The sequence below is a fragment of the Pygocentrus nattereri genome, chromosome 4 (genome assembly GCF_015220715.1).
Source record: "Pygocentrus nattereri isolate fPygNat1 chromosome 4, fPygNat1.pri, whole genome shotgun sequence".
Classification (NCBI taxonomy): Eukaryota; Metazoa; Chordata; class Actinopteri; order Characiformes; family Serrasalmidae; genus Pygocentrus; species Pygocentrus nattereri.
Window position 1 is genome coordinate 23,046,920 of NC_051214.1, and position 72,089 is coordinate 23,119,008.

A 72,089-nucleotide genomic window follows, 5' to 3' on the forward strand; every position below is an offset into this window, starting at 1 on the left:
TTATGTATAGAAAATACTGGACAAAACAATCTGAATGAAGATTTCTCAAAAAAATGAATAAAATCTCTTGTCTATTTTATTCAGTTTTCACTTGTTGATGCTATTTAACAAAAGCATGTAACTGAGGGAAACTGACTGTGTTTTTTCAGTGAAATAGTGTGAGTTGTCAGATTTAATTGACAAGTGTTTGATAAATGCAGTAAAACCTGTTTCTCATTGCCACAGGTACCAACTACACTGTTAGAAATAAAGGTTCTGTTCAGGTACATTTTCAGGTCGTCAAGGTTCAAACTGTAAATGTTCCCTCAAAGGTACAGCAGTGGTTTTAAGGTCTGACCTTAAATAAAATTTAAACTAAATAAGTTTTTCCAGATGAAAAGCTTGTATTAGGACATTTTCATAACCGAATGTTTTTAAACAGAACAGTAAAATAAAAGCCTGGAGGCGAGGCGGGGTGTGTGGACTAAGTACAGCTTAGAACATATAATTTCAGTGGATTATGATTCAGTTATGATCCCTGACTAAAGGTACTGAGATGTACCTTTGAGGGTCCCAGCCCAGTGACAGTTTACTGCCACTTATTTATTTATTTATGAGAGTGTATTTGCATATTGTTTTGCTTGTTTTACTCACCCTCTTCGTGTTGTCTTTCCCTCGTACCTTGCATGTTCTTATTCATATGCCTTGGTTTACTGGTTTTACTCTTGCCTGTAAAGGCCAGAATTTGTTTCACTGGTAGCATTGAAACAAATTTTCTGCCTTCATTAGTTGAAGAAAACCTCATTGGGTTGAATTTAGGAGTGATATACAGTCAGAAAAATACAATATAAATTGACTCTCCAAGGTAAAATAATGGATTTATGGTCCAACTGTGTACTTAAAATACCCTAAATACCCAAGTACAAATTTGTACCTTTTCTTAACCTGTTTTGAGAACAATAAACTAAAAAGTGGGTTGTGAAGCTGGGGTGTGTGGAGTCAATATAACTTGTGACTTGTACATGTAATTTCAATGTAATTTGATGCAGTCATGTTCCAAAAAACACAGGACAGAAGTAATATAACATGTATAAAAGGAGCATCCAGGAATGGCCTAGACCTTTATGAGCAAGGATGGGTCAAGACTCACCACTTCACCAAAAATCTGTCAGTATATAACATCAAAACCAGCCGTGTAAATGAGTAAATTTAAACCATAGAACATTGACATCAGCTTGATCTTTGTTCTAGGTATAAGTAAACCAACAAAAAAAAACTGTAGTAATATTCTTTTTGAATTTTTGTATTAGTGATTTTTTTAATGTTATGTATATAAAAATAGGACTTTCATTGTGCCTCCATATGTATAATTAGTAGGTTCCTGCACAGGTGCATGATTACTTTAATCTCCCTAACTAAAAGTACTGCAGCTGTAACCTAGAGGGAACCACCCCAGGGACAGTTTAGTACCTTTTTCCCTTGACAGTGTACAAACCAACAGTCCAAGTAATTAGGATTTACAGTAATACTTTATTTGGATAGTTCACTTTAGATGCTTGGTTGATGCTTAATTTACTATAGTTGTATTTAACTCTAAACCTATCTCTAATCCTAACATTAACCTTACCCCAAAACCTAAACCCAGCCCTCACAGTGGTTATAGCCCTAACCTTGGTCCAATTCCTAATCCTAACCCCACCATTGGCTGTGTTTACATGCAAAGATTTTTTTGCTAATCTGTTTGAATACAGTAGGATTACAGATACAGACTGAGGAGTTTATTCTCACTCTATTCAATAATCTGATGGAAAATCGTTGTTTACCTGCTCACTACAAGTAATCCGATGCAAAATGACACGCATGCATGGAGTACTGCTTGGAGTAAACGTTACCATGACAGCGAACATCACTTGAGGTCCAGTCAGAATGAGATGAGCAGCAGTGAGCAGTGCTCGTGTTTTTAATCACTTTAAACTGATAGTTTTAAAGATCAGAGCATAAACTTTGTCTCCTCTGCAGGCCAGTTTCTGCTCCGCCATGTTGAACGTTATAAACCTTTCACTATGACGCGACGTGCACATGCAGAACGTACTTACACGTTCAGATTGGAATGTAATCTGATTCAGGCATTTACATTGCTATTATTATTCTATTTAGCAGATTATTCAGAGGTTTACGTACTTCGTTCAATCGGGCAGAAATTGTATTCCGAATGGCCTCAATCGGACTAGCCTATTCCGAGTGAGGTGTTTACATGAACGTATTCTATACATGAGCTATTAGTTGGATTACTAATGGATTATTAGGCTGCATGTAAACGTGGCTACTTCAGAATCAATTTAGTTTCAACAACATTTAGTTTCAACAACAACATCTGTAGAGAAGGTATAAGGGACTATAATGGACTATCCGAATTTGCTCAAATCACCTTAGTGTACATGTAGCTATTGAGCAAATCGCTGATGTCGGAAGAAAAACTTGTATCTCCAAAATGGTATCTTTACAGTAGAAGGAAAAAACATAAAAAAGGTTGTCTTCCGACAGCAGTGACATGATACTCAATCAAGGTCCTTAGCACAGTTGTGTGGAACAGTGGTGTAGTCCTAAGAAAAATAAGGGGGTATACTATAAATCTGCACCAGCCCAGTGCACATGGCCAACACATAAACTTATATATAAAGAGAGGAGTGAATAGAGCTATACAGAGAGAGAGATGTTTAATGATATTGCCTTTTAATGTTAATGAAAAACTGAAACACATAATTTTGTTATGCATACAGTTCACTGTACTACACTGGTGTAGTTTGGGTTCAGACAGCTGTGGCAGTGACTCAGAGATCCATAAGCTCACATAAATGTCTCTGTTCAATGTTCTTCCCCGCTACTGTGTGCATTTTTGAATGGACACAACATAGAAAATCACAAATATCAAAAATACCTACAGCAGTCAGGAATAACATAATGACCACCTCCTTGTTTCTACCCTTATTTTCCATTTTATCAGCTCCACTTACTGTATAGCTGCACTTTGTAGTTCTACAGTTACAGACTGTAGTCCATCTGTTTCTCTGATACTTTGTTAGCCCCCATTTACCCTGTTCTTCAGTGGTCAGGACCCCCATGGACCCTCACAGAGCAGGTACTATTTGGGTGGTGGATCATTCTCAGCACTGCAGCAACACTGACGTGGTGGTGGTGTGTTAGTGTGTTGCGCTGGTCTGAGTGGATCAGACACAGCACTGCTGCTAGAGTTTTTAAACAGCTCAGTGTCACTGCTGGACTGAGAATAGTCCACCAACCAAAAATATCCAGTCAACAGCGTCCTGTGACCACTGATGAAGGACTAGAGGATGACCAACACAAACTGTGCAGCAAAACACACATTAACACACCACCACCACGTCAGTGTTCCTGCAGTGCTGAGAATGATCTACCAGCCAAATAGTACCTGCGCTGTGAGGGTCCATGGGGGTCCTGACCACTGAAGAACAGGGTACCAAAAAATCAGAGAAACAGATGGACTACAGTCTGTAACTGTAGACCTACAAAGTGCACCTATATAGTAAGTGGAGCTGATAAAATGGACAATGAGCATAGAAACAAGGAGATGGTCATAAAGTATGGCTGTTTGCTGTATACCTGAGGACTGAATTGTTATGAGCTATTTTTAGGGGAAAAAAAGTCATCGTTGATGTGTGATGTTTTTCTTTTCCCTGACTTGGATTCTGGTCTTGGAATAAAAAAGGAAATGAAGTGAAAGCAAAAACACATCTTTAGAAGTCAGTATATGGAAACAGCCCAGCAAAAAAGTCAGTATGTGACTTTTAATATACTATATGACAGTCTACACCACTGGCGTAGAACCATTTGACATAAAATATGAATAAATTCTACATTAATTTAACTTGAGATAACAAACATTCACCCAAATTTACTCAAAGTTTACTGTCGTGCCAGATGAAAGAGAGAAAGAATCAACTCAATAGTAAATCTTATTGTTTCAGAACAAACTCACACATAATTAACTTAATGTATTAATAATTAAAACTTAAGCTCTTGTCTTTACAGATTGAACGTGTCCAGTAAGTCTTGCATAGACACTGGAGAAACAGAGTGACCACAGTTCAAATTCTTCATATCTGAATGAGCGTAATGGGCAATGAAGGTAAGTCATTGTTTATGTGAGTTTTATTATTTATTTATTATTATTATCATATTAGTATTGATTGATATTGCCATGTAACAAAGAGGGATATAAGATAAGGTCAATTAAATGCAACACCATGCCCTGAAACTTTACATTTGATCTTAACAGTGGAATCGAGGGCTATAATACCAAACTTTAAGCGAAGCAAAAAGATTCCTGAAAAAGCTTGTTTAACTAGATGTTTTCATCTGTAGGCATTCAGCACAATTTCTGTTCCTCATTTCTCATTTTAAAGAAAGTCGCATCTACCATAGCTGAAAGTCATATCTACTGAAGTATGCACTTCACCAGGCTGTGGTTCAGCTATAGTGGTGTAGAAAATGAACACTGCTTGGTGGGCTTGAAATAATACTTTTGACTTATTACTTTCAGTTCAGCGTTATCGGTTCTCTCTAAGACTTCACAAGTTTCAAAGTACTTCACGTCTCAAAGTCCATGATTCCACTTCCAAAACATAGTTAATAGTTTACCTTAATTGTTTTTTGGTAATACACATTCATTCCAAACTTGATGCATAATAAAACACCTTCCAAAAAAGAGGCAATTTAAGACTATAAACATTGTGGGGGGAAAAAATCTCAGGTGATGCTAACATGTTTGGGTATAAAAGGAGCATCTAAGAATGGCCTAGACCTTTGTAAGCAAGGACGGGCCGAGACTCACCACTTTGCTCAAAATCTGTCAATAAATAAAATCAAAACATCCAAAGAAATCACTGTGCTTATGGGCCATGCCAAAAACCACAACTGAACGCCTGTGATCTTCGCCATTAACCTCTCTGTTCTCAAGCTCATCTGAAATGGACTGATGTACAGTGTAAACATGTGTTGTGCTATGCGTTGTTGTCGGCAGAAAACCTTGTATCTCCAAAATGGTTACAGGTGAAGGAAAAAAAACATACATCACTTTAATGTAAGTTAATGGAACATTCTGCATCTTTTACAACAGCATGGCCACTGGGTGCTGGACTAGCCTGCTTGCCTCCCATTGAAAACATGTGGTGCATCACTAAGTTCAAAATATGACCACAAAAGAAACGTACAAAAATCTTAAACACCTTGCATTTCTGGGGACACGGGTGGTATTTCTCCAAGAAACTCATTTGGGGATAACAGAAACATCCAAGTGTAGGGCAAATTGGATAGGTCAGTCTTACTTCTCTTTCTTTAACTCCAAAGCAAGGGGAGTGGCAATCTTAATTCATAAAACTATTTCTTTTATCTGCTATCTATTTTTTTTATTTTATAAGGTAGTAGCTGATCCTAATGTTTGTTATCTTATACTTACAGGCACACTGTATAACTGTGCACTTAGTGAATGTCTATGCCCCCAATTGGGATAATGAGGAGTTTTTAGACCCTTGTTTTCCCCTTATTTTTTTTTGGGGGGGGGGACTTTAATTGCTTGCTTGATCCTGATTTAGACCATTCCTCAAATGGCTCTAGGATTCCATCTAAATCAGCTCGAGTGATTAACACATTTCTGAATTTTTCATTTCAGACACTTGGCATTCCATAAATCCCAAGCCCAAAGCTTACTCTTTTTTCTCTCATGTGCACCATATTTATACACAAATTGATTATTTTTTAATAGATAACAGGATAGTTAATTCCCTAATTTCTTGCACATACAATACAATTCTTTTTTCAGACCATGCTCCTGTTAGTATGGTACTCCACTTGGACGGTGCAACGGTTGCATGTGCTCTGTCCTAACTTCTTTTGGTACTGAGTTTGTACCTTTAACATCATATGGGATCTAAACTAGTCTTCATATGTGGTGAGAAATGTAAAATTACTGCTTTGAGCTTTTGTGTACAGAGAACATCACAGGCCCCACCTTTCAGAATGAATTGTCCTCAGTGGTCAATGGTGCAGGGCTCCACAACAGGACCTGGAACAAAGGGGAGCCATAGGGTTATTCTGTAGTCTCTGAGCCACATTTTATTGGAGAATTCTTTTAGATCATTGTCCTGGGAGAACATTCAACAATGATTCCATTTGAAGGTAACAAAGCTTTTGCCTGGCAAGCATATCGAATAGCTTTTTTGCAGGGAGGAGGTGTGTTGTTTTTTTTTAGGACTTTATGATACTGACTATATTATAATGCACAAGATAAAACTGTTAAAATGTAATTTGAGCTCTTTCTAGTGCCTGCTTAAATCCATTAGCTTCACACCAGTGTTACTTGTGGGTTGCTTTTAGATATATTCAAATGACTGCTTATACGTACTGTCAAATCAAATCATGCAGCCTTGTAATGATCACATGTGCTACATGGTGTACTTACTAAAATCCAGCTGTGCAATCCCTCAAGCTTTTACTCCTTAAGCCTCAAAGCACTGTCGGGACCGAAGAGCTACCTGTCCTCCGCTCCAAAGTACCCGACAACGTGAAAAAAACGTTATTAATTAGTTAAAGTTAAATAAAAGTTTTGTTTTTAATTTTATCTGTTCTCTAATGTAAAAAAATGGGTAGCGAATTCTTGCAAAAGTCAAAGAAAAGTGAAGAGTCAATCTTGCGAAATGTCAAAGTCAGATGAAAAACGAAACTTCAGCCGCAGGTTCGGTTCGAAGGAGAGAAAAGGTCCTGTTTAGTAGTTCCAATGTGACAAAATGGCACCCGAAAGCCAAAATGTACAGACACTTCAAAAACCATACATTTTATACCACTCTTGGGGGAGCTCATCACCCCTCCCGGGGGGTGAGATCAACGCCCACTTTTTTTGATACATAGAACTTATAGAACAGATTTTTCTAGCTTTCTTAGGATCCCTTGTTCCTAGGGATATCAACATATATATATATATATATATATATATATATATATATATATATATATATATATATATATATATATTTTTTTTATATTTATATATATATATATACTTCCCTTATCCTGGCTCACTAGGTCATCTTGACCAAGTGTTGGGTGCTGTCCTCATTCATTTTGATTGATGGGCTAGTTTCTACCAGCTCTTATCTGTTTCGCTCACTAGCGGCTGGCTTGTTTTCACTGAATATGCAGCGTTTCTCAGGCTCCTAGGCCAGGTGCACTCACCGTCAAAGATCTCCTTTCATAACCTACACTATCTGCTCCTGGAGCGGAAAGCCCATATTTTTTGGGAAGTTTTGGGCCAGCTGTTCTGGCAAATGGGTCTGTTTCTCTCTGGGTCTGTTTCTCTGTTTAATGCTCATAACTCCTTCTTTAATCATTTCTAAGTTAATGATTATTACAAAACTTTTATTAAAAGGTGATTTAAGGACATATTTCTTAAAAAAAAAAAAACGACAGCACACAAGGGATGCCACAGTGACACACAATAGTGTAGTCCTTGTGAGACTGTTGGGTGTCTAGCTATGAATATTTGGCTGGTAGTCTTCAGTGTGGTTGGAGGGAGACTGTTATATCACTGAATTTTCTGTTAAACTACCATGGGCACAATGTTTGTGTGGTTTGCGTCTTTAAATGAAAAATCTTTTAAAAAATCTAGTTAATTAGAGCATTTACCTGGTTTCCTGCACTTAACTCAGCGGCTGTGTCACTATCTCCTTTTTTGCTTACCAAAAAGGAGTTCTTACATCAAAGTATAGACTTGCCCCATCCAGTGGCATTAGTGTAGAGCGGGGTTTCTCAATCCATAGGCTGCGGACCGTCAGTGGGCTGTGAAACACCCTCTAGCAGTCCGTGGGCTTGTACTCAGGGGGGAGGAGGTATTTCACAGTGGGCCAGTAGAGATGTGTAAACACAAACACAGGCTAATTAGGCATTATCAGTTTGAGACGACGCAGCCGCGGGGAGCAGTACAGAGTTAGTCAGAGATGGAGAGGCTCCTCAGGGCGTTACCTTGTTTGTTGCAGACCTATCAAACTTTTTTTCTTTAGTTCGCTCCGTTTTGATCTGAAAACTCAACCTGTTTTTGGGTCTGCATCAATCAGCTGAATTGATGGAGTGAAAAAGGATAAGAGCCCCTGATATAGAGGATCAAAAGAAGCTGCATATACTCGTGTATCATAACCACGATCATAACCACCACCTGGAGGCTGCAACAACTTGCTGGTGGTGTGTGGCCTGGTCCTCGGCCCACTTTTCAACACGCTTACAATCATTTGTCCCACCTTTGTCGAATCCTCAGCTGCTCTCTGTCTCTTCGAAAGGCTCTTTTCATCACATGCAAAGACTCACTTGCTCCCTATGCCACCACATCCTTGAAGCCAGCCCCTGTCAGAGCCGGTTTTTATGTTACATTTGTTCTATAGCAAATGAGTTTTCAGAACCCTGGCATTACTGCTACTGAGTGTTGATTGATTGCAGCTTTCTGTCTGTTTGCACTCACTGATGTCATGAACATACATGAGGTGACATTTTAAACTCCTATAGCTTGAGTTTAAAAGCTCTTTAAAATATAACAGCGGTGTAAAATGTTTTATGCTGTTCTGTGTTCAGGAAATTATTGTATTCTTTTACATTACAAATGCAATTTAAAAAAGCATTTATAAACTATGATTTAGCTCAAATGCTTCATATTAACCCATTCATTTTGGACTCGCTCAGGAGCGCCCTCACGCTGTCTACGTCTTCCAGGAATTATGCCACCTGTAAACCACTCAATCACTGAACTCTCATTTGTAGTTAAAGTAAAAGGTGCCGACTTGCACATACCATCATTAATGCGAGGTTTGATGTTACTGGCTGCACATTCAATAAGGAGTTAGACACAAAATAAGCCCAAATAAGCAATCAGAATTACAAATACAGCACTTTTTCACAGCAAATCCACCACAAAGCCCACATCTACACAAAATTAAAGGAAGTAATTTAAATATACTCAAACCCCACTGCTTGACCCATTCTACAGTAGCATCCAGTTGCTATGACCACTCTGTCACCACTCTGTATTTACTTTTAGGTCTAAACATTTTTTCTCTGCACCTGCTTTCAGATCAAAAGTCTTGTCAGGTGTCTTTTTGGCAGGGCTCCAGGGATTTATTTCCTGCTATACAAGATCAGCCTTGTACATTCTTGGATGGGGAGAGTCCTATAAAAAACAGCCAGGCTAACATTTCAAAAACATATTTGAAATTACTGGTAAAATTGTATAAATAGTTTGTGATTTTTTTGCTTAAATTGTTTTTGGGTTATTCTGGATCCTATGCATGCACTTTTTCTAAGCTAAGTTGTTTTCCCACTATGCTTTTACCAGCAAAGGGGCTTTTTCCGACTAATGCCTTCACCGACAAATACATTTTTTTGAGTCTTCATGTGATACAGTCGTTGTGCTGTGCAGTAGAGCTTTCCCATCTATACACAGGCTGGCCTCTTCATTAAGTAAGATAAGATAAGGCTTTATTGTCATTCATCACATGTGGTACATGAGGTGGTACAAAATAGTGTGCTCAAGGTTCCATTTAACTCCCAAAAGTAACAATAAACAATAAATAGTAAGGTGCAAATAGCAGCAGCATGAGACACAGCAGCATGAGTACGAGGTAGAAGGTGTACATCTTGATACTGATAATGTATAAAGTGACATGTATAAAGTGACGTGTAGGGATGATATAGTGGAGGCACTGATTCAGTACAGCAGCAGAGATAAATAAGTGGACATGAAGTGCCATTGCAGTGATGTCTAATTGGAATTTAAGAGTCTTACGGCTTCAGGGAAGAAGCTGTTCCTCAGTCTGGTTGTTTTACTCTTAATGCTCCGCAACCTCCTACCTGAGGAGAGTGGGACAAAAAGTGTGTGTGCTGGATGGGTGGGGTCCATCATGATGCCAGTGGCCCTTTTCCTGCATCTGGAGGTGTAAATGTCCATGGTGGTGAGAAGGCTGACTCCAACAGTCCTCTGTGCAGCCTTCACCACCCTCTGCAGAGCTTTCCTTTCTGCCGCAGAGCAGCTTCCGTGCCACACAGTGATGCTTGAGCACAGAATGCTCTCCACCACACATCTGTAAAATGTGGTGAGGACTGAGTTCCTGAGCCAGCACGTCTCAGCCGTCTGAGGAAGTAGAGGCGCTGATGTGCCTTCCTGATCAGGCTGGAAGTGTTATTACTCCAGGCAAGGTTGATACTTAGGTATACACCCAAGTACCTATAGCTGGAGACCACTTCCACTGCAGATCCTTTGATGTGTAGGGTGAGGGGAGGGATGGTGTTGCCCCTTCTGAAATCCACAATCATCTCCTTTGTATTCTTCACATTGATGCATGGCCTGTTAGTCAGGAAGTCCAGGACCCAATTACAGAGAGAGTTGCTCAGTCCAAGTGTATGAAGTTTGTAAGCAAGGGTCTGGGGAATCATGGTGTTAAAGGCAGATGTGAAGTCCACAAAGAGCATACGGACGTAAGAATCCTTACTCTCCAGGTGGGTGAGGGCAGTGTGGACCACAGATGAGATGGCATCCTCTGTGGATCATTTCTTCCGGTATGTGTACTGATGTGAATCCCCAGTGACGTCAATATGGGCTTAGATGTGGGTAATAACCAGTCTTTCAAAGCACTTTGTGTGACTGTCAGAGTGAGGGCTACTGGCCGATAGGCATTCAGTCCTGTCACTGTCATTGGGTCCTCAAAGTGGGCATAGAACTTATTGAGAGCACTGGGCAGTGAGGGGTCCCTAGTGCACTGTGCATCTCTGGTGTTGTAGTCTGTGATGCTCTTGATGCCCTTCCACATGCTCCATGTATCCTGGGAAGAAAAATGACCCTGGATCTTCCAAGCGTATGCAGCTTTGGCCCTCTTTACGCCTGCCGTCAGCTCACGTCTAGCTCTCCTGAGTTTCTGTGAATCGCCAGACCTGAAGGCAACATCCCTGACTTTCACTATTTTTCTCTAGGTCAGGTACTCACTTTTGTTGCCGGTGGTTTAGACATTAATGGCTGTATATTGAGTTATTTTGAGGGAAGAATACATTTACACTGTTATATAAGCTGCACACAGACTACTTTTCATTGTGTCAAAGTATCATTTTGTCAGTGTTGTCCCATGAAAGGATGTACTTAAATATCTGCAGAAATGTGAGGGGTGTACTCACTTTTGTGATACACTGTAGCTAAAAAAATAAAACATCTGGTGGTTAATTGTATTCATGTTAGTTTAGGGGGGCATTAGTGTACATGTCTTGGGTGATGTGCACATCTGTGAAGGCACCATTAATGCTGAGCGATATATATGTGTTTTGGCAACATATGCTGCCATCCAGACAACGTCTTTCTCAGGGAAAGCCTTGAATATTTCAACAAGACAATGTAAATCCACATTCTGCATGTATTACAACAGCATTGCTCCATAATAAAAGAGTTTTGGTGCTAAACTGCCTACAGTCCAGACCTGTCACCACTGAGAACATTTGGCACATTGTGAAAAATGGAAAATATGACAAAAGAGACCCCAAACTGTTGAGCAGCTGAATTTCTATGTCAAGGAATAACAGGAAAACATTTCACTTTCAAAACTACAGCAGTGTCTCCTCAGTTCCCAAACGCTTACAGTGTGTTGTTAAAAGAAGAGGTGATGAAACACAGTGGTGAACTTGTCCCCATCCCAACTTTCCTGGAATGTATTGCTGCCATCAAATTAAAATGGACACATATTTTTCAAAAAACAATAAAAATTTCAACATTTAATATGTTGTTTTTTTGTAGTATTTTCTTTTAAAAATATGGTTTGCATGATTTGCACATCATTGCATTCTATTTTTAATTACATTCTGCACAGCGTCACAACTTTTTAGGAAATGGGGTTGTAAATAAATGTGCGCTTTCTTGCTTTTATTTTTACAGGAACACACTTGCTGAGATTTGCTGGCATTTTGCTCTTGCACATGTATGTGGTGAACTCACAAGGACTGCCTGATTTTTCAATTTCAGACATCACGGTAGAGGTAATGAAAAAGTTTACTTTCACTTTTTTTTGACTTTGGAAAAATCAATTGCTTTGTTTTTTGTGGAAAGTCTCCAGCTGGAAATGGTTAAAGTCTCATTCCAATGTCACATGTGAAGAAAAATCTTTAGTTATAGCATGTTAACATAACACTGCATTAGACAACAGTACTATAATACTAGGTTTTCTGATTGCTTACTGGCTAGGCTCTTGGAGTGCCTGGTATCAGGAATGTGATGCAGCTGGAAGTGAAAAATGGTCCATGTGTTAAAGTGTTAGGAGGTTATTAATAGAGGATTCAGAAATAGTTTAGGATAGTATAGACTGAGCATTTTATATTTATATTTACATTTATATTTAAGTCCACAGTAAGTGAGTTGCAGCACTGCTTTGACACTGTTTCTGCACACACTAAATATGAAATGAAGAAATACCTATAAGGTTGAAGTGCAAAATGTCATTTCAGGTGAACAAAAGTAATTGGACAGTTGGTTTGGCTAACAATAGGTTTGACTAATAGAATTTATAATTGTATTTAATGTGATATGGTGGCGTTTTCAGCACAGAAAATATAAGGAGTGGAACACAAAAGCCAATGAGAAGGCATTGAAAAGGTTAACAGTGGGTCAGTATTATTTGAAGCTCAAACTGCAATTCAGTGTTTTAGCAATTCTAAGGTGTGAAATATCTGCTCTATATCACTGCACTCTGCAGCTGATTGTTTATGTAGCATGTGCTGCATCTGATAGACCTATATTACACTTGAATGTGTTTGTGGAGGCACAGCCCATAGAACCCAGTAAAGCCAGGCTTCAGTGTGAGTTAACAGCAGATTCAAATACATGCTGTTTTAGTACATAACCAGTGTAAATGAGGTGATATGTTATCTCCTTATTTCTGGTTTAATGATTCCAAATGCATGATGTACAAGCTTTATGTAACACCGCTGCTGTGATTTAACACAATTCTTTAACGTGCAGTTCACTTACACTGATGGAGAACTCAGTCACGTACGACAAAAACGAGATGGTAAGTGTGTGAAGCCAGTTGTGTGTGTGTGTGTGTGTGTGTGTGTGTGTGTGTGTGTGTGTGTGTGTGTGTGTGTGTGTGTGTGTGAGCGAGCTTCTCTATTTCTGAAGCTCTTCCCAAAGAAGTGCAGTATACACAGTTGCCATCAAATACCTGCTTCAGCTAATCAATCAATTAATTCTTTATTAAATTAACTGTACTCTTCAAACCAAGTTATTGACAAGATTGAATAAAACAATTATGTATATGTTTCTCTGTTTATGTAAATAAACTGATAGATAAATAGTTTCAAACCCTTTTCTTGAGTAACTAAGATTTGTTTTGCATAAGTTTCTTTAACCTGCTTTACCGTTCTTTATGCCTACGTCAATAACCAAGATCTCATTATTATTCCCAGCCAATTTTTTGCCATTGGAATACATCGTGGTGGTGGAGGTGAACGTGTCACAAGTGATTCTGATACAACAAATCAAGTTGTCTTTGAACTCAATCAGCCTTCCATTACAGCAAGACAACACCACAGAAATCAGCAGTTTGAACATTACAACAGGTAAGCTGGTCCATTCATTATCAAAGCAGACACTGAAATATAGCTGATTTTTTTTTCATTCGTTTTGTAGCTCAGTATGGGAAACAACTCCGGCATAACCAGCGCTGATATCAATTAACAAATTAGTTTGCTGCTTGCTTTCTACAAAGAACAGTAAGCCTATTACTTTTGTAGTAATGCCCAATCATCATTTTTAGTATTTTATTAATAAATAACCCACCAATCACTGTAATCATTTAAAAGGCCTGACAAAATTCCTGCATTTGAATTTGACACAGCTTTGCTGAAATTATGAACGGCATAGAAACGAGCCAGTTAGACAGAAACAGCAGCTTCAGAATAAACTTTTTAATAATATATAAAAATATAAAAAATAAAGCAGAGAATAGAGAATAGTTCTAGAGGATAGAGAGAAATTCTTTTTAGTGCCCAGTACTTATTCTATCCATTCTCTACCGTGAAGTATGAGACTTTCTTATTGTTTCTTGTTTTCTGTACAGTCTGGCTTGGACACTTCCTCTAGTGAACACATTCACATAATGTGCTATACATGCATCTGTGCACACATTTGCAAATTCACAGATGCAGAAGTAAATATTGGCCTTGAGTGTAAGAGCAGGTTTTGTTGATCACTCTGTCTTGATTGGTGTCTGCATCAGATGAGGAAATTCCCATAATGAGATACAGCAGCTCACCCCTTATTAAAAAATCAGGGTTAATTAGTGTACATACTGAAAAATTCAGTCTTGCTCCATTCTTTAAAGCGACTTGTGTGTTTTCTAGTGTGCCAGCCAAATGGAACTAATTACCAGTGCATCTGTGAGGATCAGTATGTTTGGTCATACAGTGACTGTGCTGAATATGCAGCCTGTGATGACATCACTGCTGGAACATGTGGCTGCATCAGTGCAATTCCGAGCGATGGACAGATGTGTGTGCCAAAAAGTGGTAAGAGACATTTTTATATTAGTTAATAAACATACCTGGAATGGCATTCTCTATGTTTACATATCTGTTGTCTTTTTTGTAGAACTGTCATTCATTGACTATTTGGTTGAAATTGAAATGAACACCACAAGCATCACAGTGATAGATGTCATGAGGAGCCTTCTACCAGGACTGAACTTACCAATTCCAGTTACTAATGTAACAGAAATCACAGATATGGACCTTACAACAGGTGAGAATAAGGCTGTTATAATCAGATCATTGTTTGTACGTGGAAAAATTCTAATTACATTACATTACATTACATTTAGCAGACGCTTTTATCCAAAGCAACTTACAAATAATGAGGTACATAGAACAAACATAGTCAGGCCTTAAAGGAGGCCAAAGGGTAATAGCGGAGTAGAGAAGGGAAGGAGGGCAAGAAGGAGATGAGGTTGGTAGTGGTTAGATTGCAAGGGGCGATTAGAGTAAGTGCTCCCTGAAGAGCTCTGTCTTCAGGAGTTTCTTAAAATTAGCGAGGGACGCCCCTGCTCTGACAGCGGAAGGTAGCTTGTTCCACCATTGGGGAATCAAGTATGAGAACAGTCTCAATTGCTTTGTGTGAATGTTTGGCAAAGCTAAGCGACGTTCATTGGAGGATTGCAGCGGCCGGGCGGTGCTGTAAGCCTTTAGGAGCGAGTGCAGGTAGGAAGGAGCCTGCTCTGTTAACACCTTGTAGGCAATCGTAAGAGTTTTAAATTTGATACGACCAGCAACAGGTAACCAGTGGAGCTCAATGAGCAGTGGGGTGACATGTGCCCGTTTTGGTTGGTTAAAGACCAGACGCGCTGCAGAGTTCTAAACCATCTTCAGTGGTTTTACAACACAGGCTGGGAGGCCCGTAAGTATGGCATTGCAGTAGTCGAGGCGTGAGATGACCACTGCTTGTACCAAGAGTTGGGTGGCTTGTTGTGTTAGAAACGGCCGTATCTGTCTGATGTTGTACAGCGCAAAGCGGCAGGACTGAGCCACCGAGGCAACACGGTGCGTAAAGGAGAGTTGGTCATCTACCATAACCCCCAGGTTCCTAGCAACCTTCGTCGGGGAGAGTGAGATTGAGTCGATGGTTATGGTGAAGTTGTGTTGAATGGATTGTTTAGCTGGTATAACCAGAAGTTCAGACTTGGACAGGTTTAGTTGAAGGTGGTGTTCCTTCATCCATGCGGATATGTCCGAGAGGCACTGCGATATCCGCACAGAGATCGACGGGTCATCAGGCGGGAATGACAGATAGAGCTGGGTGTCGTCAGCATAGCAATGGTACGAGAAGCCATGTGAGCGGATAACCCGGCCTAGAGAGGTGGTGCAAATAGAAAAGAGAAGGGGTCCCAGTACCGATCCCTGGGGAACACCAGTGGATAGCGAGTGGGCTGAGGAGAGCTCTCCATGCCACGACACCTTGAATGAGCGCCCAGTGAGGTACGATCTGAACCATAGTAGCGCATTGTCTGAGATACCCATGTTTGATAGAGTAGATAGGAGAAATTCATGATTGACTGTGTCAAAAGCGGCTGAGAGGTCCAGCAGAATGAGTACTGAGGACTGTCCTGCAGCTCTGGCAGTTTTTAGTGCCTCAATCACAGATAAAAGAGCCGTTTCAGTGGAGTGCCCTTTTTTAAAACCTGATTGATTTGGGTCCAGGAGGTCATTCTGGGAGGGGAAACCAGAGACCTGACTGTAGACTGCTCTTTCTATAGTTTTGGAAAAAAATTGTAGTAGTGAGACTGGCCTGTAGTTATCAACCTGGGCAGGGTTGCAGGAAGGCTTTTTAAGCAATGGTGTGACTTGGGCTTGTTTAAAGACAGTTGGAAACACACCAGTAGTTATGGAGGCATTGATGGTGTGTGTGATAGCTGGGATGATAGCAGGTGCAATGGTTTGTAGTAGGTCGGTAGGAATCGGATCAAGTGGACATGTAGTAGGACGGCTACATGTTACAAGAGTCAGTGCCTCGCTCTCAGTGAGAGGAGTAAACGAGGAGAAGATGGTACCTTTGGTCGAGGGATACAGAGGAGCAGAGCATGTAGTAGGACCGCTACACGTTGCATCAGTGAACTGGCTGCTTATGGCCGCCACTTTTCCATTGAAAAAAGAGGCAAGGGCTTCGGCTGTAAGGCAGGTAGCTGGAGGTGGAGGATTGAGCAACGTATTAAACGTTGCAAATAGTTTCCGGGAGTCAGTGAGAGAGTTGATTTTGCTGTGATAGAATTCAGCTTTTGCAGTAGTGAGGCAGGTTGAGAATGAAGCCAGGAGCAGTTGGTAGTTCTTTACGTCTGCATGTATACGTTTTTCCCGCCATTTTCTTTCAGCAGCCCGGAGCCTGGAGGGCAGTTCCCTGACTGTATCATTTTTAAGCCATGGCTGTGGTTTATTTGAGCGCATGACTCTAGTAGTTAGGGGACAGAGGTCGTCCAGACATGAGCTTAGCGTAGAGCAGAGTGCATCAGTGGCATCATTTACATTGAGTGATGAAAAAGAGCCTAGTGGAGGCATATTATCAGTGACCAGTGAGGAGTACTGGTCGGCCGAGAGGTCTCTAAGATTGCGGTGGAACGAGACCATAGTTGGAGCAGCTTTTGGTTTTTTCTCAATACAAACATTGAGTTGTATGAAATAGTGATCCGAGAGGTGCAGAGGGGTGACAGTTAGTGAGTCAGTGTCACAGTTGCGAGTAAAAATTAAATCCAGATTTTTTCCAGCTTTATGAGTCGGAGGGCTTGGAACCTGCTCCAGATCGAAAGAGTGCATGAGGGATATGAAGTCTGTGGAGCACGGACTGTCAAGGTGGATGTTCATATCACATAGAATAAGCATGGGACAGTCTTGATCCGGGATAGAAGAAAGCAGCATATCAAGTTCATTTGTAAACTCGCCCATTTGCCCAGGAGGACGATAGATGACAATAATGCCAAGTTTAGCTGGAGTATTAACCAGCGTGGCATGATACTCAAAAGAGGTGTACGTATTTGTTGGTAGCAGTGGCGTGTGTTTCAAGCCATTTGCAATCAATAGGCCAGTCCCGCCTCCTCTTCCTGAGGGACGAGAGGTATGAGAGAAGGAATAATTGTTTGATAGTGCCGCCGGAGTAGCAGTGTTTTCTGGTTTAATCCAGGTTTCAGTCAGAGCCAGTAGTTGTAATGATAAATGATTGGCATAAGAGGCGATAAAGTCAGCTTTGTTAACGGCTGACTGGCAGTTCCACAGCCCAACTGAGAATGAGGCAGCAGTGGGCGTGGTTTGCAGTAGTCGCCTTAAGTTAGAATGGTTCTGGCACCTGTGTGTTATTTTGCGCCTTCTGTGCATACGGCAGATAACGGGGATGTGCTGGAAGCACATTTTGAATGTGTACGTCAGGGGGTTTGCCACGCCCCCTCGACCGAAACTAGCCCCGAAACCGTCTGAAACAGCACTTAAGGTGGGTTTAGTTGGTGTGAGGTAGCAAGCTGGACTTTAGCAAGAGCAGTCTGATGCAGCTTAAAACGTTCCCGTGTGCTCCGTGTGAAAGCCCGTTCTTACTAATGGAATACTTTGGCTGATCAGGCAAGTCGTGCAAAAGCAATAACTATTATTAATAAATATTTTATATTATACAACAGTTAGGTTCAGGCATGCAAGCTGATTGGTTGAGAAGCTTCTAACCGTGCTGTTATTTTGCCTTAATAGCACTGTATCACTCTGCTGAGACGCTGTTGCTAAGCAACGCGTTTGACAGCTGTAGGAGATGCTCAAGCCATTTGAATGTTTTTACTTACTACTTTGCCACAATTAAAAAACAGACACTTTTAAGATCACATTTGACCGACAGCTGATTTGGTCAGACTCTGAAGATGAGACGACACTAAATTCCCAAACTGTCATCACCACTGAGCAGCTGTTCAGTCGGTAGCTGTGACAGAAGAACAGCTAAACAACCTGGAATCAGCCAGAAATAAACCCAATACCATTTGCCAAACAACATGGGCTGTAAGAAGCTTTACAGACTGGCTGGAACAAAACAACATTAATATTGATATGGCAGAAAATGACAAAACTGAGCTAAACTTGATATTGCGGCAGTTTTATGGCTCAGTCCATTCTTCAAAAGTTGAGGCTTACAGCAGACTGAGCAGTGAGTGAGCAGAGTTTGTTACTCTGACGTAGCAATAAGCTGCTTGTTAAGGAACTAATTTGGCGGAAGGAGCTGCGAACATTAAAACATATTAAATGACATGTTCACGGCCCAGTTTATTCATTTCTCACTTTATTTAACTGTCAATACTTTTATTTTCTTTAACAAGCCATCACTCCCACAAGAGATTTCGAATTTGAGCCCTAGCAATGCCATAGCTATCCATAAGTGGGCCAACAAAAAGAGAAACTGTCTGATAGGATTGTATGATGAAAAGAGTCCAATTAAAAAAGAAAATTCTATATTATTAACCTGATATGGTGAACTAAAAGATGTGCTGAGAACTTTTGACTAAAGTAAGAAATTTTAGTTGAGTGAGCTCGGGTGTCCTCAAGTTGAGTTAACTGTGTTAATCAGTTACCTCATAATTTGAAGTTAAGATGATTAATCATTTCAGGGGCACTCAGTTAAAATATGTATGTGATTATATACATTTATATTGGAATTAGAAGTAACAGGGCCTGTTTTAACACTTTGTACAACAGTACTATTGGTTACATGAGAGGGATGTGCAGTCTTTGTTTCTGCTTTAGCATTTCTGATCATAATCAATTACCTGGGCTAGAGGTGTGAAAACCAGCCTTGTGCCCCTGAGCCGACAGTACGTGACTGAGGTGCCCTTGAGCAAGGCACCTGACCCTCAACTGCTCCCTGGGTGCTGTGGATAGGGCTGCCCACCACTCTGGGCAAGTGTGCCCCTAGTGTGTGTGTTCACTAGTGTGTATGTGTATGTGGTGTTTCACTGCATGGATGGGTGAAAATGCAGAAGTGAAATTTCCCTGTTGTGGGACTAATAAGGGTCACTTAATTTGTGTTGTATTTTATTTTAAGTAAGTTAAGTGACTTTTTTAATCCCACAAATGGGGAAATTCCACCTCCGCATTTAACCCATCCATGAAGTGAAACACCTCATACTGACTAGTGAATACACACACACTAGGGGGCAGTAAGCACACTTGCCTGGAGCGGTGGGAGCAGTTGGGGGTTAGGTGTCTTGCTCAAGGACACTTCAGACTGTCGGCAATGGGGATTGAACCGGCAACCTTCTGGTCACAGGGCCAGCTCCCTAACCTCCAGCCCACGACTGCCCACTAAGTATAGCACCACTATGCACTTTTTGTGTAATTTTAATGTCACTAGACCCGGTTTAGGGTCATGCCATAACAGAAAATGAGAGTGGGCTCTCATCCCAGACCTGCTGCCAGACCAAACATGGGACTCTGTTTTAAACAAAACCAACTCAGGTTTATTTGGATTTCTTAAAAGGTCTAAATGACAAGACAAGACATTGAACTGAGGGAAATGTTAGCTTCATTGATGAGCATACGCCAAAATAACAAACAAAACCAAACAAACAAAAACTCAGCCAATGCCCTGCTTAAAACTAGGAGAAAAGGTTATTGAAATGACAAATGGCTCTTGTCCAAACTTTTCACCAAATATTCAGTTTCACCCGATCTAATAAAGCTTTCACAAATTTAACCAAACAAATGGAAGAATGCTGGGCTGGTCTAGACATTGGTCATGCTGGAAGGGAGAGATCCCTGACTGTGTCCAGGTAGTGGCTCTTTTAGGTAGGACACCACTCAAATGTGTCCAATCATGGATCTGCACATAATGCAACATATACAGAAAAATAGAAAAACAAAACACAAACAAGCTGAATTCAGCTGCTACACATCAGAAATATTATAATATTCTTCAATTGGCTCCAGTGTCAAACTAGTGTCAGCACTTCTATGAAGTTTTTCCATTGTTTACCAGAGATGAACACAGAATAACAGGATATCTGTATCATATCTGATAACGATATAAACCCCTACCCATCAGCACTGAGTAGCAGTAATGCCAACCAATCAGCACTGAGTAGCAGTAATGCCAACTAATCAGCGCTGAGTAGCAGTAATGCCAACCAATCAGCACTGAGTAGCAGTAATGCCAACCAATCAGCGCTGAGTAGCAGTAATGTTAGCTTTGCCAGTCTGCGCTGAGTTTATTCAGCCATTGTCCTTTGCAGTGTCTGTAAATGAAGCTTTTACTGTACGAGGTCCCGCGATCTTAGTTTGTTTGTGTCACTAACAATAGAATCGTATTTGATTTTGAGAAGCAACGCTAATTCTTTATATTTCAATCCAAGATCAACGTCAAATTCAATGAGCTGCTTCATGTCTGAGCTTAAGCAAAGCACATGCATCCGTGTTGCATCATAATGCAAAACCTTTGCTAGGTACAGCAGCGTTTTAGGGCCACGTTTAATACAAATAAAAATAGGAGACGTAGAGAATATGGTCATAATATTTGGAGGGTAAAGTGGGCTAACTGTAGGGAGGCTGCCATGACACGTTGGGGTCTTGGTTGCTGTACTGGCCCTGGAGTGTCACTCACTTCTGTCTCTCCGAGTCTCTGGCTCTTTATTCTGAATAATCAGTTTTCTGCTCAGCCGTTTCTTATACTAATACCAGGCTGGTGCTGATGTACAGGAGAGACAGGGAGACTGAGTGTTTCTTTATGAGTGAACAGGCGTTTTTCACGCGCGGAGGAGGGGTCAATTTCCGGGGGAGGTTATGTGTAAACTTATTTATGGTGTCCGTGCTGCTCCGCTACGAACATGGCTGTATTATTCATCATCATCTTTGGCTGAACTCCCGTGCTTTAGGCAGGACAATCTGGTCAGAATTGTGGAACAGCTATCGAGCACCAAACGTGCAAAACTCGATAAAGGATATAAATTCTTTATTGAGAAGTTTATTTTTGATTAGGAAGGTAAATCGTTAGCTGGTTTCCAGTGTTGTAGCTACCTAGTTAGCTAAGCTAGCAAACATTATCTTACTTCAAGTCACAGACAGGATGAGTAATGTTAGGTAGTTTCAGGATTCCTCAGATTTAGAGATGTTAAAGTATGTGTCTGTTTAAGAAGTAAATAAACGGTATCTAACATGAATTATTGTGTTAAAGGACATCCTTCTTAGTGTCCAGTGATGTAGATAGGAACATTCGCGTAAGGGCTCGAATGTCCCTATCGAGAAAAGCGAGGAACCACACAGACTATTGGTCCAAAAACGTAAAAGTTTGAAGGAGTTTAACCAGTTCGTTGTTAAACACTGCAGTTCATGAACCCATTTTAATTTATTTAGATTAGATTTACTGTTTTATAAGCTAATTCACTGTTAGGTTTATACTGTATGTGTCACATAGAGCCACACATCTTTCCAGTAACCACCTACTATCACCTGGGTCACAGAAGTTCTTTGATGCCAGTCTTGAGGGTCTCGTACACGAGCTATGATTTCAGTCCATAACAAAAAACCCACACAGACACGGGGAGAAAACTCAACACACATGACTGTTCAAATGTAGTACAAAGCTAAATGACAAAGTGTAGAAATTAAAATGGGAGTGGACTATAGTGGCTGGAATATTAATAACAACATTTCACACACAATGTAAGTAATTTAATGGTTGCCTCTTATATAGGTTACATATATATATATATATATATATATATATATATATATATATATATATATATATCTCCCTAACATATCATGCTCCACCACCCCTTCCTCCTCATTAGTAGAGTCTCTGAGGCAGGCCCTCTCTCTGCTATACGCACTCTCTTGCTCGTGGACTTAAATGCCATGGTGCTGCACCGCTTTTCAGCCACAATTTTTCCTTCGGTGTAACGTAGATGTTCAACGCTGTTTTGATTTATTTTGAATTTCGGCTCCTCACTCCTTTTAAATTCGATTAACTATTTCTTTTAGAGCTCATCATCAGATAGAAATGAATGAAAATTTAAAAATGTAAAAAAATATTTTGCACAGAACTTCCCAAACCGTAAATGTCGACTCCAGAACCGAGAGAAAGGCTCATCGATATGAAAGTGTAGCTCCACCAACTCGATGCCCCTCATTTAACACGGAGAGGTGCTGCTTCACTTCGCAAAGCCTATAGCCACAATGTTGCAACCTTTCCTGGTGTTAATGCCACTTTAATGCTGGAATTATATGACTTTTTTCCCTCTAAATAATTTTTTCCTCTAAATAAACTTTTTTTCTGGAAATATTATGACTTTATTCTCAAAATATTACAGCTTTTTTCACAAAATAGTGTGACTTTTTTCTCTGAATAGTTTGACTTTTTTTCTCTAAATAGTGTGACTTTTTTCTCGAAATAGTGTGACTTTTTTCTCGAAATAGTGCGATTTTATTCTCGAGATCTATTTTTATTAACCGTGTCCCTGAAACGCCGCCGTAGTGACCTCATTACCCTTTTTAAGGCCCCTTGGGGGCTCCGTAGGAAACCCTTTGCTGCTCCGCAGGAAAGGGGCCCGTTTCGCGTGCGCGCGCGCGCTCCTCCGCCCTCTTCTTCAGGGCGCTTTTCTTTCTCTGCTCTTTAAACTGTCAGACCTGCAGAAACACGATTTCGCTGCTTCTCCACCCTCCAAATGAAGGACTCGCTGTTCGGTAGTACATTGCCACTAAGTTGAGCCCCACAGCTATTTTGGTGAATACCTAGTTGCTATTTTTCATCCCTCTCAATTGGGGCAGGTCACTGAGGTAACATTAGCATGTTAGCCGCTACAGAACGAGTGTTGTTGCTCGTTCTCCGGTCTCGGGAGAGAAGTTAAGAACGGATTAAGTCTACATGTGACTTTGGTTAATGATTGACATTTGTATTGGTGTACAGGCAGAAAATGCAGTAAAATTAACGTTTTACCTTCTCATGTCCATACAAGCTAATGTTAGCTAGCTCACTAATCAGAGTTAGCTGGTGGAGAATTGGGCAACTAAGTAATGGCGTCTTAAAAAAGCAAAATAACAGAGAAATTCTGAAGAAGCTGAATAATCAAGCAGAGGAGCGCTGTTTTGAGAAAATAAGAGAAATTGACAGGCTTGATCCATGTGAACACTATGGTGTTTTAGGGCCACTGTTAATAAAATATAGACTTTGAGAAGCAAGTTGTAATATTTTCGAGAATAAAGTCGTATAATTGCCACACTGAAGTACCAGGAAAGGTCGCAGTATTGTGGCCAATGGCTTTGTGAAGGGAAGCAGCATCTCTTTGTGTTAAATGAGGGGCGTTGAGTTGGTTTATTTGAGCCAGGCAGACTCTGAGGAAATTGTCTGTTCTGTTGAAGAAGAATCTCAAGCAGGGCATGAAGTTTCACAGACGATGAGAATATTAATCAAAATGATCCACGAGGAGACAGGACTGGGTGGAACTCCGGCGCCAGTACAGCAACAGAGACTCCAACGCGTTATGTCAGGCCCTCTACAGTTAGTTCACTTTATCCTCCAAATATTACGACTTTATTCTCAAAGTCTATTATTTTTATTTTTTATTAACAGTGGCCCTAAAACGCTGCTGTAGAGCACAGAGTGGATGGATGATCTTAATGAGCTATCATCAGTTACATTTCCAGATGCGTTTTCCTGTCTTGTTTGTGGTGTGAGCAGTTACACGCATCAGTACTTGAGAGTTACACGGCCACTTTACTACTTTTACCTGTTTTATTTGCACCTCAGGTTGGTTTGGTGTTTGTGATGCCAAAGCAAAATTGTTCACAGAGGTGGTGATATAAACCAGATACCAGACGAGTTTGGCCCAAGTTCCACTGTTTTGCTCCCAAGCTGGAAAAATGCAGTCCATTTGCATTAACTACATTTTCCATGCCAGTCGTGTGAACGATTATCGCAGTTGATAATACAGCAAGGGTTCACCATTTCATTACTAGCTTTACTTGGTCTCTACCGTAGTTTGTGACCTTGTCCTAAAATCTCACAGTGACTGTTGTTCACTTGGGGTGACGTCACGATCCTGTTCTGTATATGCAGCCCCTCCTAGAACTGCAAAGCTAACTGCACTGTTAGAAATTAAGGTACCATGCAGGTACATGATTTGTTCATCAAGGTACAAACAGTGTAAACGTTCCCTCAAAAGTACAACAGTGGTTTTAATGTCGCATTGTGTACCTTAAATAAGTTTTTCTAAAAAGTAAAGTAGATATTTGTCTTTTTAGATATTATCATTTTATAAACTAATGTTTTAAAACAGAACCATTTAATAAAAAAACCTGAAGACAAGACAGGGTGTGTAGAGTCAGTACAACTGAGAAAATATAGTTTCAGTGGATTATGGTTCAGTTATATTCCCTGACTAGGTACAGAGATGTACCCCTGAGGGTACCACCCCAGTGACAGTGTCAAACCTTTTTTTCTGAGAGTGTAGCCACCTGTGTTCAGTTTGTCAGTGCAGAGCTGTGGATACATTAACTTTTTTTAATTGTACGTAATGAATTTAACTGAACACTACAGTGAGGCTGCTGTAAGGGCAGAAATCATCTTGTTCATCTTTACCATTCTGGATGCAGTAGTTAAATCTGATTATTCTAGTTTGAAATGTTGAAAATTCTGCTTGATTATAAGAAATATTGGTAACACTTTACTGTAGGGTGCTGTTCATAACACTACATGACACCTACATAAGCTTGCAATGGCAACTAACAGAACCCTACATAACTATTTATAAATGCTTATTCCAACAGGAATCTGTCATAAAGGCTTGTCATAAAGGCTATTCTAGCTGACTTTGATGAAAACGTAATGTTTATAGCGAATAATGCCTATTGGAATATCCATCCATCCATCAATCATCACCTGCTTATCTGAGTTGCGGGGGCAGCAGCCTAAGCAAAGAGGCCCAGGCCTTGCTCTCCCCTGGCACCTCCTCCAGCTCTTCCGGAGGGATACCAAGGTGTTCCCAAGACAGTCAAGAGATATAATCCCTCCAACATGTCCTGGGTCTTCCCCGGGGTCTCCTACCTGTCGGACATGTCTGGAACACCTCCCTAGGGAGGCATCCAGAGGCCATCCTTATCAGATGCCCGAATCAGCACAACTGGCTTCTCTCAAAATGGAGGAGCAGTGGCTCTACTCCGAGCCTCTCTCGAATTGCCGAGCTTCTCACCCTATGTCTAAGGGAGAGCCTGGTGACCCTGCAGAAAAAGCTCATTTCGGCTGCTTGTATCCACAATCTCGTTCTTTCAGTCACTACCCAAAGCTCGTTACCATAGGTGAGAGTCAGAACGTAGACTGACTGGTAAATTGACAGCTTTGCCTTCTGGCTCAGCTCTCTCTTCACCATGACGGACCGGTATAGAGTCTGCATTACTGCAGACGCTGCACCAATCTGCCTGTCAACCTCTCACTCCATCCTTCCTTCACTCGTGAACAAAATCCTGAGATATTTAAACTCCTCCACTTGGGGCAAGAATTCACTCCCAACCTGGACAGAGCATTCCACCCTTTTCCGATTGAGGACCATGGTCTCAGATTTAGAGGTGCTGATTTTCATCTCAGCCGCTTCACACTCAGCTGCAAACTGGTCCAGAGAGAGCTGGAGGTCCCGGCCTGATGATGCCAACAGGACCACATTATCCACAAAAAGCAGATGTGAAATCCTGGGGCCACCATACCGGACACCCTCCACCACTTGACTGCTCTGAGAAATTCTGTCTGTAAAAGTTATGAACAGAATCGGTGACAACGGACAGCCCTGGCGGTGTCCAAACCTAACTGGAAACCAAACTGACTTACTGCCGGCTATACGACCCAAGCTCCTGCTCCATTTGTACAGGGACTGAATGGCCCATAAGCACTCCCCACAGGATCCCCCGAGGGACACGGTTGAATGCATTCTCCAAATCCACAATACACATGTGGACTGGTTGGGCAAACTCCCACGCACCCTCCAGGACCCTGGTGAGTATAAAAAGCTGGTCCAGTGTTCCACGACCAGGGTGAAACCCACATTGTTCCTCTTATAGCTGAGATTCGACTATTGGTCGGACTCTTTTCTCCAGTACCCCTGCATAGATCTTACTGGGTAGGCTGAGAAGTGTGTTCCCCCGATAGTTGGAACACACCCTCCGGTCCCCTTTCTTAGAAAGAGGGACCAGCACCCCGGTCTGCCATTCCAGGGGGACCACCCCAGATGTCCACGCGATGCTGCAGAGGTGTGTCAGCCAAGACAGCCCTACAACATCCAGAGCCTTCAGGAATTCCGGGCGGGTCTCATCCACCCCCAGTGCACTGCCACTAAGGAGTTTTCCAACCACCTTGGCTACCTCAGCCAGAGTGATGGACGGACCCTCGCTCGGATCTCCAAGCTCTGCCTCCTCTAGCGAAGGTTCGTGATGGGATTGAGAAGATCCTTGAAGTATTCCTTCCACTGTCCAATGACGTCGCCTGTCTTTATAAACATTTATGGAGGGTTATGTCAGTTGTCATGACAAGCTTATGTGTGTGTCATGTAGCCTTATGAACAGCACCCTACAGTAAGGTAGTGTATCTAACACTTTTTCTGAGTATTTAGTTTGCTTTGTTTCTAAATTTTTACAGTGTGTCTTATGAATAATACTGGATACCAGTGCCAGTGTGAGGATCAGTATTTCTGGCCATGTGATAAGTGCACAAAGTATGGACGCTGTGACAACATCACTGGTGACACATGTGGATGCATCAGTGGTTTTCCAAATGATGCACAGTTCTGTCAACCATCGATAGAGCTGACTAGTAAGTATGAACAATAACATAAAAGAAGACACACTTTTATCACATGGTTTCATAATTTTCATCACAAGGCTTGACCACTCGAGGGTCTTGAAAAATTCAAAACTATGCCATTTTGCCCAGTTTCATTTGTTTTTATGCATTTTTTCTCACACAGAAGCAATTTGATTAGTGAAATTGATCATTCAGTTTTCGTCTGCCAATGCTTTTCTGAAGTCCTTAGATAGTCAGTCCATGATTTGGAAGGTTGGTGGTTTTTAGGACACTTACTCAAGGATAGCTTAGTTTCATGACGCATTATAAACACAAAGCACCACTTTGCTAATGGGTCATTCTTCAGAAACATCCATATTTGCATCCCTAGCATTTACAGATGTATTACACTTGAAAAACATGTCAGGGTTGCAATTTATTTATATTTTAAAATAAGACAAAACATTATTTTAACAATTACACCTTCTTGAGCATCAATTTAGCAATATTAGTTTTTAAGTCAGTCATATAGAATTCCAAGCACCACAGAAGTGCTCGTCCTCACAGTCATGTGTAAAAGGTTTTGAAGTAAAAAAACATGTTTTTCTGCCATTTGACTATAAAACGGATTATTTAGATGACATAAAAAAACAAATGCCAAATAAATATTACAAAATATATAATGAAAGTTGTGGTTCCCAGGAGTTGTGTCACTGGTGTTACTGCATAACAAAAAACTCTTATTTTGAAATAAAAATCACACTGATTACGTCACTTTACTTCCTTTTACCTATTTTCTGAGGATCTATGAAGAAAGGCATGTGGTAAGTCCACAGCACAGAGGAGTTCTTCAAGCTGCCAGCAAAGAAGCAAATGCTAAGCAAATGGAATAATATGTGACATTAATGCAGTGAGAATTTTCAGTACACAGTGCTACACGTTATTTCTAGAAGCCCATCAGCGTGCATGGTTTGACTTACTTGTGTCTGACTTAAAAATGCCATTAAAGTGACTTGTAATGTCCTTCACCAGCATCAGATTCTATCTCAAATTAAATCATGTGGGCAGTGCAAGGTAAAACCTCCAAGGAGAGTCCTAATAAAAATGAGTTTGAGCAGGTAACTTAAACAGGCTAAGCCATATGATGATCATTTCTAGTGTGATTACTGATTTACAGGGGTTAAAGATACATTTACATTCATTTCTTAGTGACTATCTCCTTTTTATTTTGTAGATGTGACAACATGCCCAACTCCACCACCACCAGGTAAATGACAGTTTGATGACAGATTATTAGTTCACATTTATAGTGTAATGTGTAGACTTTGTTATGAAAGAAAATTTAAGTGGCAAAAGAGTTTACTATTATTGTATTTCTTGAAGTGGAGATATTAGAGAAATTATGTTGATTGAAATCTATGCAGAGCATAAAAAGACTGAATTTGTGGCTTAAAGTACATTTAAACATGTAATTTAAGTCACTAAAAATGCTATGTTTAATACTTAATTGTCCTTTGATTATATGTGTTCATTTTATGTACCAGAAACTACTAAAATGGCATAGGAATATTTCAAGCTCATGAGAAATGCCGGATTCTGGTCTTTTAAAATATTCCTACTTAACATTCATGGAAGAAGAGTTGGTCTGAGTTGTGGTTCTGAGTCTCTTTAGTGAGGTTGATGTTATTTCATTCTAAATAATGTTGTTTACAGCGCCGCCTCCCACTGAATATGTGGTTGAATTTGAGATTGACACAGTGGATGCAGCAGTGCTTAATCAGCTGAGAACTCTTCTGAAGAACCTCAGTTTACCCTTTGGAATAAGTGACGATCAGATCACTGAACTCAACATCACTACAGGTTACTGTCCTCTCTGTCTGTGCAGAGACACACACACATTTTCCAAGCCGCTTCTTCCTCAGGGGTACTGACCTATCCCAGCGGTCATCGGGCGTAAGGCAGGAAACACACTGGCTAGATTGTGATAAGACTCACTGTTGTAAAATATAACACTTATAACACAAATCTTTGTAGGCTCTGCATTCAGCAATTAAATATTTAATTTTCTAATATGGATGGTTTGTTTTTATTTTTAGTTATTTCTGTCTGTTCATAGATTCTTTGGTACTTTTCTTACAATTGCACAAAACCATTATTTGATGATTTTATTTAATTTATATAAATAATAAATATATATCTATAAAATGTCACACATCTTTGTAGGCTCTGTATTTTATAGCAGTTAAACGCTTAAGTGTTGTAATTTGAATGCTTTGTTTTTATTTAGATACTTTTCATTCAATCTTTTGTTCATTTACCCAGAATTGCACAAAATAATGATTTAATATTTTTAAAATTATTTTATTTATTTGTATTTTCATTTATTTGTTTGTATTTGTATTTTGTTGAAACTTAACTGGAGCAAGAAATGTAAGAGTCCAGTTTTTCTCCTCTTTTAAGTCATTTTCTGTATTTCCTTTAATTCACAGTGTGTCTTTTGAATAATACTGGATACCAGTGCCGGTGTGAGGATCAGTATTTCTGGCCGTGTAACAAGTGCGCAGCGTATGGACCCTGTGACAACATTAATAATGTCACATGTGGATGCATCAGAGCCGTTCCAAATGATGGACAGTTCTGCCAACCAATGACAGAGCTGGCCAGTATGTATCATCTTTAATATAAAAATGATGGGCATTGGTGTAAGATTAGATTTTTCTTAGAAGTGTGAAATATCTTTATAATTTTTCCCTGCTTTGTAGAAGTTTGAGATTTTTGACCAGTTTAAAAAGCAACACAGTACAGTGATCATTGAAAAAGAATTACTGAGTGTTGACTGTTGTTGAGTTATTATATTTTATACTTAATGTAATTTTGTTGTTGTTGTTTTATAGATATCACAGTATGTCCAACTCCAGGTAAATAAAAGCATTTGTACAATATCAGTCAGCTTACAATCTATCTTATCTAGACTTATAGCACTTCTTTTATTACTCAAACCTATCAAAGCATGTGTAGAGCCTGTTTTAAATCTGTGCAAAAGACCAAACACTACACCAGAAAATTTTACATTTTTACATGTAAGAATGAAGTAAATTCTTACAAGAGTTAAATTAAACTGATGTGTTCATTAAACTGTAGTGTTTTCAAATCCCACAGATTGTTATTCAGATGCAATAGCGTACAGGCTACGGGGATTTGACTATTTTGATGAGGGTTTCTTTACCTGGGGATCAGGACCCCCTTGGGAATTTTAAGCCAAAAAATGGGGTGTACTGTGAAATAGATTAAGAAGCACTTATTTAGGCATATTATGTTTATAAAATATGTTTTCAGATCATAAATAAAAGATCTGTTCATTTTTTTTTCTTTAATGAAGACATGGACGAATGTACTGTGATTCCTGGAGTGTGTGGTCCAAATGCAAACTGCACCAATACTGTAGGAAGCTACAGTTGTTCATGCCTGACTGGATATAATGTTACAAATACAACTATTCCTCTCAGTGTCAGCAACCCATGCAGAGGTATGTGTTGGTCAGTGCTGTTATCTAAGGCTAACATTGTAATCTACACCCCATGGCTCACAAGGCCTCGAAATTAAAATACTTACTATTTTTGTTATTATTAGTCCATTTCACAGTCAGCTGCACTACAATCCCCAGCATATATATATATATATATATATACACACAGACACACACACACACACATATAATATATCATGTCTGTGTATATAATATCCTACACTCCACTTACTATATAGGTGCACTTTGTAGTTCTACAGTTACAGACTGTAGTCCATCTGTTTCTCTGATACTCTGTTAGCCCCCTTTTACCCTGTTCTTCAGTGGGCAGGACCCCTATGGGCCCTCAGAGAGCAGGTACTGTTTGGGTGGTAGATCATTCTCAGCACTGCAGTAACACTCCTGCCTTGTCAGTCCACCCTCTAGATGTAAAGTCAGAGACGATAGCTCATCTGCTGCTGCACAGTTTGTGTTGGTCATCCTCTAGTCCTTCACAAGACGCTGCACCCCAGGAAGCTGTTAACTGAATATTTTTTATTGGTGGACTATTCTTAGTCCAGCAGTGACACTAAGCTGTTTATAAACTCCAGCAGCACTCAGGTCAACCACTGAAAGGGCCATATTAAAAAATCTGAACAAATCTGTGGTCCAGCTGTTTTTTTTATTTGATTTTTATGCTGGGAATTGTAGTGCAGCTCATTGTGAAATAGAATTAATTAATAGAAAATTTTAAATCATTTTGAAGGCCAAATAGGATTGTGCCACAGGCCTGACTTTGCCCCCAGACCTTATGTTTGACACATGGGATCTATGAAAAAGAAAAAAAAGTCTAGAAAAAAAATCTGTTTTAATAGACAGCGGCAAAAAACTTCATTGTTTGTTTGCTTGGTTAAATCAAGATGTGAATGAATGTATGGAGATTCCTGAAGTGTGTGGGCCAAATGCAAACTGCACCAATGTTGCTGGAAACTACAGCTGCACATGCCTGAGAGGATATAATGTGACAGATCCCTACTTTCCTATTAATATGAGCAACCCATGCAGAGGTATGTTTTAAAATATGTTCTTTTCTCATCTTTGTTGGCATTAATTGCCTATGACAGTAATATTTTACAACTGTTATTAATCTCACATAAAAAGGTGGACCCAACAGATGTTTGGATTGGTGCTTCGACAATTACATTTCTAAGATGTTACGTTAAAAGATACTCTAGGTCTTTGCAAAATAATTTAAATGTACACGTTTTAAGCTGTCTTATTGTGAACATTTCTATAAATTACTGTTCTGAAAGAATTAACTAGTGAACAGTTTTTCTGTGTGAATGTTGATCCTTGTTAGTGTGAGAATAGTTCGATTATCCAGCATCCCCGCGACCCTGAGGGAGAAGCGGCTTAGAAAGTGTGTGTGTGTGTATCTCTGACATCCAGCTTGATTTGGATGGATGGGTTCCTTAAAAATAACAAGCATTAATACACCAACTTGTGTATAACAAATAAAGGCCATCATTTGAGTTTGACCCTGTAGATCATGGACTGCAATACATATTGTTTAATAGACAATGTTTACAAGTTCCTTTGTTTTTTACTTGCTTTAATCAAGATGTGGATGAATGTACTGAGGTTCGTGAAGTGTGTGGTCCAAATGCAAACTGCACCAATGCTGTTGGAAACTACAGCTGCAGTAGTTTGAGTAGTTACCAGTTCCTTTGTGAACCCTGTCAGTCTTTATTTAAATGTGAATGGTTAGATTATCTCTGACATGCAGCTTGATTTGGACAAATGGGTTCAGTACACTATGAATACAGGCCATGATTTGATTTTGGTCATTTAGATAATGGACCGCAATGAAAACACTGTTTAAATGTCTCTTTGTTTTGTTGCTTTCTTTAATCAAGATGTGAATGAATGTACTGAGATTCCTGGTGTGTGTGGACCAAATGCAAACTGCACCAATACTGTTGGAAACTACAGCTGCACATGCCTGAGAGGATACACTGTGACAAATCCATACTTTGCTATTAATATGAGCAACCCATGTAGAGGTATGTTAGAAAATCTGTGATTTTATCATGTTTGATATATTGGTATTAATTGTCTATATTAGTAATATTCTTCAACCAATATACATCTCATATAAAAAAGGTGGACACAATAGATGATTGAAGTTGTATGGAATTAATTCCTAAGATTTTATGTTAAAAGAAATTCCAGGTCTTCTCAAAATAATTTAAATGTACAAGTTTAAAGCTGTCTTATTGTGAACATTTCTTTAAATGATTGTCCTGAATGAATCAACTTGTGACCAGTTCTTTTGTAGGATTGTTGATCTTCATTAGTGTGAGAATAGTTAGATTATCTTTGACATTGAGCTTAATTTGGATAAATGGGTTTGAGAAAATAACAGGCATTAGTACACCAGCCTATGTACTACACATAAAGCCAATAATTTGAGTATGACCCTCTAGATTATAGACTGCAGCACAATTTAATAGACAATGTTTAAAAGTTTCTTGTTTTGTTGCTTGTTTCAATTAAGATGTGGATGAATGTACTGAGATTCCTGGTGTGTGTGGACCAAATGCAAACTGCACCAACGCTGTTGGAAACTACAGCTGCACATGCCTGAGAGGATACACTGTGACAAATCTTTCCTTTCCTATCAATGTTGGCAACCCATGCAGAGGTATGTTTGTCAACCAGTGCTTTTTCCAATCTTTCACAATATTTTTTGCAATATGACGTATTTGTGTATGAAATGTATATATAAAAAAAAACTGGATTTTTGCGACTGGAGCACAGTCCTTGCTCTGGGCCTCTAGGGGACATGCTCCCTCAAAGGAAAAATGTGTACAGTTTAAAGTTAAATGCATGAATCCTTTGCAAATTAACCCTTGTGTGGTGTTGATGTATTTGCTACTCAGTGGTCTTGTGGACCTGCCACATTATTATTTTTTAAATCAATACAGCCATATCCTTTTATGTAGAAATATCAGATGTTTAAAACATTTAAGTGTTCTCCTTTAGCAGCTGTAGCCAGTCAGCAGCCAGTCCATGTTGTCCACCCTCACACACAGAGACACACACACTCACACACACACACAGACACACACACACACACAAACAGCAGGGCATTTAGGAGGAAAACAGAGTGAAGGACACGGTACCTCCACAATTGAACTCTCCGCAAGTTCAGCCCAACACCGCATGTGTAATGTGTAAACACACAAGAGTTCAGAGCATTAAGAAATTAGATTTATGAAGAGTATTGTGCTCTGAACAGTTTTGTGCTTTAATCAAATAATCATGAACACACTGGTTGCACGGGCAAGAATGATGATGACACAACAAAATGTTTCAGCAATTAAAAATGTGATTCTCTAATATAGATGCTTTAATTTTATTTTTATCTTTATTTTCATTTCTGTCTGTTCGTTGAATCTTTTGGTACTTTTCCCACAATTACACAAAACAGTTATTAAATTACAAATTAATTTCTTCATTTATTAATTCATTTACTTTTTACAATTTAAATCATTACAAACAACCTATGTTGAATAATTAATTGTTATTTGCTTTTATGTGTTAATTTTATACCCTAAAAGGTACTAAAATGACATAGGAGCATCTAAAGCTCATGAGAAATACAGGATTAGAGTTTTTTTTTTAATATTCCAACTTAGAACCTCCATAGAAATAGAGTTGGTCTGAGTTGTGGTTCTGAGTCTCTTTAGTGAGGTTGATGTTATTTCATTCTAAATAATGTTGTTTACAGCGCCGCCTCCCACTGAATATGTGGTTGAGATTGAGATTGACACAGTGGATGCAGCAGTGCTTAATCAGCTGAGAACTCTTCTGAAGAACCTCAGTTTACCCTTTGGAATAAGTGACGATCAGATCACTGAACTCAACATCACTACAGGTAACTGTCCTCTCTGTCTGTGCTCAGACTCACTGCTATAAAATGTCACACATCTTATCATGTATTTTATAGCAGTTAAACGCTTAAGTGTTGTAATTTGAATGCTTTGTTTTTATTTAGATACTTTTCATTCAATCTTTTGTTCATTTACCCAGAATTGCACAAAATAATGATTTAATATTTTTAAAATTATTTTATTTATTTGTATTTTCATTTATTTGTTCGTATTTGTATTTTGTTGAAACTTAACTGGAGCAAGAAATGGAAGAGTCCAGTTTTTCTCCTCTTTTAAGTCATTTTCTGTATTTCCTTTAATTCACAGTGTGTCTTTTGAATAATACTGGATACCAGTGCCGGTGTGAGGATCAGTATTTCTGGCCGTGTAACAAGTGCGCAGCGTATGGACCCTGTGACAACATTAATAATGTCACATGTGGATGCATCAGAGCCGTTCCAAATGATGGACAGTTCTGCCAACCAATGACAGAGCTGGCCAGTATGTATCATCTTTAATATAAAAATGATGGGCATTGGTGTAAGATTAGATTTTTCTTAGAAGTGTGAAATATCTTTATAATTTTTCCCTGCTTTGTAGAAGTTTGAGATTTTTGACCAGTTTAAAAAGCAACACAGTACAGTGATCATTGAAAAAGAATTACTGAGTGTTGACTGTTGTTGAGTTATTATATTTTATTCTTAATGTAATTTTGTTGTTGTTGTTTTATAGATATCACAGTATGTCCAACTCCAGGTAAATAAAAGCATTTGTACAATATCAGTCAGCTTACAATCTATCTTATCTAGACTTATAGCACTTCTTTTATTACTCAAACCTATCAAAGCATGTGTAGAGCCTGTTTTAAATCTGTGCAAAAGACCAAACACTACACCAGAAATTAGATTTATGAAGAGTATTGTGCTCTGAACAGTTTTGTGCTTTAATCAGTTAATCATGAACACACTGGTTGCACGGGCAAGAATGATAATGACCCAACAAAATGTTTCAGCAATTAAAAATGTGATTCTCTAATATAGATGCTTTAATTTTATTTTTATCTTTATTTTCATTTCTGTCTCTTTGTTGAATCTTTTGGTACTTTTCCCACAATTATACAAAACAGTTATTAAATTACAAATTAATTTCTTCATTTATTAATTCATTTACTTTTTAGAATTTAAATCATTACAAACAACCTATGTTGAATAATTAATTGTTATTTGCTTTTATGTGTTAATTTTATACCCTAAAAGGTACTAAAATGACATAGGAGCATCTAAAGCTCATGAGAAATACAGGATTAGAGTTTTTTTAAAATATTCCAACTTAGAACCTCCATAGAAATAGAGTTGGTCTGAGTTGTGGTTCTGAGTCTCTTTAGTGAGGTTGATGTTATTTCATTCTAAATAATGTTGTTTACAGCGCCGCCTCCCACTGAATATGTGGTTGAGATTGAGATTGACACAGTGGATGCAGCAGTGCTTAATCAGCTGAGAACTCTTCTGAAGAACCTCAGTTTACCCTTTGGAATAAGTGACGATCAGATCACTGAACTCAACATCACTACAGGTAACTGTCCTCTCTGTCTGTGCTCAGACTCACTGCTATAAAATGTCACACATCTTATCATGTATTTTATAGCAGTTAAACGCTTAAGTGTTGTAATTTGAATGCTTTGTTTTTATTTAGATACTTTTCATTCAATCTTTTGTTCATTTACCCAGAATTGCACAAAATAATGATTTAATATTTTAAAAATTATTTTATTTATTTGTATTTTCATTTATTTGTTTGTATTTGTATTTTGTTGAAACTTAACTGGAGCAAGAAATGTAAGAGTCCAGTTTTTCTCCTCTTTTAAGTCATTTTCTGTATTTCCTTTAATTCACAGTGTGTCTTTTGAATAATACTGGATACCAGTGCCGGTGTGAGGATCAGTATTTCTGGCCGTGTAACAAGTGCGCAGCGTATGGACCCTGTGACAACATTAATAATGTCACATGTGGATGCATCAGAGCCGTTCCAAATGATGGACAGTTCTGCCAACCAATGACAGAGCTGGCCAGTATGTATCATCTTTAATATAAAAATGATGGGCATTGGTGTAAGATTAGATTTTTCTTAGAAGTGTGAAATATCTTTATAATTTTTCCCTGCTTTGTAGAAGTTTGAGATTTTTGACCAGTTTAAAAAGCAACACAGTACAGTGATCATTGAAAAAGAATTACTGAGTGTTGACTGTTGTTGAGTTATTATATTTTATTCTTAATGTAATTTTGTTGTTGTTGTTTTATAGATATCACAGTATGTCCAACTCCAGGTAAATAAAAGCATTTGTACAATATCAGTCAGCTTACAATCTATCTTATCTAGACTTATAGCACTTCTTTTATTACTCAAACCTATCAAAGCATGTGTAGAGCCTGTTTTAAATCTGTGCAAAAGACCAAACACTACACCAGAAATTAGATTTATGAAGAGTATTGTGCTCTGAACAGTTTTGTGCTTTAATCAGTTAATCATGAACACACTGGTTGCACGGGCAAGAATGATAATGACCCAACAAAATGTTTCAGCAATTAAAAATGTGATTCTCTAATATAGATGCTTTAATTTTATTTTTATCTTTATTTTCATTTCTGTCTGTTTGTTGAATCTTTTGGTACTTTTCCCACAATTATACAAAACAGTTATTAAATTACAAATTAATTTCTTCATTTATTAATTCATTTACTTTTTAGAATTTAAATCATTACAAACAACCTATGTTGAATAATTAATTGTTATTTGCTTTTATGTGTTAATTTTATACCCTAAAAGGTACTAAAATGACATAGGAGCATCTAAAGCTCATGAGAAATACAGGATTAGAGTTTTTTTAAAATATTCCAACTTAGAACCTCCATAGAAATAGAGTTGGTCTGAGTTGTGGTTCTGAGTCTCTTTAGTGAGGTTGATGTTATTTCATTCTAAATAATGTTGTTTACAGCGCCGCCTCCCACTGAATATGTGGTTGAGATTGAGATTGACACAGTGGATGCAGCAGTGCTTAATCAGCTGAGAACTCTTCTGAAGAACCTCAGTTTACCCTTTGGAATAAGTGACGATCAGATCACTGAACTCAACATCACTACAGGTAACTGTCCTCTCTGTCTGTGCTCAGACTCACTGCTATAAAATGTCACACATCTTATCATGTATTTTATAGCAGTTAAACGCTTAAGTGTTGTAATTTGAATGCTTTGTTTTTATTTAGATACTTTTCATTCAATCTTTTGTTCATTTACCCAGAATTGCACAAAATAATGATTTAATATTTTAAAAATTATTTTATTTATTTGTATTTTCATTTATTTGTTTGTATTTGTATTTTGTTGAAACTTAACTGGAGCAAGAAATGGAAGAGTCCAGTTTTTCTCCTCTTTTAAGTCATTTTCTGTATTTCCTTTAATTCACAGTGTGTCTTTTGAATAATACTGGATACCAGTGCCGGTGTGAGGATCAGTATTTCTGGCCGTGTAACAAGTGCGCAGCGTATGGACCCTGTGACAACATTAATAATGTCACATGTGGATGCATCAGAGCCGTTCCAAATGATGGACAGTTCTGCCAACCAATGACAGAGCTGGCCAGTATGTATCATCTTTAATATAAAAATGATGGGCATTGGTGTAAGATTAGATTTTTCTTAGAAGTGTGAAATATCTTTATAATTTTTCCCTGCTTTGTAGAAGTTTGAGATTTTTGACCAGTTTAAAAAGCAACACAGTACAGTGATCATTGAAAAAGAATTACTGAGTGTTGACTGTTGTTGAGTTATTATATTTTATTCTTAATGTAATTTTGTTGTTGTTGTTTTATAGATATCACAGTATGTCCAACTCCAGGTAAATAAAAGCATTTGTACAATATCAGTCAGCTTACAATCTATCTTATCTAGACTTATAGCACTTCTTTTATTACTCAAACCTATCAAAGCATGTGTAGAGCCTGTTTTAAATCTGTGCAAAAGACCAAACACTACACCAGAAATTAGATTTATGAAGAGTATTGTGCTCTGAACAGTTTTGTGCTTTAATCAGTTAATCATGAACACACTGGTTGCACGGGCAAGAATGATAATGACCCAACAAAATGTTTCAGCAATTAAAAATGTGATTCTCTAATATAGATGCTTTAATTTTATTTTTATCTTTATTTTCATTTCTGTCTGTTTGTTGAATCTTTTGGTACTTTTCCCACAATTATACAAAACAGTTATTAAATTACAAATTAATTTCTTCATTTATTAATTCATTTACTTTTTAGAATTTAAATCATTACAAACAACCTATGTTGAATAATTAATTGTTATTTGCTTTTATGTGTTAATTTTATACCCTAAAAGGTACTAAAATGACATAGGAGCATCTAAAGCTCATGAGAAATACAGGATTAGAGTTTTTTTAAAATATTCCAACTTAGAACCTCCATAGAAATAGAGTTGGTCTGAGTTGTGGTTCTGAGTCTCTTTAGTGAGGTTGATGTTATTTCATTCTAAATAATGTTGTTTACAGCGCCGCCTCCCACTGAATATGTGGTTGAGATTGAGATTGACACAGTGGATGCAGCAGTGCTTAATCAGCTGAGAACTCTTCTGAAGAACCTCAGTTTACCCTTTGGAATAAGTGACGATCAGATCACTGAACTCAACATCACTACAGGTAACTGTCCTCTCTGTCTGTGCTCAGACTCACTGCTATAAAATGTCACACATCTTATCATGTATTTTATAGCAGTTAAACGCTTAAGTGTTGTAATTTGAATGCTTTGTTTTTATTTAGATACTTTTCATTCAATCTTTTGTTCATTTACCCAGAATTGCACAAAATAATGATTTAATATTTTAAAAATTATTTTATTTATTTGTATTTTCATTTATTTGTTTGTATTTGTATTTTGTTGAAACTTAACTGGAGCAAGAAATGGAAGAGTCCAGTTTTTCTCCTCTTTTAAGTCATTTTCTGTATTTCCTTTAATTCACAGTGTGTCTTTTGAATAATACTGGATACCAGTGCCGGTGTGAGGATCAGTATTTCTGGCCGTGTAACAAGTGCGCAGCGTATGGACCCTGTGACAACATTAATAATGTCACATGTGGATGCATCAGAGCCGTTCCAAATGATGGACAGTTCTGCCAACCAATGACAGAGCTGGCCAGTATGTATCATCTTTAATATAAAAATGATGGGCATTGGTGTAAGATTAGATTTTTCTTAGAAGTGTGAAATATCTTTATAATTTTTCCCTGCTTTGTAGAAGTTTGAGATTTTTGACCAGTTTAAAAAGCAACACAGTACAGTGATCATTGAAAAAGAATTACTGAGTGTTGACTGTTGTTGAGTTATTATATTTTATTCTTAATGTAATTTTGTTGTTGTTGTTTTATAGATATCACAGTATGTCCAACTCCAGGTAAATAAAAGCATTTGTACAATATCAGTCAGCTTACAATCTATCTTATCTAGACTTATAGCACTTCTTTTATTACTCAAACCTATCAAAGCATGTGTAGAGCCTGTTTTAAATCTGTGCAAAAGACCAAACACTACACCAGAAAATTTTACATTTTTACATGTAAGAATGAAGTAAATTCTTACAAGAGTTAAATTAAACTGATGTGTTCATTAAACTGTAGTGTTTTCAAATCCCACAGATTGTTATTCAGATGCAATAGCGTACAGGCTACGGGGATTTGACTATTTTGATGAGGGTTTCTTTACCTGGGGATCAGGACCCCCGTGGGAATTTTAAGCCAAAAAATGGGGTGTACTGTGAAATAGATTAAGAAGCACTTATTTAGGCATATTATGTTTATAAAATATGTTTTCAGATCATAAATAAAAGATCTGTTCATTTTTTTTTCTTTAATGAAGACATGGACGAATGTACTGTGATTCCTGGAGTGTGTGGTCCAAATGCAAACTGCACCAATACTGTAGGAAGCTACAGTTGTTCATGCCTGACTGGATATAATGTTACAAATACAACTATTCCTCTCAGTGTCAGCAACCCATGCAGAGGTATGTGTTGGTCAGTGCTGTTATCTAAGGCTAACATTGTAATCTACACCCCATGGCTCACAAGGCCTCGAAATTAAAATACTTACTATTTTTGTTATTATTAGTCCATTTCACAGTCAGCTGCACTACAATCCCCAGCATATATATATATATATATATATATATACACACAGACACACACACACACATATATAATATATCATGTCTGTGTATATAATATCCTACACTCCACTTACTATATAGGTGCACTTTGTAGTTCTACAGTTACAGACTGTAGTCCATCTGTTTCTCTGATACTCTGTTAGCCCCCTTTTACCCTGTTCTTCAGTGGGCAGGACCCCTATGGGCCCTCAGAGAGCAGGTACTGTTTGGGTGGTAGATCATTCTCAGCACTGCAGTAACACTCCTGCCTTGTCAGTCCACCCTCTAGATGTAAAGTCAGAGACGATAGCTCATCTGCTGCTGCACAGTTTGTGTTGGTCATCCTCTAGTCCTTCACAAGTCGCTGCACCCCAGGAAGCTGTTAACTGAATATTTTTTATTGGTGGACTATTCTTAGTCCAGCAGTGACACTAAGCTGTTTATAAACTCCAGCAGCACTCAGGTCAACCACTGAAAGGGCCATATTAAAAAATCTGAACAAATCTGTGGTCCAGCTGTTTTTTTTATTTGATTTTTATGCTGGGAATTGTAGTGCAGCTCATTGTGAAATAGAATTAATTAATAGAAAATTTTAAATCATTTTGAAGGCCAAATAGGATTGTGCCACAGGCCTGACTTTGCCCCCAGACCTTATGTTTGACACATGGGATCTATGAAAAAGAAAAAAAGTCTAGAAAAAAAATCTGTTTTAATAGACAGCGGCAAAAAACTTCATTGTTTGTTTGCTTGGTTAAATCAAGATGTGAATGAATGTATGGAGATTCCTGAAGTGTGTGGGCCAAATGCAAACTGCACCAATGTTGCTGGAAACTACAGCTGCACATGCCTGAGAGGATATAATATGACATATCCTAACTCTCCTATTAGTGGGAGCAATCCATGTAGAGGTGCTTTTAAAAATCTTTTCTTTTAGAATCTTGGAGTACTGGCAGTAATTGCCTATGATAGTAATACTTCTCAAGCATTATCCATCTCATACAAAACAGGGCTACACAAGAAATGTCCGGAATGATACTAATAAGTGGTACTACAAAACTTTACAGCTGTCATTTCTTAAACATTTCTAAAATTATGTCTAACATGCGGCTTGATTTGGAGTAAGAGAAGTAAGTAAATTAGTACAGCATCGAGTACACCATAAATAAAGGCCAATATTTAAAAGTGCCTTTGTTTTTTTTTGTTTTTTTTTTTACTTTCTTTAATCAAGATGTGGATGAATGTACTGAGATTCCTGGAGTGTGTGGTCCAAATGCAAACTGCACCAATGCTGCTGGAAACTACAGCTGCACATGCCTGAGAGGATATAATGTGACAGATCCCTACTTTCCTATTAATATGAGCAACCCCTGCAGAGGTACGTTTGAAAATCTGTGCTTTTATGTTTGAGTGTTGGCATTAATTACCTATGACAGCAATGTTTTTCAACTGTTCTATAAGACTGTAGATGTTCATTAGTGTGAGAATAGTTAGATTATCTTTGACATTGATTTGGATAAATGGGTTTGAGAAAATAGCAGGTGTTAGTACACCATTCAGTGTACTACAAGTGAAGTTTTAGTAATTTAAGGTTGACCCTCTAGATTATACACTGAAATAAATTGTGTAAAATAGACCATGTTTAAATGTCTTTGTTCTGTTACTTGCTTTAATCAAGATGTGGATGAATGTACTGAGATTCCTGGTGTGTGTGGACCAAATGCAAACTGCACCAACGCTGTTGGAAACTACAGCTGCACATGCCTGAGAGGATACACTGTGACAAATCTATCCTTTCCTATCAATGTTGGCAACCCATGCAGAGGTATGTTTGTCAACCAGTGCTTTTTCCAATCTTTCACAATATTTTTTGCAATATGACGTATTTGTGTATGAAATGTGTATAAAAAAAAAAAAAACTGGATTATTGCGACTGGAGCACAGTCCTTGCACTGGCCCTCTAGGGGACATGCTCCCTCAAAGGAAAAATGTGTACAGTTTAAAGTTAAATGTATGAATCCTTTGCAAATTAACCCTTGTGTGGTGTTGATGTACTCAGTGGTCTGGTGGACCTGCCACATTATTATTTTTTAAATCAATACAGCCATATCCTTTTATGTAGAAATATCAGATGTTTGAAACATTTAAGTGTCCGGTGTAGGGTTCTCCTTTAGCAGCTGTAGCCAGTCAGCAGCCAGTCAATGTTGTCCACCCTCACAGACAGAGACACACACACACAGACACACACACACACACAAACAGCAGGGCATTTAGGAGGAAAACAGAGTGAAGGACACGGTACCTCCACACTTTTACTCTCCGTAAGTTCAGCCCAACACCGCATGTGTAATGTGTAAACACACAAGAGTTCAGAGCATTAAGAAATTAGATTTATGAAGAGTATTGTGCTCTGAACAGTTTTGTGCTTTAATCAATTAATCATGAACACACTGGTTGCACGGGCAAGAATGATGATGACCCAACAAAATGTTCATACCCACGTAGCATAATAAAGGACTTCAACAGTTTATAAATGGTCAAAAAAACAAACAAAGAGCAAAAAAAGATTAGTGCATAAATTTCAGCCTTCAAATAAATTAAACAGAAGCTAAAAGCAAAGCCATCTGTCCCCCAAAAAGCACAGCTATCTGTCCCAAAAAAACAACCACTTAAATTGTATTCAGGCTCTTCAACATAAAAGTCTGCAAACAATGTCGTGGACCCTTACTAGGGCCGCAATGTATGCCCTTCGTACCTAGATTTAGACCACCTCCGTGAAGTGTTGGTTAACCCAAGTATGCACTGTGCTATTATCCCCTAGCTCACTGCTAAGAGACGCTAGTGGGCCTGGTAGACGGAGCGAAGCTGTGCTGTAGCGCTGCACAATTAATTGAAAAGTAATCAAAAACGACATTCAGAACCTCTAACTCACATAATCTTGCCAGTTATTTTGATTTTTAACATTTCTGTTAATCCTTTCCCCACTCTGTGTCTTCATGTACTGTCCCCTCAAAAACTTACAACCACGTGTGTTGTCACGTGATTCCGCCACGTACAGTCTGCTACATGGCAGCTAAGGTTACGTTCACGCACCAGGTAAAAAGTGGCCCAAATCAGATTTTCTCACCAAATACGATATTTTTGTTTGGACATGCACAAAAGAACAATGCTGAAGGCTTAGGGAGAGGAGGGTGGCAGACTGCTAGTGAGAGATTTACTTTGCTGAAACAATGGGGCAAAGCACAACATTATGTTATGAATGAACTGAATGAATGAATACAGAACCACTGGCCAACTGTGCTTGCACACAGAGGAATTCAACCTCTCCCTTTTACCCATCCGTGCAGTGAAACACGCACATACATGCACACTAGTGAACACACACACTAGGGGGCAGTAAGCACACTTGCTCAGGGCATTGGGCAGCCCTATCCACAGCGCCTCATGGGATCGAACCAGTGACCTTCCCTAACCTTCGGCCCACGACTGCCCACACTTATTATGATCAGTGTAAAATATTTTTGATACATAATAAAACTAGGGCAGTCTGAGCCAGATTGGACCAACTAAATCAGAGGTGTCTAATCGTGTTCACAATGGGACAGTGTGTCTGCAGGTATTCATTCCAGCAAAGCAGGAGTAGACAAGACCATTCCTTTGAAAACGGAGCCCAACTGATTTAACAAGTGTAGTCTGCAACCACACTGACCCTTTGTGGATAACAGTAGACACCCCTGATATAGATAACAGACTTGAATAAACACTGATTAATAGATAATGTTTAAAAGTCTTTTTGGTTTTTCACTTTCATAAATCAGGCTGTGGATGAATCTGCTGGGTTTCCTGAAATGTGTGATCCACTGTTCATAATGTGATGAATCTGTATGTTCCTATTAATGTGAGCACTCCATGTAGAGGAACATTTGAAAATCAGTTTGTACCAATTTGAGATATAGACAGTGATGTACTATGACAGTTATGCTCAAAATAACTTCATCGCCTCCTACTGTTTTTTCTTGACATTAGCGTAATTTGGTGAGTAATTCTGTAAAGACTGTTGGTGTTCATTAGTGCGAGAGTGGGTAAATTTAGATTGTTTCAGATAATGGGCTGTAGAAATTCACAGGTTAGTACAGCATCCAGTGTTTTTATAAGTAAAGGCTTTCATTTGAGTTGGAGCTGCTAGATTACAAACTGTTTAATAGAAAATCAAGTGTCTGTATTTACAATTTTTATTTCATGAAGATGTGGATGAATGTATCGCGATTCCTGAAGTGTGTGGACCAAATGCAAACTTTTGAACCTGTGGATTACAGACTGCATTGAACACTGTTTAATGCTCAATGTTCAAAAGTCTCTTTGTTTTGTCACTTTCTTTAATCAAGATGTGGATGAATGCATTGAGATTCCTAATGTGTGTGGCCCAAATGCAATCTGCACCAATGCTGCAGGAAGCTACACTTGCATGTGCCTGAATGGATATAATCATATATATATATAATCATATATAATCTGTTCTTTCAATAAAATTGAGTTGTCAGATTTGAAATGTTTGATCAATGTAATCTTTTTTGAGTAAAACTCAACATCTTTTTCTTTGGCTCCTGGCATCATTTATTTGCACATATTTTACTTTTTACGTTTTAGTCACCCTCTTCATGCTGTGTCTCACCCTGCCCTTCTTTTCCTTTGGTGTACATATTTCTTATACTTCATATTTAACATGAATTAAATATTAATCACTTTGATCTTTTAGATGTGGATGAATGTGTTTCTGCACCATCTGTATGTGGATTAAACTCCAGCTGCAACAACACAGTAGGAGGATACAGTTGCTTTTGCTGGGATGGATTTACTGCTACAAACTCAAGTCTAGCCGTCAACATTACGAACCCGTGTATAGGTAAGTTATTATGTTTTATTTAAAACAAAAAAGTTTTAAAGATTAAAATAGCCTCATCAGTGCCTTGTCTATTAGTTTTACATTTATTTTATGGTTCGATTGGTTCATACATTGTGAAAACTGAAAGGCTCTAATTTGCTATGTGTATACTTTATTTTTAAAGATCCTTGAGACTGCCCATACACAGCCACAATCTAAATCTATATAATATGCATTATTATAAAGTACAATGTTAGTACAATGCACAGCTACTTTATGTATCATTAACTTATAAAATCGAAAAAAAAATTGTGGCATGTGCAAAAGTTTGGACACTTTCTGGGATAGAGTTTTAGAACTTGGGTCAAAGATTCTCATTAGAAATTATCAGCTGATGATAAATTTCAGACTGTAGTAAATTCTCTGACACTTCAAACCTTGTTAAGCTACGTTCACATTACAAGTCTCATTCCTCAAATCCGATTTTTCACTCCAATCCGATCTCTCTGACAAGATGGCTCACTCTCGTTTAGGTAAGTGATTCAAGTCGGTCATTAATCTGAACGAACTGGCATCCTGAAATAACCCGCATGTGCACATCCTACTCAGCAACGTCATAAGAACAAATTGTGTGTGTCACGTGCATCATCAGCAAACAGACCAGCAAACAGTAAGAACCAGCCTTCCCTGTGAAGATAATTAACAGTAAATAGCTTTCAGCTGTTCATTATTAGAGCGAGACGAAGGTGAAAAGCCTGGGATGTGTTTATTTTCCATCGTTTACAGGCTTTAACTTCTGTTTGGTGCAGCTGCCAGAGTAATGCTGAATGATGGCGTATGCACAGTGGGGAAAAAAGCACATGAATTCCGATCTGAGCATCACATTATGGTCGCATGCCCATGAATCGGATACGTATCCGATCTAGGACCACATATGAAAATGGCTCAAATCGGATTTGAAAAGATTGGATTTCGTGTCCAAACAGACCTGAAAATATCAGATCTGGGTCACATTAGGGTACACATTAGGATTTTTGCCACTTCAACCTGGTAATGTGAACGTAGCCTTAAACATGCAGTGCATGCAACACAGCCCAAAATATTGTAGCTCTAGAAGAACTAAATGAAAAGAAAGACTCCTAGCTGGCTACAAAAACTGTTTGCAAGCTGTGATGTCTGTCATGGGGCGGGGTGTTATTGAACACTGATATAGTAGGGTTATAATTAGGGCAATTACTGTTTGAATTTTAATTTTAAAATAAAAAAAATGTAAATTTAAAATTAGTCAAATACATATGAACCTTGCAATAACATTTGCAAATCAATGTTATTTGCTTTAATCATTTGTAGATGTTATGTTTTTAATTCTTTTTATATTAACAATTAACAAAACATGTTTATTTGGTCAGGGCCCATAGGCCTGTGTATAAGTTTATATATATATATTGAGTATTGTACAACATTGTGAACACAAACACTGAAGTCGGCTGCATTTTGCTCCTTGTGTACTAACGCATGCCTTGATGTTCAGTTTAAAACCCAAAGTTTGAGTGTCTTTAGTCAAATTACATGTTTGTTTTTTCTTAAATGAGTTAACTTTTACAGAAAACTCAGCTCTGCACATTTTAATTCAAAAACACTGTTTTTTTGCTAAATTTCGAAATTAAAATGTCAGTTAATAAACTTGAATATTATTAACTCTAAATGTATTTTAAATTTTAGTGATCATTTCCTCCTCTCCTTGGATCACCACCTTATCGTGGTGGAGGGGTTTCCGTGCTTGAATGATCTTAGGAGCTATGTTGTCTGGAGCAAAAGCTCCTGGTAGGGTCTCCCATGGCAAACTGGTCCTAGGTGACAGGTCAGACAAAGTGTGATCCATAATAACCCCTATGAAGACACAAAAGCAGGACTTGTGTACCCTGCCCGGAACAGGGTTACCGGGGCCCCACCCTGGAGCCAGGCCTGGGGGAGGGGCTCGCCAGCGAGCGTCTGGTGGCCGGGCATTTACTCATGGTGCCCGGCCGGGCCCAGCCCGAAGGAGTTACATGAGTCCCCCCTCCCATCGACCCACCACCAATGGGAGGGGCAGTAGTAGGGGTTCGGTGCGTTGTGGATCGGGCAGTGTCCAAAGGCGTGGGCCTTGGCGTTCTGATCCTCGGTTGCTGAAATTGGCTTTTGGAACTTGGAACGTTACCTCACTGGCGGGGAAAGAGCCTGAGTTGGTGCGCGAGGTTGAGAGATACCGGCTAGATATAGTCGGGCTCACCTCAACACACAGCTTGGGATCTGGGTCCAATCTCCTTGAGAGGGGCTGGACTTTATTCTTTTCTGGAGTTGCCCATGGTGAGAGGCGGCGGGCAGGTGTGGGCTTTCTCATAGCCCCTCGACTCGGTGCCTGTATGTTGGGGTTTTCTCCGGTGGACGAGAGGGTAGCTTCCCTACGCCTTCGGGTTGGGGAACGGGTCCTGACTGTTGTCTGTGCTTATGCACCGAACAGCAGTTCAGAGTACCCAGCCTTCTTAGAGTCCTTGGGAAGGGTGCTTGAAGGTGCTCCTCCTGGAGACTCTATTGTCCTACTGGGGGACTTCAATGCTCACGTGGGCAATGACAGTGAGACCTGGAGGGGTGTGATTGGGAGGAATGGCCTCTCTGATCTGAACCCGAGTGGTGTTCAGTTTTTGGACTTCTGCGCAAACCACAGTTTGTCCATCACGAACACCATGTTTGAACACAAGGATGTCCATAAGTGCACATGGCACCAGGACACCCTAGGCCGCAGTTCAATGATTGACTTTGTAGTCGTGTCATCGGACTTGCGGCCATGTGTTTTGGACACTCGGGTAAAGAGAGGAGCTGAGCTGTCAACTGATCACCACCTGGTGGTGAGTTGGATCAGGTGGTGGGGGAAGATGCCGGTCAGACCAGGCAAGCCCAAACGTATAGTGAGGGTTTGCTGGGAACGTCTAGCAGAAGAACCTGTCAGATTGATCTTCAACTCACACCTCCGTCAGAACTTTGACCAGATATCGGGGGAGGTGGGGGACATTGACTCAGAATGGGCCATGTTCCGTTCCTCCATTGCTGAAGCGGCTGACTGTAGCTGTGGCCGTAAGGTAGTTGGTGCCTGTCGGGGCGGTAATCCTCGAACCCGTTGGTGGACACCCCAGGTGAGAGATGCCATCAAGCTGAAGAAGGAGTCCTACCGGGCATGGTTGGCCTGTGGGACACCAGAGGCAGCTGGCAGGTATCGACAGGCCAAGCGATCTGCGGCTTCAGTTGTCGCCAAGGCAAAAACCCGTGTATGGGAGGAGTTTGGTGAGGCCTTGGAAAGTGACTTTAAGTCGGCTCCGAAAAGATTCTGGCAAACCGTCAGGCGACTCAGAAGGGGAAAGCAGTGTGCCACTAGCACTGTATATAGTGGAGATGGTGTGCTGCTGACTTCGACTGAAGACGTCATTGGGCGGTGGAAGGAGTACTTTGAGGACCTTCTCAATCCCACCGACACGTTCTCCAGTGAGGAGGCTGAGTCTGGGGACATGGGAATAGGCTTGTCCATTACTGAGGCCGAAGTCGCTAAGGTAGTTAAGAAGCTCCTTGGTGGCAAGGCTCCAGGGGTGGATGAGATCCGCCCTGAGTTCCTCAAGGCTCTGGATGTTGTGGGGCTGTCTTGGCTGACACGCCTTTTCAACATTGCGTGGACATCGGGGGCGGTGCCACTGGATTGGCAGACTGGGGTGGTGGTGCCTCTTTTTAAAAAAGGGGACCGGAGGGTGTGTTCCAACTACAGGGGAATCACACTCCTCAGCCTCCCTGGCAAGGTCTATGCAGGGGTACTGGAGAAGAGAGTCCGGCTTATAGTCGAACCTCGGATCCAGGAGGAACAGTGCGGGTTCCGCCCTGGTCGTGGAACACTGGACCAACTCTTCACCCTCTCCAGGATTCTGGAGGGTTCATGGGAGTTTGCCCAACCAGTCCACATGTGCTTTGTGGATCTGGAGAAGGCATTCGACTGTGTTCCCCGGGGTATTCTGTGGGAGGTGCTTCGGGAGTACGGGGTACATGGCTCTTTGCTACGAGCCATTCAGGCCCTGTACAAACAAAGCAGGAGTTTGGTTCGCATGGCCGGCAGTAAGTCAGACTCGTTCCCAGTGAGAGTTGGACTCCGTCAGGGCTGCCCTTTGTCACCGATTCTATTCATAATTTTTATGGATAGAATTTCTAGGCGCAGTCAAGGGATGGAGGGTGTCTGGTTTGGTGACCTCAGGGTCACATCGCTGCTGTTTGCAGATGATGTGGTCCTATTGGGGACATCAGGCCGCGAACTTCAGCTTTCGCTGGATCGGTTTGCAGCCGAGTGTGAAGCGGCTGGGATGAGAATCAGTACCTCTAAATCCGAGACCATGGTTCTCAGGCGGAAAAGGGTGGAGAGCCCTCTCTGGGTCGGGGATAGGCTCTTGCCTCAAGTGGAGGAGTTCAAGTATCTCGGGGTCTTGTTCACGAGTGATGGTACAAGGGAGCGGGAGATTGACAGGCGGATTGGTGCTGGGTCAGCAGTGATGCGGGCTCTTTACCGGTCTGTTGTGGTAAAGAAAGAGCTGAGCCATAAGGCAAGGCTCTCGATTTACCGGTCGATCTACGTTCCCACCCTCACCTATGGTCATGAGCTTTGGGTAATGACCGAAAGAATAAGATCGCGAATACAAGCGGCCGAAATGAGTTTCCTCCGCAGGGTGTCTGGACTCTCCCTGAGAGATAGGGTGAGAAGTTCAGTCATCCGGGAGGGACTCGGAGTAGAGCCGCTGCTTCTTCACGTCGAGAGGAGCCAGCTGAGGTGGTTCGGGCATCTGGTTAGGATGCCTCCTGGACGCCTCCCTCGGGAGGTGTCACAGGCGAGTCCACCCGGGAGGAGACCCCGGGGAAGACCCAGGACACGCTGGCGCGACTATATCGCCCAGCTGGCCTGGGAGCGCCTCGGAATCCCCCTTGGAGAGCTTGTGGAAGTGGCTGGGGAAAGGGAGGTCTGGGCTTCATTGCTTAGGATGCTGCCCCCGCGACCCGAACCCCGGAGAAGCGGAAGATAATGGATGGATGGATGGATGGGTGATCATTTCCTCTGCCAGTGCATAATATCTGCTGATAGACACAGTTACAAGACAAAACCTCTGTATTTATTTCACAGATGTGGATGAATGTCTGTCCACTCCATCTGTTTGCGGTCCAAACTCTACCTGCACCAACACAATAGGAGGATACAATTGCTCATGCTGGCTTGGATTTACTGCTACAAACTCAAATCTTACTGTAAACATTACTAACCCTTGTACAGGTGAGTTGTTAAATATCAGTTTAATATTTTGCTGTTAAACATAGAAATGTTTGTTTTCTTTACACTCCATTAATGTATTCATATGTGGAAACATACAGTATGTGATCCAAAATTTGCCTAGAATATATTTCACTGGATTCTGACAATATGCAAAGAACCATAACAAACTAGAAGCAGAAGCCAAAATATAATGTTCTGTCTCAAGGATCCCTGTGGGTGTCACTCCCACCTGCAAGGCAATAAACACACCCAGGAGTAACAAACACCCGCATGCTATATACACATCTTCAGTCTCTGTATAAACCGAGCTAATACCAAGCTAATTGAATTAAGCAAAGGATCAGTCTGACTTTTCTTTTTCTTTGGTTCTTTATGAAAGGTGGTAATCCAGCATTGGTATTGTTAGTAGGCCCCAATATGGCAGTTGAAGAACAGAAGTGCTGCGTAGTCCACAAATGTCTTTATGATTGAATAACTGACATGATGGTTTAAGTCCTTGCTGTAAGCAGCAGAAAAGATCTATTAAAAAAACTCCTGTGAGAACAAAGCCGCTATTCACACAGGTCAAAGAGTTGCATCAGGCAAACAACTAGCAAACATTAATAGACAAAAAAAAACCCACAGCCAAAAGTTCCACAGCCAAAGGCAGTCGCAACCAGAATTATCATCCAGCTGAAATAACATGCATACAGCATTTTTTTTTACTTCCATCAGGCTTAAAAACAACGTTTACACTTAGTGTTTACTTTCCAAATGCTAGTTTGCACAGGAAAAGGCTTGGGACGCTGTGATGGTGGTCCTTTACTCTTGTGGTCCTTTCTTATCTCTTACATGTCTCTACGGGACTGAACTGTGCATAAACCTGTATATTGCTGTTGTCGGTAGAAAGCCTTGTATCTCCATTTTTGACGTTTTTCAGTTTTTGACATAATTTGAAAATACCTGTAAATTTCATGATGACTGGCCTAAAAGAAATGACCCAGAATTACTTGCAAAATGTCTGGTTCCATTCACTTACATTAACAGTAAAGGGTGTGTTTTTCTTCTCCTGTAAAGTTACCATTTTGGAAATACAAGTTTTTTTTTCTGAGAACAGCGGTATGTAGTCTTGTGTGGCTTCAAATCAAATTCATTTGTAGCACTTTTTACAACTTATCTAAGGGGTAACATTTCCTACCAAAAGCTAAACTGAACAAGTGAGTTTTCGGCCAAGATTTGAAGATTGTGACCGTGTCTAATGCCCGGACATTTTCTGTAAGATCATTCCAGAGTTTGGGGGCTTTATAAAAAAAGTCTTCCCCCATCCCCCAGCTGCAGCCTTATGAATTCTAGGAACTATTAATAAGGCAGCACTCTATGATGTGAGTAATCATGGTGGCTCGTAATAGGAAATAAGGTCTTGCAGGTACTCAGGAGCGAGCCCATGTAGGGCTTTATACGTCAATATAAGAATTTTGTAATTAATAAGGAATCTGGCAGGCAGCCAGCCAATGAAGTGATGATAGAACTGGACTGACATGATACAATTTTCTAGTTTTAATTAGGACCCTGGCCACAGCATTTTGAAATAGTTGAAGTTTGCTTTAATTCCTGCTGGTGCATGCTGATAGTAGTGTGTTACAATAGTCTAGCTTTGAAGTAATAAAGACATTTACTGATGTTTCTGCATCATGCAGGGATAGGGCATTTCTTATCTTGGTAATGTTGCAAAGATGTACAAAAGCTGTCCTAGTGATGCTGCCTATGTGCTGATCGAATGATACATTTGAATCAATTATGATACAAAGATTTTTGCTGCTGAACAAAGTAAGAGGATAAAGTTGCTCTTGCTGGATTGTATTCACTGCAATAAGCTCAAAACATCAGTGCTATTATCCCTCACATAGATAAGATATGAAATAAATCTGCTCAAGTGATTTTAAGTTCAATAAGAAAAATGCTTGTTTCAATATGTTTCAGCATTTTCTGTTGAATTAGCGATGTGCGAGTTTGAGACACCTGCAGTATTTCGTCATTATCCAAACACTTATGCTGTAAACTGACTGAAAACTTGAACTCGAAACTGAAAATATTAAATAATAAAATGAATCTCCTAAAAGACTAATTTTCAAACGTGATCACATCTGTGTACTTATTTTGCAGATGTGGATGAGTGTCTGTTCACACCATCACCTTGTGGTTCACACTCCACCTGCAACAACACAGTGGGAGGATACAGCTGCTCTTGCCGGGATGGATTTGCTGTTCCCAATGCAAATCTAAATGTCGGCATTAGTAACCCTTGCATTGGTAAGATATTAAATGCCAGTTTAATGTTGCTGTTGAATTTAAAAATATATTTATTTATGGCATTTGGCTGACGCTCTTATCCAGAGCGACTTACAATTTGATCATTTTTACATAGGTAGGCCAAGGTGGTGTTAGGAGTCTTGCCCAAGGACTGTTATTGGTATAGTGTAGGGTGTTTGCCCAGGTGGGGATTGAACCCCACTCTACAGTGTAGAAGGCAGAGGTGTTAACCACTACACTATCCCAACCACCACCACAGAAAATAGAATGTTTTTTATATCATCTTTAAATCAAGACACATATTAATGTGAAGAAAGTTCAACAGTGTGTGATCTGCTTGCTTGAAATTCTCTTCAACGGATTTTGTAAATGTGCAAATTCAAGAAGTATAATGTACAGACAGAAATTTGAATAAGTTGTCTATTATTCTCACTCTGAGGTGATGCGTCTGCGCGTTCGCCATGTTTGAGCGGTCAACTTGATCAACTTGCACTGGACCTACGAAATAAAAAATTTGAAGAAATGTTAGTTACACAGCTGCTTTTGTCTGTGTCAACCTTCCAGCTGTTCAGTGTTTCTTGAACTTCTTTGCTTTCTGTAGTTCCAGTGTGTTGCTTGGTGTTGATTTCTGTATAGTTAATGTGCACGAGGACATGACTTGTGAAGAAGGATATGAATTTGAAGTGGAACAGCACAGGCATACTGTCATTATTCAGGCCACCACTCATTGCCTGTAACAGTTGTACTCGTCTGGGAAGTCAAAGTGTTCCCAATCAGGACATGAGTGTGAATTCATGTCAATTTTTTTCATAAGCACCCTTTGTCCATCAGCTATTTTATACAACAAGGCTAGTCAGCTGTCCAAGGCAGAAAGCTGAAGTTAGCTTACTATTCAGATTTTCCTCCAGTGTCTGAGTGGAAATGCTGTGCCATTTAAGTTGGAACGGAAAATTTGGATAAGCTGGAAAATAAGATGTTATCTTAAGCTGCGTCTAAGGGGGGGTAAACAAGATTTTTTTTTCAGTTCATAATTCAAATTTCCAAAAACATGAGCTGCGTTAAATAAAACTATAGAAACAATTTCTAGTATAATACATCTAACATGAAACCTACCTATAGTTGATTGTCTCACGGACCCTGTAGCAGGAAAAAAATTATATCATTGTGAAACGCAATGCTGCACAATAATAATTTTTTCATTCATTGCCCTTTTTCATAATCATTTGAGACCAACATCGTAAACAGCTGTACACACAATAATGCAGACTTGTTTCCACTCATCAAAGCCTCACTGATGCAATTTTACAGTAAAGGCTTAAATTTGGGTGGATAAACCTGTGCATGAAACTTGTAGCTTAAGCTACTTTTATTTCACATCTTCATTAGCACCAGAGGCTAATTTTGGCATTGTGAGAATGATAAACAACCAGCAATTCAAGCTGCATTGTGGCAATTTTGGAGGACAAAGACCTAAATCTGAATGGGTGGAATCGAGTGACTAGTGCTGGAGTGACAGAAAGAACATATATGACTATTAAAGATGCAGCAAGTTTTTGTATTTGCTCTGTATCATCTGTTCAAACATAGAGACAATGTGCAGGGGCGTAGGGACAGGAAGGGGTTTTACATAGTAGCAAGGGGGCAAATACAGTTTGTTTAATTGTGCAGATTCCTAGATCTTTAAGTTAATAGTGAGTGCTGTTGCTCACATGTAGTAGCTATTTGGGCATAATAATTATAATGCAAAAAAACAACTAATTGTTTCTCAACATACTTATGTGTGTTAATTATTGACCTTAGAGGTGCTTGATGGTTTAGAAATAACAGAATGCTATATGTGTTACAGTTGGCTCTATATTTACTGGCATGGGTAAAAAAAGGTAATGGTGTTTATAGTGAATTAGTTCAGTCTCACACTGAAAATATTGTCAAAATATCTGTGCTTTATTACTTTTCAAAGGATGTGTAATTTTCCTTTATATTTACATGGTCTGAAAATGTACTTTACCACCATTACGCTGTGAAAACAAAAAATATTAACCAAATAATCATATTTCTCTTTTAGATATAGATGAATGTCTGTTTGCACCATCTGTATGTGGATTAAACTCCATGTGCAACAACACAGTAGGAGGATACAGTTGCTCTTGCTGGACTGGATTCACTGCAGTAAACTCAAGTCTAGGTGTCAGTGTTAATAACTCCTGTGTAGGTGAGAGTCTAAATGTTGGTATTGTGTTTTGTTGACGGTTAGTGTTTCAATGATAAATCACTCTTCCAATACTGAAAATATGTTGGTGCAAGAATCACAGGTCATTGTCATTACAGATGTGGAGGAATGTTTGTCTGAACCGTCCATTTGTGGTCCAAACTCCACCTGCATCAACACAGTAGGAGGATACAGCTGCTCTTGCCGGTCTGGATTTAACATAACCAACTCAAGTCTAAGCATCAGTGTTAATAACTCTTGTAGTGGTAAGCTGGTTTTGTGTTGTTAGATGAAGCTTTATGACTGCTAACAGTGAAAATGAGCAACTTTACAAAAAAAGAATTGTTTATCAATTTTTGCAGATGTGGATGAATGTCTGTTAACTCCATCTGTATGTGGTCCAAACTCCACCTGCATCAACACAGTAGGAGGATACAATTGCTTTTGCTGGAATGGATTTACTGCTACACACTCAAGTCTAAGGGTTAACATTAGTAACCCTTGTAGGGGTAAGTCATCAAGCTTTAGGTTCAGTAATGTCAAAGGCCTTTCAGGTTTTATGGATGAAAACACACGTAATATCGACAATGCGTGCTTGTAAAATGTACTTAAACATATAATAAATTAAATCAATGTGTTTCACAGATGTAGATGAATGTCTATCTACACTATCTACATGTGGATCAAATTCCAACTGCGCTAATACAGCAGGAGGATACAGTTGCTCTTGCTGGACTGGATTTACTGCAACCAGCTTAAACTTAACCATCAGCATTATTAACCCATGTATAGGTAAGTGATCTTGCCTAAAACATTTCAGATTTGAAAGATGGAGACTCTGCTAGTCAAGTTGTTCCACACTAAACTCACCCTACCTTGCCTTTATGGGCCTGATTTGTGCACTGAGGCTCAGTCATGCTGGAAGAGAAAATGTTCTTCCCAATCCAGACTCATCCATCATACTGACAAACAGAGAAGCGTGATTTGTCCGTTTCTGCTGCTCCACAATCCGGTGACGGAGTGATTTACACAACTCCATCCAACACTTGGGATTATGTTTGGTGATGTAAGGCTTTCATGCAGCTGCTAAACCATCAAAACCCATGCCATGAAGCTCCTGGCGCAGTTTTTGTGCTGACGTTATTGCTAGAGGAGGTTCAGACATTTGCAGTTATTGAGTCACAGAGCATCGCTGACTTTTATGCACTAAGCTCCTCAGTACTCGGTGATCTGTTGTGTAACTTTACATGGTCTGAAACATCATGCCTAAATTGCTGAGCTTTCTAAATGCTTCCACTATTCAATAATACCACTCACAGTTTATCCAGGAATGTCTACAAAGGAAGAAATTTTGCCAACTGACTTGTTGCAATGGTGGCATTCTGCACACTCAGATTCAGTGAGCTCCTTAGAATGTCCTGTTCTTTTACAAATGTATCTAAAGGCAGGCTGCCTGATTTAATACACCTGTGGCAATGAGACTGAATAAAACACCGGAATTAAATGATTAAGAGGTGTGTCCCAATACTTTTGTCCCTATAATGTGTCACATTTTATGACCAATTAATGCAGAAAACAAGAAAAATGTTTCAAATATTTTTTACTTTCAACTGTTCAATGACTTTTTTCCATGTTTAAAGTATTTTGAAAATAGAGGAGAACATTTTTAAATTATAAACACTGCTGTAATTATCCATTTACACCCACTTTAAGTGGTTATCATCGTCAACTTTGATCTTCATTTTTGAAATTTTTTAGACCTTTTATAACTTATGTAATACAGCTTTCTCAGTCTGTATGTAGTCATGGTATTTATCTCTCTGAGCACATCTAAAACTTACGTTGCACTGCACTAGCATGCAGAATTAATTTGATACATTTATGTGCAACCCAATTTATTTTTATGTTATTGAAAACATTGACTCCAAACATCTGAACAGTAGTTCCCACCAGCGTCAACATAGTAGGAGGCGGCAATTACCCTTGACTAAATAGAGTAACTACAAGAAACTGAAGTGAAAGTGTAACACTGACGCCTGTATGTTGTTATTGAATAGTGGTTTATTGTTTCACTGAAATTATTTGAAATTATTTTGATTGAAACTGCTGATGAAAGAAAACAAGATAAACTTTTACTTTCTCTCACAGATATAGATGAATGTGCGCTTGAACCAGCTATTTGTGGTCCACACTCCATCTGCACCAACACTATAGGAGGATACAACTGCTCTTGCACGGGAGGATTTACTGAAACAAACTCAAGTCTGATGATTAGCGTTAATAACACTTGTAGAGGCAAGTACCTACATATAAATGTTCTGTCACACTGAAGTCTTTTCCACTGTCAGTTAATACTAGAAATATGCTCATATTAAAATTCTAAGAAGGGAAAATCTTTCATTGCAGATGTGGATGAATGTCTATTTACACCATCTATATGTGGTCCAAACTCCACCTGCATCAACACAATTGGAGGACACAACTGCTCCTGCTGGAGGGGATTTACTGCAACCAATGCAAATCTGCTTGTCAGCGTTAGTAACCCATGTACTGGTAAGATATTAAGTGACAGTTCAGTGTTCCGCCCTAATGTTTTCATATTCATACATATTTCATACATATTTTCAAACTCTCCCTAACTCAACATCATTGGACAGTTAGCTCTACATGCTTGGCAGAAAACACTAACAGCCAGATCTGTTATGTCAGCTAATAGATGGCTGCACTGGCTAGCGATTTGCTCCACTCACAAAGATGAAATCGCTCTTTTGTTGGTTTTAAGCTGTTTTTTATTTATTAATATTACTTCACAAATTGATAAGTCATTCAGATTTGTTCCATCAATTCATTTAAGTGAGTTGTACCCTATAGAATCCTCTAGAATTGTGTACAAAATAGTCATTAGAATAGTTTCTGACAGGAATTTCATACATTTGATAACAAGCTCCAGTTGTTGCTCGCAGTACTTTCACATCAAGTTTACTGCTGCCTTTTCTTAAACACATATGTATGTTGCTGTCCTGAAACTAAGTAGAGAGAAGATCAGTTCTTCTGTGAAGACTATAAGCGTAGGCCAATAGAAGTGTGAGAATAGTTAGACAGATTAGATCTAAAGATGCTGATTGTTTCAGATCATCGTGTTCTACAACATCCACTGTGTTACAAGTAAAGATATTTGAGACTGATCTACTTTATGTAGTGGAAGAAATCCTATTTAATAGACAATGATTAAAAAGTGTCTTCCTTTGCTGACTTTTCTTTTCATCAAGATGTGGATGAATGTACTGGGATTCCTGGAGTGTGTGGACCAAATTCAAACTGCACCAATGTTATAGGAAACTACAGTTGCACATGCTTGAGTGGATACAATGTAACAAATTCATTTATGCCTATCAATATCAGCAACCCATGCAGAGGTACGTTCATCAATCGATACTTTTACCATCCCTGAGTATTTGCACTTAACGCTAGTTTTTTCAAGGATCGTTTAGACCATATAAAACATAGTATGTTTTCAGATGCTATAGTTGTTGCTCAAAAGCATTTGTAGTACATTTTCCTGCTGTGTCATCTTAAACACTGTGTTTAAAAGTAGGTAACCCTTTCTTTTACAGTCCCCTAAGTTCTAGGCATTAACCAGATAGGTGTGAGGTCCAAACTAGTGATCACATTCTTTGTCTATTAGTGTGAGGTTAGATTATCTCTCACCTCCAGCTGGATTCTGATACATGGGTTCTAGAAAATCTCAAAAGTTAGTACACCATCCACTGGTTTACAAATAAAAGCCATCATTTTGTTTGATCCTCTAGATCATGGACTGCAATAAATACTGTTTAATAGACAATGTTTAAAATTCTCTGTGTTTTTATCAATTTCTTTAATCAAGATGTGGATGAATGTACTGAGATTCCTGATGTGTGTGGTCCACATGCAAACTGCACCAATGCTGTTGGAAACTACAGCTGCACCTGTCTGATTGGATATAATGTGACAGATCAATACTTTCCCATCAACATCAGCAACCCATGTAGAGGTACCTTTGCCAGTCTTTCTACAATTGTCTTTCTGTGTCAGCAATAATATTTGACGGTAATATTTTCTAAACGCTTTAGTACCATGTAAAACAGTACACATGATGTCACTGGGATGGTTCCTGAGAAACAAGAAATTTCAAGATTGTATGATATAAAATATTGCAGTTGTTCATATAGATACTTTCATTTTACAAATACTCCGCTGTCTCTTAAATGTTAAAACGTGCAAGTGCTGAAAGAAATAACTTGTAAAAAGGTGAATTCGTCTGTGACAACTCCAAGTATAAGCCGCCATATTTGTGCAGTAGACTACATTTGGTGTTGCGCTTATTTTAGATGTACGTGTTGTAGAAAATGACACAAAGTGCACGTTATTACAAATAAAGGTCGTCACTTGCATTGAAACCTCTATATTATGGACTAGAATAAAGACAGTTTAACAGACAATATTTAAAAGTCTCTGTTCTTTATTTTCTTTAACGAAGATGTGGATGAATGTACTGAGATTCCAGGAGTGTGTGGTCCAAATGCAAACTGCACCAATGCTGTTGGAAACTACAGCTGTACATGCCTGATGGGATATAATGTGACAAATCTGCTCATGCCTATTAATAGCAGCAATCCATGCAGAGGTAGGTTTTAAGATCAGCATTGTTATCATTGAGTTTTGGCAGTAGTTGTCTATGATATTAATACTTTACATGCATTATTCATCCCATATAAAAGGGTCCACAATGTGTCTTTGGTATGATACTTCAACAACAATATCTTCCAAACTTTCATACTATAATGCAGTTCTTGCTCGAAATACATTGATATTACAAGTTTAGAAGATACAAGTTTGTATCCTCTGTTGGTCTGCTGCATCAGTCAGTAATCCAGTCCTTGGCTCAGAAGATGCTTGAATGACTTGTAATATTAAGTGAATTTCAGCATCGTGTCTGACGATGACATATTTAAGCATAAGTGTATGGGATACATATAAGAGAAAAATGACTTGAGCAATTTAGAGATGAAATTGGTTTTACCAGGCCCAGAGAAGCCAAAGGACGCTTCCCCTTATATATCTTATTAGTTTGTGGTTAGAAAGTTCAATTCTGCTTTTTCCTATTTTGAAAAATAAAAAATCGACTTTCTTTACTTGTTTAACATGGTTCTGATTAGAAGTGAATGGATGTGACAGAATAATAAGCCACTGTTAATCTCAGGATTCCTTAAGCATCTAAAATGATTGTATTTGCTTTTTTTAATCAAGATGTGGATGAATGTACTGAGATTCCTGAAGTGTGTGGTCCAAATTCAAACTGCAGCAATGCTGTTGGAAACTACAGCTGCACATGCCTGAGAGGATATAATGTGACTAATCCATACTTTCCTATCAGCATCAGCAACCCATGCAGAGGTGTTTGACAGTGATTTTTTGATTATTTAGTTTTGGCAGACATAGATGACTATGTTTTTGGCATATTATTAAATTAAAAAGGGATACACAACATGCCATGCAAAGTAATCGGTCAAGATTTTATTATTAAGTCTTTAGTCAAATTACATGTTTGTTTTTTGTTAAATGAGTTAACTTTTACAGAAAACTCAGCTCTGCACATTTTAATCCACAAACAGTGCCAGTGACAGTGCATAATATCTGCTGATAGACACAGTTACAAGACAAAACCTCTGTATTTATTTCACAGATGTGGATGAATGTCTGTCCACTCCGTCTGTTTGCGGTCCAAACTCCACCTGCACCAACACAATAGGAGGATACAATTGCTCATGCTGGCTTGGATTTACTGCAACAAACTCAAATCTTACTGTGAACATTACTAACCCTTGTACAGGTGAGTTGTTAAATATCAGTTTAATATTTTGCTGTTAAACATAGAAATGTTTGTTTTCTTTACACTCCATTAATGTATTCATATGTGGAAACATACAGTATGTGATCCAAAATTCGCCTAGAATATATTTCACTGGATTCTGACAATATGCAAAGAACCATAACAAACTAGAAGCAGAAGCCAAAATATAATGTTCTGTCTCAAGGATCCCTGTGGGTTTCACTCCCACCTGCAAGGCAATAAACACACCCAGCAGTAACAAACACCCGCATGCTATATACACATCTTCAGTCTCTGTATAAACTGAGCTAATTCCAAGCTAATTGAATTAAGCAAAGGATCAGTCTGACTTTTCTTTTTCTTTTGTTCTTTATGAAAGGTGGTAATCCAGCATTGGTATTGTTAGTAGGCCCCAATATGGCAGTTGAAGAACAGAAGTGCTGCGTAGTCCACAAATGTCTTTATGATTGAATAACTGCCATGATGGTTCAAGTCCTTGCTGTAAGCAGCAGAAAAGATCTATTAAAAAAACTCCTGTGAGAACAAAGCCGCTATTCACACAGGTCAAAGAGTTGCATCAGGCAAACAACCAGCAAACATTAATAGACCAGAAAAACAACAGCAAAGTGCCACAGCCAAAGGCACTCCTAACCAGAATTATCATCCAGCTGCAATAACATGCATGCAGCATTTTTTTTTACTTCCATCAGGCTTAAAAACAACGTTTACACTTAGTGTTTACTTTCCAAATGGTAGTTTGCACCGGAAAAGGCTTGGGACGCTGTGATGGTGGTCCTTTACTCTTGTGGTCCTTTCTTCTCTTTTACAAGTATGTGAGAGTCAAGTCTGTAGGGGACTGAACTGTGCCTGAACCCGTATATCTCTGTTGTTGGATGAAAATCTTGCATCTCCATTTTTGATGTTTTTTTTTATTTTTGACATACTTTGAAAATGCCTGTAGATTTCATGATGAATGGACTATAAGAAATGACCCAGAATTACTTGGAAAAATGTCTGGTTCCATTCACTTACATTAACAGTAAAGTGTGTTGTGTTTTTCTTCTCCTGTAAAGTTACCATTTTGGAAATACAAGTTTTTTTTTCTGAGAACAGCGGTATGTAGTCTTGTGTGGCTTTTTACTCCTGTAAAAAAAAAAGTTACCGTTTTGGAGCTACGAGGTTTTCTTCTGACCATAGCAATATGTAGCCTTGTGTGGCTACAAACTATCAGTTTAATATTTAGCAAAAAGACATTTATCGCACAGATATGGATGAATGTCTCTCTGCACTGTGTGTGGAACATTAAACTCCACCTGCTCCAACACAATAGGCGCATGCATTTGCTCTTTCTGGATTGGATTCACTGCAACACACTCAAAACACCCATTTATCCCTCACATACATAAAATACTAAACTTAAAAAATAAAACCTGCTCAAGTGATTTTAAGTTCAATAAGAAAAATGCTTGTTTGAATATGATAAAGCATTTTCTGTTGAATTAGCGATGTGCGAGTTTATTGAGACACCTGCAGTATTTCGTCATTATCCAAACACTTATGCTGTAAACTGACTGAAAACTTGAACTCGAAACTGAAAATATTATATAATAAAATGAATCTCCTAAAAGACTAATTTTCAAACGTTGTGATCACATCTGTGTACTTATTTTGCAGATGTGGATGAGTGTCTGTTCACACCATCACCTTGTGGTTCACACTCCACCTGCAACAACACAGTGGGAGGATACAGCTGCTCTTGCCGGGATGGATTTGCTGTTCCCAATGCAAATCTAAATGTCGGCATTAGTAACCCTTGCATTGGTAAGATATTAAATGCCAGTTTAATGTCTTGCTGTTAAATTTAAAAATAGTGTTTTTAATACCATCTTTAAATCAAAACACATATTAATGTGAAGAAAGTTCAACAGTGTGTGATCTGCTTGCTTGAAATTCTCTTCAATGGATTCTGTAAATGTGCAAATTCAAGAAGTATAATGTACACTTACAAACACAAATTTGAATATGTTTTCTGTTGTCAATCTGAGGTGATCTTTCTTTTTTTAACTTCTTTGCTTTCTGTAGTTCCAGTGTGTTGCTTGATGTTGATTTCTGTATACTTAATGTGCACGAGGACATGATTTCTGAAGAAGCATATGAATTTGAGTTGGAACAGCACAGGCATACTGTCATTATTCAGGCCACCACTCATTGCCTGTAACAGTTGTACTCGTCTGGGAAGTCAAAGTGTTCCCAATCAGGACATGAGTGTGAATTCATGTCAATTTTTTTCATAAGCACACTTTGTCCATCAGCTATTTTATACAACAAGGCTAATCAGCTGTCCAAGGCAGAAAGCTGAAGTTAGCTTACAATTAAAATTTTCCTCCAGTGTCTGAGTGGAACTTCTTTGCCATTGAAGTTGCAACGTAAAATTCCGATAAGCAGGCAAATAAGATGCTATCTTAAGCTGCGTCTAAGGTGGGCTAACCAAGACAGATTTTTATTTCAGTTCATAAAAAGTCCTAGAAACATCATCATCATCGTTGTTAACCGCTTAATCCAGATAGGGTCGCGGTAGCAGTTGGGAGAGCAGAGAATCCCAGCTGACCCTGTCCCCCGCAACTTCCTCCAGCTCATTTCCAGGGACCCCAAGCCGCTCCCAGGCCAACTAGAAGATGTAATCCCTCCAGTGGGTCCTAGGATGACCCCGGGGCCTTATCGCCCGGTAGGCCGTGCCTGGTACACCCCCAGCGGGAGGCATCCAGGGGGTTATCCGAATCAGATGCCTAAACCGCCTCAGCTGGTTCCTCTCAATGCGGAGGAGTAGCGGCTGTACTTCCAGCTTCTCCTGGATGGCCGAGCTTCTCACCCTGTCAAATAGAGTGTAGCCTGTCACCCTGCGAAGAAACCTAATTTCTGCCACTTGTATTTGCGATCTCATTCTTTTGGTCATTACCCACAGCTCATGACCATAGGTGAGGGTCGGGATATAGACCGACTGCTAAACAGAGAGCTTTGCCTTGTGGCTCAGCTCCCTCTTCACCACTACAGTCCGGTATGGTGACCGCATTACTGCTGCTGCCTGTCCCAGCCTGCGGCCAATCTCACGATCCCTCTTCCCATCACTCGTGAACAAAACCCCAAGATATTTAAACTCCTCCACCTGGGGCAAGTCCTTTCCCCTTACCTGGAGTGGGCATGCCATCCTTTTCCAGCTAAGGCCATGGACATAGATTTGGAGGTGCTGATCCGCATACCAACCGCTTCACACTCAGCTGCAAACCGCTCCAGTGAGCGCTGGAAGCATCCATGTGATTCAGCCAAAAGAACAAAATTGTCTGCAAATAGCAGAGACACCATCCTCCGGCCTCCACACATAATGCCCTCCTGACCTTGGCTATGACTTCACACCCTGTCCATGAATATCATGAACAGGAGTGGAGACAGGGCAGAACCCTGCAGGAGCCCAACGCTAATACTGAAAGAGTCCGACTTAATGCTGAGTTTATGAACACAGCTCTCACTCCGGGAGTACAGAGATCAAATGGCCTGGAGTAGTAGCTTATACTCCCGATGGACCTTCCACAAGATATCTCGGGGAACCCGGTCGTAAGCCATACCCCACATACCCCCTTGCCCCCTTTTTTAAAAATGGGGACCACCACCCCGCTCTGTCAGTCCAAGGGTACTGTTCCTGAGGTCCATGCAATATTGCAGAGGTGTGTCAGCCACGACAGCCCCACAATATCCAAAGTCTTAAGCATCTAACGACGAATCTCATCCACCCCCAGTGCCTTGCCACTGAAGAGCTTGCCAACTACCTTAGTGACCTCCACCAGGAAAATGGAGCTTGACATGCAAGAGGCCTCTGGCCCTGACTCCTATGAGGGAGGCATGTCTCCCGGATTAACAAGTTCTTTAAAGTGCTCTTTCCACCAACCGACAATATCCTCATTTGAAGCCAGTTTCTCCACCCTTGCCGAATACAGTTTGGGCACAGCCACCCCGACCACTCCTGAGACGTCGGGCAGTGGTTCAGAGCCTCCTTGAAGCCGACCTCTCTTTACCCGAGTGTCCAGAACATACTGTCCCAAGTTAGATGAAAGAAAACAAAGTCTGAAAGGATTTGTTATGGACAATCCATGCCTGGCACAGAAGCCCAATAACAATTCACCATTCGGGTTTAGATCGGGCAGGCTGTTCTTCCCGATCACGCCTTTCCAGGTCTCCCAGTCATTGCCAACATGAGCACCCCTTTGGACTACCGCTATGGAGTCTGTGGGCGGGACCCTTTCCAGAACCCCGCCCACTTGCTCCAAGAATGCCAAATACTCTGACCTGTTGTTTACTGCATAAGCACACACAACAGTCAGAGTATTCCTTTCTGCAATTCTAATTCGCATTGAGGCAACCCTCTCGTCCACCCGGACAAACTCCAACTGCACGGCCGCCAGTCAGGGACTCGTGAGTATCTTGACTCCCGCCTGCTGCCTCTCACCCTGTGTAACCCCTGAGTAGGAGAGGGACTGACCCCTATCAAGCTAATTTCTGCCACAAGGGCCTAGGCCACCGAGGGCCCCCTGCAATCTCCCACTGCCTGTGCAGCACTGCACTACTCCCCCCATGCGGGCCCACATGGTCCTCCCACGTTACCTCTTCGGGCTGGTCCCAGTGGGTTACGTGTGTTGCCTGGCCACCAGTCGCTCGCCAGGAGACACTACCCCCCAGGCCTGGCTCCAGGGGTAGTTCCAGGTGCCCCTTTCCCAGGCAGGGTACACAGTATTCTGCACCCATTTTTCATGGTGGGTTTTTTGGATCGTGTTAGTCTGGGTCTTCAGTCCGGACCTGTTCACCCTACGAGACCCTCCTAGGAGCATATTGCTCCTGACGACTTGGCTCTGAAGATCCCTAAACCACACAAGCCCTTCCGCCACGACAAGGCCCCAATCCAGGAAGGGAGAAACATCATGAGCTGTGCTACATAAAACTATAGGAACAATTTCTAGTATCATGCATCTAACATGAAACCTAATTATTTGATTGTCTCATGGTCCCTGTAGCAGGAAAAAAAATTAAAGCATCATTGCGAAACACGATGCTGCACAATAATAATTTTTTCATTCATTGTCCTTTTTCATAATCATTGCAGGCCAACATCATAAACAGCTGTACACACAATAATGCAGACTTGTTTCTTCTCATCAAAGCCTCACTGACGCAAGTTTAGAGTAAAGGCTCGAATTTAGGTGGAAAACCTGTGCATGAAACTTTTATTTCATATCTTCATTAGCACCAGAGGCTAATTTTGGCATTGTGAGAAGGATAAACAACCAGCAATTAAAGGTCACTACACCGTGGCAATTTTGGAGGACAAAGACCTAAGTCTGAATGGGTGGAATCGAGAGACTAGTGCTGGAGTGACAGAAAGAACATATATGACTATTAAAGATGCAGCAAGTTTTTGTATCTGCTCTGTATCATCTGTTCAAACATAGAGACAATGTGCAGGGGCATAGGGACAGGAAGGGGCTTTACATAGTAGCAAGGGGGCAAATACAGTTTGTTTAATTGTGCAGATTCGTAGATCTTTACATTCTTAATGAGTGCTGATGTTCATGGATGTTTCTCTGTCATATACAGTGGGGAAAAAAAGTATTTAGTCAGTCACCGATTGTGCAAGTTCTCCCACTTAAAAAGATGAGAGAGGCCTGTAATTGACATCATAGGTAGACCTCAACTATGAGAGACAAAATGAGGAAAAAAAAATTAGAAAATCACATTGTCTGATTTTTTAAGAATTTACTTGCAAATAATGGTGGAAAAAATAAGTATTTGGTCAATAACAAAAGTTCATCTCAATACTTTGTTATATATTCTTTGTTGGCAATAACAGAGGTCAAATGTTTTCTGTAAGTCTTTACAAGGTAAATGTTTTGGCACATACCGCTGCTGGTATGTTGGCCCGTTCCTCCATGCAGAGCAGTGATGTTTTGGGGCTGTCGGTGGGCAACACAGACTTTCAACTCCCTCCAAAGGTTTTCTTTTTTTTTTTTTTTTGAACTTTATTTATAGAATTTCTTTGAAAGACAGAACAAGAAAAAACAAACCCTTTTGATCCCGCCCTACCCCCCCAAAGCAACACATAACACATTGTAAAGAGGTGTATAAAAAGTGCACACATACAGACAAATATAATATGAATCTCCCACATCTATAAGTAATTGTCACAAGCATATATCCACATAGTTATCCATCCATCCATCCATCCATCCATTATCTTCCGCTTGTCCGGGGTTCGGGTCGCGGGGGCAGCATCCTAAGCAATGAAGCCCAGACCTCCCTTTCCCCAGCCACTTCCACCAGCTCTCCAAGGGGGATTCCGAGGCGCTCCCAGGCCAGCTGGGCGATATAGTCGCCCCGAGGGAGGCGTCCAGGAGGCATCCTAACCAGATGCCCGAACCACCTCAGCTGGCTCCTCTCGACGTGAAGAAGCAGCGGCTCTACTCCTAGTCCCTCCCGGATGACTGAACTTCTCACCCTATCTCTAAGGGAGAGTCCAGACACCCTGCGGAGGAAACTCATTTCGGCCGCTTGTATTCGCGATCTTATTCTTTCGGTCATTACCCAAAGCTCATGACCATAGGTGAGGGTGGGAACGTAGATCGACCAGTAAATCGAGAGCCTTGCCTTATGGCTCAGCTCTTTCTTTACCACAACAGACCGGTAAAGAGCCCACATCACTCCTGACCCAGCACCAATCCGCCTGTCAATCTCCTGCTCCCTTGTACCATCACTCGTGAACAAGACCCCGAGATACTTGAACTCCTCCACTTGAGGCAAGAGCCTATCCCCGACCCAGAGAGGGCTCTCCACCCTTTTCCGCCTGAGAACCATGGTCTCGGATTTAGAGGTACTGATTCTCATCCCAGCCGCTTCACACTCGGCTGCAAACCGATCCAGCGAAAGCTGAAGTTCGTGGCCTGATGTCCCCAATAGGACCACATCATCTGCAAACAGCAGTGATGTGACCCTGAGGTCACCAAACCGGACACCCTCCATCCCTTGACTGCGCCTAGAAATTCTATCCATAAAAATTATGAATAGAATCGGTGACAAAGGGCAGCCCTGACGGAGTCCAACTCTCACTGGGAACGAGACTTACTGCCGGCTATGCGAACCAAACTCCAGCTTTGCTTGTACAGGGCCTGAATGGCTCGTAGCAAAGAGCCATGTACCCCGTACTCCCGAAGCACCTCCCACAGAATACCCCGGGGAACACAGTCAAATGCCTTCTCCAGATCCACAAAGCACATGTGGACTGGTTGGGCAAACTCCCATGAACCCTCCAGAATCCTGGAGAGGGTGAAGAGTTGGTCCAGTGTTCCACGACCAGGGCGGAACCCGCACTGTTCCTCCTGGATCCGAGGTTCGACTATAAGCCGGACTCTCTTCTCCAGTACCCCTGCATAAACCTTGCCAGGGAGGCTGAGGAGTGTGATTCCCCTGTAGTTGGAACACACCCTCCGGTCCCCTTTTTTAAAAAGAGGCACCACCACCCCAGTCTGCCAATCCAGTGGCACCGCCCCCGATGTCCACGCAATGTTGAAAAGGCGTGTCAGCCAAGACAGCCCCACAACATCCAGAGCCTTGAGGAACTCAGGGCGGATCTCATCCACCCCTGGAGCCTTGCCACCAAGGAGCTTCTTAACTACCTTAGCGACTTCGGCCTCAGTAATGGACAAGCCTATTCCCATGTCCCCAGACTCAGCCTCCTCACTGGAGAATGTGTCGGTGGGATTGAGAAGGTCCTCAAAGTATTCCTTCCACCGCCCAATAAAATCTTCAGTCAAAGTCAGCAGCACACCATCTCCACTATATACAGTGCTAGTGGCACACTGCTTTCCCCTTCTGAGTCGCCTGACGGTTTGCCAGAATCTTTTCGGAGCCAACTTAAAGTCACTTTCCAAGGCCTCACCAAACTCCTCCCATACACGGGTTTTTGCCTTGGCAACAACTGAAGCCGCAGATCGCTTGGCCTGTCGATACCTGCCAGCTGCCTCTGGTGTCCCACAGGCCAACCATGCCCGGTAGGACTCCTTCTTCAGCTTGACGGCATCTCTCACCTGGGGTGTCCACCACCGGGTTCGAGGATTACCGCCCCGACAGGCACCAACTACCTTACGGCCACAGCTACAGTCAGCCGCTTCAGCAATGGAGGAACGGAACATGGCCCATTCTGAGTCAATGTCCCCCACCTCCCCCGATATCTGGTCAAAGTTCTGACGGAGGTGTGAGTTGAAGATCAATCTGACAGGTTCTTCTGCTAGACGTTCCCAGCAAACCCTCACTATGCGTTTGGGCTTGCCTGGTCTGACCGGCATCTTCCCCCACCACCTGATCCAACTCACCACCAGGTGGTGATCAGTTGACAGCTCAGCTCCTCTCTTTACCCGAGTGTCCAAAACACATGGCCGCAAGTCCGATGACACGACTACAAAGTCAATCATTGAACTGCGGCCTAGGGTGTCCTGGTGCCATGTGCACTTATGGACATCCTTGTGTTCAAACATGGTGTTCGTGATGGACAAACTGTGGTTTGCGCAGAAGTCCAAAAACTGAACACCACTCGGGTTCAGATCAGAGAGGCTATTCCTCCCAATCACACCCCTCCAGGTCTCACTGTCATTGCCCACGTGAGCGTTGAGAGAGTCCCCCAGTAGGACAATAGAGTCTCCAGGAGGAGCACTTTCAAGCACCCTTCCCAAGGACTCTAAGAAGGCTGGGTACTCTGAACTGCTGTTCGGTGCATAAGCACAGACAACAGTCAGGACCCGTTCCCCAACCCGAAGGCGTAGGGAAGCTACCCTCTCGTCCACCGGAGAAAACCCCAACATACAGGCACCGAGTCGAGGGGCTATGAGAAAGCCCACACCTGCCCGCCGCCTCTCACCATGGGCAACTCCAGAAAAGAATAAAGTCCAGCCCCTCTCAAGGAGATTGGACCCAGAGCCCAAGCTGTGTGTTGAGGTGAGCCCGACTATATCTAGCCGGTATCTCTCAACCTCGCGCACCAACTCAGGCTCCTTCCCCGCCAGTGAGGTAACGTTCCAAGTTCCAAAAGCCAGTTTCAGCAACCGAGGATCAGAACGCCAAGGCCCACGCCTTCGGACACTGCCCGATCCACAACGCACCAAACCCCTACTACTGCCCCTCCCATTGGTGGTGGGTCGATGGGAGGGTCCACATAGTTATATACATACAAAATAGTAATTATTATGGTTAAAAAAAAACAAAAAAAAAAAAAAAAAGGTCTGCACACGATAAATGCCCATTTTACCTGCTCTGTATTGTCTATGACCATAGACTATACGAAATTGTTAAACAAGCGACACTAGAATTTTTCGCCGTAACTGTATAAGTAGGAAAATTACTGTAGGGTGTATCAGGTTAGTGAAATGCTTTCTACAAATTCCATAAACGGGGTCCAGGTTTTAATAAATTTAGCCTCATCTCATATTCAGCCTCATTATATTTCATCTTCTCTAGTGGAATCATAGCCAGTACTTGCGTGACCCATTGTTTGAAGGAAGGGGGTTTCACTGATTTCCACCCTCGGAGAATCAGCCTCCGGGCCATTAATGTTGTGAAGGCTATAGCGTTAGACTGGAGAGCAGTAAGTTGTTCTTCTAGGGGGGACACCCCAAAAATCGCCATTGTGGGATTAGGATCCACTGTCCCCCCACATATATAGGAGACTGCTTCAAAGATCTTCTCCCAAAAATCTGTTAATAAATTGCATGACCAGAACATATGACCTAGTGTGGCTGGACTGTGATGGCATCTTGGACATCCCGGATTGATTCCGGGGAAGATTTTGGCTAGTTTTGCATTTGAATAATGTAATCTATGGGTAATTTTAAATTGAGTCCATGTCTAATGCAGAGGGAGGTGGTATGTATACGATTCAAGCTATGTTGCCAGGTCTCCTCAGAGAGCACTGTTCCTAAGTCCTTCTCCCAAGCTTGTTTCGTGGTCTCGCTATTAGGGTGGCTGATTTCTTGAATTAGTCTATATATTTTTGATATAGCTCCCTTACCCTGTGGATCTGATTCCAAGATGTGGTCGATTACATTTTTAGGTGGTGTGGAAGGGAAAGGGAGGTGTTTTTTTGCAAAACTACGCGCCTGGAGATATCTGAAAAAGTGGTTCTTAGGGATGTTGTGGTTTGTCTGCAATGTATCAAAGGAGGCAAATGTGCCCTCTAAATAGCAGTCACCAAAGAATATAAGTCCATTCCTGTGCCATAATTTAAAAGCTGTGTCTGTTTGGGACGGAGGGAACAGGTGATTATCTGTTAGCGGGAGGAAGACAGTAGCTTGGTTAAAGTGAAAGTGCTTTCTAAATTGGAACCATATTTTAAGAGAATTCTTAATGGTCGGGCCCAAATTGTGAGAGCTTAGGCCAGTAGGCAAGGCACAGCTTAAGAGAGAGATAGGGGAAAGATGTGGATTTGATG

At 40.2% G+C, this 72,089-nt stretch overlaps 1 protein-coding gene and 3 long non-coding RNA genes across 4 annotated transcripts; all 4 read left to right on the plus strand.

Moving 5' to 3' along the window:
• Nucleotides 1-23,175: 23,175 nt before the first annotated feature.
• On the plus strand, nt 23,176-35,569 carry LOC108412947 (fibrillin-1-like). The gene is made up of 13 exons (XM_037538251.1): nt 23,176-23,308; nt 27,206-27,379; nt 28,584-28,616; nt 29,063-29,209; nt 29,839-30,012; nt 30,244-30,267; nt 30,729-30,875; nt 31,775-31,921; nt 32,771-32,917; nt 33,412-33,558; nt 34,648-34,794; nt 35,117-35,290; nt 35,522-35,569. The coding sequence occupies exons 2-13, from the start codon at nt 27,214-27,216 to the stop codon at nt 35,551-35,553; spliced, it is 1,485 nt and encodes a 494-aa protein (XP_037394148.1). The 5' UTR covers nt 23,176-23,308; nt 27,206-27,213; the 3' UTR covers nt 35,554-35,569.
• Nucleotides 35,570-36,257: 688 nt separating this feature from the next.
• Nucleotides 36,258-37,136, plus strand: LOC119263311. The gene is made up of 3 exons (XR_005130233.1): nt 36,258-36,361; nt 36,684-36,857; nt 37,089-37,136. It is a non-coding gene; the product is annotated as an uncharacterized LOC119263311 (long non-coding RNA).
• Nucleotides 37,137-37,824: 688 nt separating this feature from the next.
• On the plus strand, nt 37,825-38,703 carry LOC119263312. Its single transcript, XR_005130234.1, has 3 exons — nt 37,825-37,928; nt 38,251-38,424; nt 38,656-38,703. It is a non-coding gene; the product is annotated as an uncharacterized LOC119263312 (long non-coding RNA).
• A 688-nt stretch (nt 38,704-39,391) lies between these two features.
• LOC119263310 lies at nt 39,392-41,842 on the plus strand. Its single transcript, XR_005130232.1, has 5 exons — nt 39,392-39,495; nt 39,818-39,991; nt 40,223-40,246; nt 40,708-40,854; nt 41,757-41,842. It is a non-coding gene; the product is annotated as an uncharacterized LOC119263310 (long non-coding RNA).
• The last annotated feature ends 30,247 nt before the right edge of the window (nt 41,843-72,089 follow it).

Bases quoted from the DNA above. Each gene is read 5' to 3' on its own strand.
- LOC108412947 (XM_037538251.1), top strand. From the start codon at position 27,214: ATGAATAATACTGGATACCAGTGCCAGTGTGAGGATCAGTATTTCTGG. The intron at 30,876-31,774 runs GTATGTGTTGGT...GGTTAAATCAAG, and splicing joins TGTCAGCAACCCATGCAGAG to ATGTGAATGAATGTATGGAG. The intron at 33,559-34,647 runs GTATGTTTGTCA...TGTTGTTTACAG, and splicing joins TGTTGGCAACCCATGCAGAG to CGCCGCCTCCCACTGAATAT.